The sequence below is a fragment of the Xenopus tropicalis genome, chromosome 1 (assembly GCF_000004195.4).
Source record: "Xenopus tropicalis strain Nigerian chromosome 1, UCB_Xtro_10.0, whole genome shotgun sequence".
Taxonomy (NCBI): Eukaryota; Metazoa; Chordata; class Amphibia; order Anura; family Pipidae; genus Xenopus; species Xenopus tropicalis.
The window spans coordinates 100724572-100796660 of record NC_030677.2 but is presented as its reverse complement, the minus strand read 5'-3'; the positions used below and the strand labels follow the sequence as shown (position 1 = coordinate 100796660).

At 38.2% G+C, this 72089-nt stretch overlaps 2 protein-coding genes and 1 non-coding gene across 5 annotated transcripts in view; 1 reads left to right on the top strand and 2 right to left on the bottom strand.

The window, feature by feature from the left end:
- The window catches only part of med16 (mediator complex subunit 16), an 11341-nt gene extending 7914 nt beyond the window's left edge, over nucleotides 1-3427 (bottom strand). Inside the window, 4 exon segments of one of the 2 annotated variants that reach the window (NM_001079173.1) lie at nucleotides 320-751; nucleotides 947-1116; nucleotides 1305-1412; nucleotides 2980-3427. In NM_001079173.1, the coding sequence (NP_001072641.1) occupies nucleotides 320-751; nucleotides 947-1116; nucleotides 1305-1412; nucleotides 2980-3115 (846 nt within the window). In that variant the 5' untranslated portion in view covers nucleotides 3116-3427. 2 annotated transcript variants of the gene reach the window in all.
- Nucleotides 3428-3666: 239 nt separating this feature from the next.
- LOC116408565 lies at nucleotides 3667-3773 on the top strand. The gene has a single exon (XR_004221047.1). It is a non-coding gene; the product is annotated as a U6 spliceosomal RNA (small nuclear RNA).
- Nucleotides 3774-11700: 7927 nt separating this feature from the next.
- Nucleotides 11701-30312, bottom strand: r3hdm4 (R3H domain containing 4). 2 transcript variants are annotated; one of them, NM_001078837.1, is given in 8 exon segments: nucleotides 11701-13892; nucleotides 15488-15543; nucleotides 15807-15892; nucleotides 17973-18058; nucleotides 18298-18415; nucleotides 20989-21107; nucleotides 23264-23418; nucleotides 30163-30312. In NM_001078837.1, coding segments are annotated over 6 exon segments (582 nt in total). In that variant the 5' UTR covers nucleotides 30210-30312; the 3' UTR covers nucleotides 11701-13892; nucleotides 15488-15543; nucleotides 15807-15835.
- Nucleotides 30313-72089: the final 41777 nt, after the last annotated feature.

The following is a 72089-nucleotide window of genomic DNA, read 5'->3' as shown; positions in this document are numbered from 1 at the left end:
CCTTAGGTCATTACTAAGTTAATGATAAACAGAAACATTGGCGAAGCAGTCACCCTGCTATAGTTTCAGGGCAACAACTAAGCATGTACTCCCAAATCTCACCCTCAAATTAGCCTCCCTACTATGTACTGAAGCCCTCTGGTTTAAGGGAACTAAAGGTCCCCATACACGGTAAGATCCGCTCGCTTGGCGAAATCACCAAGCGAGTGGATCTTCCCCCGATATCCCCACCTACGGGTGGGCAATTTCAGGGAGCTTGAAGTTAAAAAAAAAAAATAATCCGAACGTTTACCCACCCCGTAACAACTTTTCTTCTCACCTGTTCAGACATATCCCGCGCAAGGAATTTAAGGTGCGTCACAGCTGGGAACTTGTCCTTGCGTGCAGGGTCAGTTGTACAGCGCATAAAGAGAGAAGGAAGTATCTCTGTGTCGATTTTGCACTTTTCACTTACTACAGAAACACAAACTTTGTAGAACTGTACTGGGGATGTGCTGCTCCCATCACATGTGGCCACAACAATGTTTCCACCACCAGTAAATGCAATGTCTGCAAGTGCCACACGACAACGTAGTCGGCACAGGCTTTCTGTAGCTGTTAGCACCTGTCCATTGGGCTTTAGCAGAGACACTGTAACTAAACCACTGACTGTGACTGCAATCCAACCCTCCATTGGCTTTCCACCAAACAAAGTAAGAGATGGGGAAAACTTCACGCGTGAGAACTTTTCTCCAAAACTGGAAACACCAGACTGCAGGAGAAAAAAGATCAGTATTAAGGGTGGTAAATGCCTACTTAAAGGGAAATAATGGTTAGGGGACAAAAGAAATAATGGTCTCTGCTTAACAACAAAAAGGATAAGCAAAGTGAAGTGAAGTGAAAGAAAAGAGCATACAAACAACTAAATATAAATACTAATGTAAATATTCATTGTTATCTCACCCACCTTCTCAACATGGAGAGCAAGTTTGACTCCATTGTGCAACCAAGACAGAGCTACTATGGGATCTCCATCCACTTCGCTGCCTACAAGACTCTGCCAGCTGTTTGCTAAGTGATCAGTCATTCCCCAGCATTTGATTCGACCATCTGCATCAGCTGAGAGCAGGCGGGAACCTAAAAATACCAATAAAACCAAAGCAACAGTTACAAACACTACTGTCTATGTCCCTTCAAGGATTCATTTTCTGCTTCCCACATTTATCTTGTTTCTTCATATTTCCCTTTGCTCTCTGCCCTTCCCTTTTAAGTTATATGGTTTTCTTGTTTATTATCAAAAAGCCCAGCAATTTGTTTTACTGTACCAGATTGGTCCCACTCCAAGCTGGTAATAACTTCCTGGTGCCCAGAGTTAATAGAGTAGACATCCCACGGATGTTCTGTGTCGAGGATATGGATCAAATTAGTGATATCTGAGAAGAAAAAAAATCAAGTTATTTCAGATTTATCCATATTCCTGTAAAAACACTTTTTAATTTATCAAAACCCTGGAAAACAAACAATCTGGTGAGAATTATGCAATGTTGCAACTCTCCATGGTCAAATTATACTTGCTTTAACGAATAAGAATATATTCAATGAGAGCATAAAATATATACTTAAATTTGTGCATTGTAAAACGCCTGATTTTGAGTACAGTTGAACTTTTTAGAAAGATAATAGAAGACAGATGAACTCTTTGCACTTCAATGTAAATTTCATAAGGTAAATGAATGGGGGTGGGAAGGAGGGCTAACTACAGCCAATTGTTTAGCATTTTTTCAGTAACAAGCACTTTTCTTACAGCTCACACGACCCAACTATTGTGAGAGAATACACACTTCTTCACTTAACATTCTAGTAGGCAGCTCTGGACTGAGATTTAAAATAGGCCCTAGCATTTTCAGCACACAAAAGCTCAAATAGCCCCCAACTAGCGCTCTACTACACAGTCACTGTCTATGGCATCTTTCAGCAGTCCCTCTGGCATTTGCCAGAACCCACAGACTGGCAGTCTGAGCCTGCTGGCAGGGATTATTTACTAAGGGGGGGTAAGGTGCAGAATTTTTTTTCCCCACAATACAAAGTGGCACAGAATGACATTAAATAAAAAGTAGAATTTATTGCAGTAACACATTCCTGGGTCTGAATTTGTGCACCTAGGTCTCAAGCTGCCACGCTTCCACTACAAGCAATACTTTCTATTTTTATATTGGTGCAAGGCATTGTGTCTCAACCCTTTCTCCTTGTAGATTGTAAGCTCTTTTGGGCAGGGCCCTCTTCACCTCTTGTATCGGTTATTGATTGCTTTATATGTTACTCTGTATGTCCAATGTATGTAACCCACTTATTGTACATCGCTGCAGAATATGTTGGCGCTTTATAAATAAATGTTAATGTAATGTAAAAGGCATTGCCTAACCGTAATGTGTATGCCTATAGATTCAGATGCTTTAATTTTTTATCTGCGTCTATGCATCTATCTGCATTCTATGCATTCTAGTGACCCAAATACCCTTAATATACTAACCTAGTTCATTTTAAACATGGTAATATAAAAATGTAATCCAAGCAATCCAAGCTCTTTGGTAAGACCAGCTTTGGACTGGGAACCCAGGGACCCACAAGAAAACCTTAGACCCACTTTCCAAATTATTTGTCCTCCTTCCCCACCCAACCACTTTATTCTCCAAGTCTCTTTTATTTACATAGCATCTATTCTTCCATCTAATTCTTGACTTTCTTCCCATTCAGAAATAGGGAATGACCATGAAACAGGCCAAATGATCAGGAGCAGGAGACTGACACCTGGGCCCACCATGAGTTCTCCTGGTATCCAGTCCAACACTGGGTAAGACTCATTTTGGTTTGTCTTTTAATTGTTTTATGCATTATAGATAGAGAGAGAAAAGTAGACATATAACAGTTACTAAATAATAGAAATACACACACATATAATCACACTCACAGAGCGGTGCTGTAATAACAAAAAGATGTTACCTTTCTCCTCCTCATTGCGCTGATCTGTAGTGAAAGCAATAAGATTGCGGCAAGACCAAGCGCAAACTAGTGGGATTGATGGGCAGTGACTGGTCCGTGGTCTTTTGTCCCACTCACATACGTACCCCACATCCATGCTGACAGCAAACACGCACCTACTAACTATGGGAGAAGGGCTACAGATCGGGGGAACAGAAACACAATGGCTTACATTGGGAATGGACTGACTGACTGCAGCTATAAGAAACGAAGGCGGACGACAAGAAGCGTCAAAAAGCGAAAATATGCTAGAACCTTGCGTAGGGGATTTGCTACTAAACTGCTCTGGTTACTGCTGGTTCCAGAATCCCGTAGGATAACAAGGTTCTACGTAAAACCAGTAATGAAAGTTCCCGGCTACATTAGTGCGTCTCACGGAATAAGCGTCTCAATGTCGCTTTCCGATGGCGTCATCCTTAGATTAGCATGCCGACCTCTCCCGGCGTGCATCGTGGCAAATGCCTAAATTGCAGCTATAAATTCAATCTTTCTCTTCTGTTTTTCATGTACCCAGTAAATAAAACAATATCAAGTAATATTTATTGCTGCTCGGTGTAAATATACATATAGACATACAAAATTGTCACTCCAATATAACCGAATCAAAAGCTAGGGGCTTTAAATAAGAACCGGCGCTAAGGTATGTTTGTGCTCGCTTCGGCAGCACATATACTAAAATTGGAACGATACAGAGAAGATTAGCATGGCCCCTGCGCAAGGATGACACGCAAATTCGTGAAGCGTTCCATATTTTGCACTTATCTTATCAAATGGATATTGGAGTGAAAAACAAACCATGTATATTTATATATATATATATGTATTTAGTTTGTTTTTCACTCCAGATGAAGGCTTCTGTGTGAGACCCAATCGTTGAGTAATAAACCTTTCTATTTTTACATTTACATTTTGCTCACACTTTACTTTGGAAATAAATGTAATTTGGGACTATTTTAATTTAATATATATATATTCTCCACTCATCTAATAAAAAATGTGTATTTGTGAACAGTGTGTGTGTTTGTGTATATATATATATATATATATATATATAGATTTACACACACACAGGATTATGATTTAAAAACTAAAAATCTTTAGTTCCCCCCTTTATTATGCTGTGAAGATGGTTTCTTCCTACAGTCAGTGGTGTAACTATAGAGGAAGCAGACACCATGGTTGGGGGGGGGGCACCAGGGGCAGCCTGGACCATAGGGTCTGGTTCCTCTATAGCAGGGGTGGGCAAACTATGGCCCGCTGTCTCCGGCCCCCTTAAAAGAATGACGGGCCCTGATTGGTTGCGCCCCATGCATGCGCATAGCGTCAGCACACACGGGGCGCAACCATATAAAAGAATGCACTGGGGAGCCGGGGAACAGAAGGACGGGACGGAGGAAGCAGCGGGTCGCTGGCGGAGGGAGCCGCAGGTCATGAAGGATGCTGGGGGGGAGCTGAGAGGCCCCATAATTTTTGATGGCAGCCCCGGGCGTAACGCTGTCCCGGCCCGGTCCGGCCCGTCTGTTAGTCAATGTGGCCCCTGACCCAAAAAGTTTGCCCACCCCTGCTCTATAGTCACTCTCATTGATAAAGTTAAGGGTGCCCGCTGCTTAATATTTGCCAGGGTGGTGGCCAGGTACCTGTGTGCGCCAGACCCCTCCAAAAAATGATTGTGGAAATGTGAAATATGGCAAAATCAGGGAATGTAAAAGTGAGATTTCACTGTGTCTCATCCCACTTGTTGTGGGATGAGATACACAGTGTATCTACAAAGAAGTCAATGGAGATATTGAGCAGACCATGGGTTGTAAAAATCCCTTGCAGGGCCACAGATTTTTCTTAAGAAGAGACGGTATCAATGTAATTGTTTTCCTCACATTATTTTTCATTATACTATAGTTACTTTTTTATTTCTGTATTTTCTCTTCCATATTATATTAACAATGTCTGCATTGTGTCACTAGGTGGCGCACACAGGAAAACTAAGAGCAGATCAAAGCATCTGCTAAAATCTGTAGAAAATGTTATTTCAGTAAAGGCTATAGATATTGGTGAAACCATCCCCTCAGGTTCCTTATTGCACCCTTGTAGATAAACTACAATACCACTGAGCAGACTGCCTCAGAGACTATTTATGGCTGTGGCACACACAGGTTGAAACAATTTTGACCCACTCATCAGTAGTTAGAGTTTTGATAGCTGCTACTTGTGGTGCCAAAACCCCAATACCAGACTGGAATTGCTGTTCTTTATCTTGCATTAGAAGCACAGTGGGCTTCCCACCACTTGATGAACACTAAAAATGCACAAATGCACTGGGATCTTCCCACCCTATGAAGCTGCCACAGCATCAGTAACACCACCTTCCCGTTTGTATTATTCACCACCATACTCCCTCAAGCAGGGCCAGATTTATAAGTCAAATGCTTCTTGGTCATACAGCCGCTGCACTTACCCTCCTCACCCTTGCTGTTGCCCCCTCTTCCCCATGTTTTTGAGGGCACATGGAAGTTTTCAGTTATCAGGTTGGAAGAATTGGGTGCATGGGAGATTTAAAAAGATCTGCTGGTCCCTAGTGCTTCAGAACAAAATTTAGATGTGCCATTCTAGGCCCAAGCCTTTGTGGCCATTGCACAGATCCAGACCTGGGATCAGGAATAGTTGGTAATGTCTGGTTGTCACTCATAGCTCCTCCACCCTAACATGGTGCAGATATCCTCTACACTGTCTGGTTCCGCAGACAGTGTGACAGCACATACTGGAAACGTAAGGTCCTAGGATAATGTAGGACGCCTCTCTGCAAACACAGGGACCCTTCTTAACTCTACAGCACATGTGCAACAGTTGAGTTGAACACATACACAGCAGCAATAGTTCCTACAGTATCTCAGGCACTTATGTTCCCAAAGGTACCTGGCCAAGCAGCTGTGATCCTTTCTGGCAGGTCATTGGGTGGGATGAACAAAAAGCATCATTATACACCAGTATACTCATTTAAAAAAGACATTTCACACTGCCAGGAAGGTTTTACGGATTAAAAGTTGCCTTCTTTTCTTAGTTGTAAGATATACACACATATATACACAAGAGCAGCACACTCATTTAGGACTATAATGTAGTTTACAGTAATAAATAGATTTACATGTTCAGATTTCAGCAACCAAGTGGTGGTTACTCTTGGAACCCTTTTTAAAGGCCAAGAAGAACGCTCAAACAGCACTCTGAAACGGTGAAAGAAAAGTTGTTTATTTGTCATTTTGAGTGCTGCAGGAGTGTTCATATTAGTATCTAACCTACCAGGAAATTATGTAAGCTTCTAAGTAAGTTACAAGTCAGGACACTTTAATTAACCACCGCCCCCCACGTGATTAAGCCTTTCCTTGTCTTTAATAGTCAATGTCTATTAATCTCCATTTGTTATGTATAGTATCTCTGGTTTCTTTAAGGTTCTTAAACAGAAGTACATGGCACTAATGTGTTATTCACTTTGTTGTGGGATATTGTAACAAGATCACAATGGTAGTTTTTGTGTTTTTCCCTCTACTGCCAGCTCCAACCATCCCTTACCACAGACTCTGCTGCAAACCCTACCCTCTGCCCACACTCCCACCCCCACATGGACACTTGGTGCAAGGACACAGAGCCCCCCAGAATTTCTCCCTTTAGCTTAGTGGGCTAGAACCACACTGCCGGGCTTAATTGATACTGTCATAAGAAAAGTAGTGTAGTGTATGGATTACTGTACTTTTGAAAAATGTATTACATTTTTTAATATTAGTATGTTACTTTGAAAAAAGGGATCACCTTCTTGATATTTTCATGGCTGTTTCTCTTTCCTTAATGGCAAAGCAAAGAAGTCACCTTGCGATATGGAAAGACACTAGATACAGATTTATTACTGGGCAAGACTTCTGAGTTCACTTTAGCTTAAAAAAACAAAAAACACTGCATCTTTCCCACTGGCATTTTCTCGCCAAAACATTTCAGGACTGTGGCAGACGGGGAGACTAGTCGCCCGCAACAAATCTCCCTTGTTGTGGGCGACTAGTCTCCCCAAAATACCATCCCACCGGCAAGTATGAAAATCGCTGGTGGGATGGCATACGCGGGGGAAATCAAGGAAGTTGCCTTGAGTGGAAACTTTCACGATTTCGGGAAGATTAGTCGCCTGCGACAAGGCATGTGCCACAGCCCTCAGAAGCACAGGAGTCCCAAGACCCATTAAGACCAATAAACACCTTGTAAAGCACTGGGTATGTGTGATAGAATGTGGTAATAGGTTACTGCCCGGGGGCACATTTGCCCAGTGTTGATAAATTATCCCCAGTGACTCTTGCATCTGCTTGCATCTTTATGTATGCACTTCTTGGAGCATAAATATGGAGCTGAAAGTTATGCAACAAGGAAATACTTGTCAATAATATTAAAAGAATTTCCATATATGGAAATAAATCTTGGCGCAATATAAATGATGATGAACACTGCACATTAGACACAGGGATGCCCTCAATAAACAGTCAAGAAAACCTTTGAACCCAATTAAACTAGAAGAACAAGTTGTTCTGTGTTTTATGTACATATACATAACTTTGTTTTTAAACTGCTACTAGGAAACGCAGCACTGTATAATTTTACAATATGGAAAAGTACACACAGGGAGGATAAGCAGTGTAATAAATATACAGCCACATGGTAAGAGACACATTAAGAAGACAGCCCCTGCCCTGTTGAGCTTACAATCTAAGTGAGTGCACAAACAGGTGTAAAAGTACAGTTTTGCCCACTGGCAAGACAGGCCTAAATAATTTCCTAGAGCTTCAAAAAGCAGGATCTTAATTGTCTTTGAAGAGACTGAGAGACAGTGTTCCCTACAGAGGAATCTAATTGAGTTATACGTTTTAAGTCAATCAGGATCAAAGGAGGAACTGAGGAAGGAGAGGCTAGAACAGAGCATTAGATGAACCAGATGCGTTAAAGGAACAGTAACACCAAAAAATGAAAGTGTATAAAGGTAATTACAATATAATGTACTGTAGCCCTGCATTGCTACAACTGGTGTGTTTGCCTCAGAAAGACTACTATAGTTTATATAAGTAAGCTGCTGTGTAGCCACGGGGGCAGCCATTCAAAGGAGAAAAGGCACAGGTTACTTAGCAGATAACAGATAAACCCCCATTATATGGGGCTTATCTACTAGTTATCTGCTATGTAACCTGTGCCTTTTCTCCTTTTTCCAGCTTGAATGGCTGCCCCCGTGGCTACACAGCAGCTTATTTATATAGTAGCTTTTCTGTAGCAAAAACACCATTTTTTTGCAGAGCAACAGCACATTATATTTTAATTACTTTAAAACACTTTAATTTTTTGATGTTACTGTTCCTTTAACAGTGCAGGTGTTATGAATTAGGATTTTTGGTTGAGGGTTTTATTACCATCCTTCTAAAAATGCTCTATTTCCAAAAACCTAATCAGGGCTACCTTGTTTAGATGGCTTTTTAAAGCAGGCTATATCCACCTGCCACCATACATTGTAAAGCACATACTTGACAATGATATATAATAGATCAGATTTTAGCAGCCAGTTTACAGTCTTAACCAGGATAATGTTTTGGTACCTTACAGATCAGGTCACAGGTCACAAGTCCATGATCACAAGAGCAGAATTAATTGCATTATATAATGTGGACACGTAGACTTCACTTTAACTTACTGTAGAGTGAAATTTTCCATATAAGGAATTAATGGGGCACTGTAACATAGAGTACACAATCACCTTTCTGTGAAACAAAGTTCATAATTCAATGTCAGTTTGCTGCATGCAAATGGCTGAAAAAAGAGGCACAGTTTTCACTGTAGCCATTAAAGATTAACCAAATAAAAATGACCCAGATGGTATCTACAGTCTCAACATCTGAAATTTCTGCATTATTTCTTTTCTGGCCCCTAAAGGGCAGCTGGATTCAACATTTTATTTTTAACATAAACATAACTAATGATTATATAACTGTAGTTACTGTTAGAAAGGCACCCACCCCTACCAAAATCGCTCACTATTAGCTTGGTAATGGAGTTCTATTACCTGAACCTTCCTATTCCTCTAGCCATAGTAGTTATCCTGGTCCCCATGCACAATCCTATGGAACGATGTTAACCAGAAAATATTTATACTGACAATGTATATACTGTGTTTGTAAACACTGATTACATACATAATAAGGCATTCCCATTCATCCCTTTTATTAGTGTTTTTGCTCTTTTCTACATCTAGTCCTTGGTCATTTATATAGACGAGTACATCGTTAGCATGTTAGGTAATGATATATACACAGGTCCCTGACACAAGAGGTCTTCAACAGTTTATCCACTATAATATAAAAAGATCCTTTTTTAGCTACTTACTTGACTAAGATAATACAGCTCTATGCCCACCATCCAGTGCCATATTGCCAACACTGTACAGTAACCTATTTTAGGTGATGGCAGTAAGAATAATATAGCCCTGGTAGGAAGGCTAATTATTGGAGCATTTTCTTGCATCACTGACAACATTTTAGCCTCCAACTGTGAGGCAATAATAGATGGGGGTGTTTTTGGCACTCCAACCACTTTGTTTTTAAGCAGCCCAAAAATAGAGCTGTTTGGACCTCTGTGCACTTGAAATACCAGGGCCCATTTTAAATCACAGTCCACACCTGTCCCTATATACTCATATTGATATTGACTGACACTTTCTTATGCCAGCACTGTTCTTGGGTACTTTTTACACAGACTAATAAACAATTTAAAAGGCTAGCGGATCTGACTCTTACCCCTTGATGCCTTCTTCCACATAGTTAACCCTTGCAATGTCTGTTAGAACAGGTATTGTGAAATAATATTCTTTTTTAACAACCCAAATTCATTCAATATTAAATTCGTAATTGTATTAATAAACAGTAAAGAAATGTAACATACTGAATGACAACTGAAGTCTATAAAAGCATTGATATAAATTCTTTATATTAATATAGCCTCCCTTCATTCTAATATATGGTAACAAAAGTCATGCAGCATGTAACACATAAAAACCTGTCTATAACTGAGCAAATATAGAATTAATTTATTAAATTGCATCCTTCACTGTTATTTTATTTACTGTATTTGGTATGTTACAAATGTGTACAATGTATCCATATTTAGATACAACATCTATATACAATGTGTAGATGACACGACTCACATTCCATTTTGCATTTGGTTGCATTATATTACCTAGTATCCAAGAGACATATCCATTTTAACTCAGTTTGTAGTAACAAATGTATCAGATTCCCTCCTCGGTTTTAACCATGACCTTATCAACACCCTGTATCGGCAAAAAGGAGGCATTGTCCCCATTACAGTCTCGAAAGTGCCTTGATACAGTGGTGGCATCATTATTAATTGATATCTGATTTTTTTTTAGAGGCCGCATTGCGCAGCCCACATATTGTAGACTTTGCTGTGAGCAAGTTAATAAATACACTACACTTTTTGTTTTACAGGTCACATAATCTTTAATTTTATATACATCTTGTATACTTCTTTTGTCCTACGGTTTCTTTTATTTTACCACTAAACACTGGACATCAGAGTGCGTGTCTGCTTGTTATAAGTACGCTAAATCTCCCCCTGGGGGGTCTGGGTTGCTGCACTATAACTACCAAAGCAACTTGGTGAGTGACCTATTCATATGTACTATTGATCTATTGGCACCTGGACCAGGTGTACTAAGCAGTAACTTGAACAGAAATTCTATTACGTGATCAAGTTGAATAGGAAGACTGTATATAATAATTGTAATCATGTTCTCGATAGCAGTTTAGAGAATGTGTTTTTTTTGCACAAGGTCGTCTACTTCAAAATACTTAATGTGCCTGAAACAGCCTCATCTAAGTGTCCCCAAAGAACAGACGTGCAATATATAATAAAGCATAAAACTAAAATGACCTTTCTCCCCTCAACATTTCATTGGCTATTTCTGATAAAGCATCAGACACACACAAATAGCTTTGTTGGAATCAAAAAGTATTTTAAACCTGAATTCTGATCATCTTCTTGGGTAGTAGCCTATGAACTATACTCCCAGAATGAGTCCTTAAGCAACAGATAGTTTATATTTTGTTAAGTGGCCTATTATAGAATCTCACCAAACTGGAATATATATATATCAGTAAATATTTACATCCTTTCCCTAGATCTACCATTTAGTGATGGGCTGTGTGCTCCCTCAGAGATCACATGATGATAAATAATGCAGCTCTAACTATAACAAGAAGTGTGGAAGCAAAATGCAGAACTCTGTCCATTCATTGGCTGATGTGGCCCAGCGTGTATGTGTGCCTTGGATTGTTTGTGTGCACTGTGAATCCTAGGTTCCCAGGAGGTGGCCCTTAATTCTTAATATAGCAATTTTCTATTTAGGAGTACCCAATAGCACATACTACTAAATGTATATTTTTATGAAAATAGTTTATTACAGTAAAGCAGGGTTTTACATATAAGTTTGTTTATGAAATATATTTTTATAGAGACCTACATTGTTTGGGGTATCATTTTCCTTAGCTAAAACTAATGACAGGCTTTCTCACTTCTTTTCAACCTTATAAGTTTATATTATGTATATAAACTTATTTGTGCAAACAGTTAAAAAAAATAGACAACACATTAAACTTCAGATATCATTTATTACACCAGAAAATATAGAATTACACCACAAAGCTCTACATGTAGAAGACTGATAAATAATAGCTAATTAGCACCAGTTAGCCGAGCAACATGATAATTTTCTAAACTTCACAATGAAGCTGGGTGACAGAGATGAATTAAAACGGACCTGACAGAGCACAACAGGGGCCTCTATAGCTCCCTACTGCCTGCCAGAACACATTGATTATACAGGAAGAAAATTAATCTCTATATATCAGGTTGTAAAAACATGCTGTGTTGACCAATATATCAATTTTTGGCTGTAGCTGGTAGGAGCAGCAGCACTGTTGGCCTGTGCTGGTAAAAGCTCTGTGCTTCAGTAAGGGCGAAGGCACATGGGGAAATTAGTTGCTGCGTCTCTTAAAAAAGTCAGTCGCTGCAACAAATCTCAACTTTTCCTATCAGTTGCTGCGACTAATCGCCACAACTTTTTAAAAAGTCACGCTGACTAATCGCTGCGTGTCTTTGCCCTAATACTACTATAGTTTATATAAATAAAGCTGCTGTGTAGTAATGGGGGCAGCTATTCAAGCTGCAAAAAAGTAGTCACAGATTACATAGCAGCTCTATAGAATACAGTGTTGTTTTACAGAGCTTTTCTGCTTTGTAACCTGTACAATATAACACAATTTATTTTGAATGGCTGTCCCCTTGGCTACACAGCAGCTTTGTTTATATAAACTATAGTAGGGTTTATGAAGCAAATGCGCAGCTTTTACAAGTACAGGGCAACAATACCTTGTATTTTAATAGCTTTGTAATTAATTACTTGTGCTTGGAAAAGAGCTTAATTTTTACGGGATATAATTCTTGCTAAAAATAAGAATACATAATCTGGGAGTTTATTTCTGCAACTAACACAACCTGACACAGTTTCAAGTGCTAAGTAGTTTTATTGTGGTGATACACTGATATTCTTGCAACTGTTTTGGGCAGTAATTTTAAGAATTCCACAGTGGTATAAGCAGTTTTATTTCTTTCTATAAAGTCTTACTTTATATTTAGTGCTTTTTAATTAGTACACTCTAGGGGCTATGTCACACTAGGCATTTGCTCCATCAGGGGAAAAAATGCCAATATGCTCCCTTCTGCACCTACATCTATGTGCAATGATAGCCAGTGCATCTGATAGTCTGCACACACAGGGTGGCTTTCACAAGAAAGTGCATACTTTTGCATTCTTGAACCAAAATCCCCCATGAGCATGTCAGTGCACATCAAAGTTGGCCCAGAAGGGAGTGCATCACTGATATGTGTGACATTATACTAAAATCATTTAAAATATTTTTACATTTATGTGTCTAGGACAATCTGCAAATCTCTTTTGAACAACAAATTTTGTAATAGCACAGTTGATGCAGGACTTATAGGCAGACATAGGCACTCAGACATTAAATACTGGTCTAGTATGTCCCTTGTAAACTTACTTTGGTTAGCTGTTAGTAATGGTAAAATAAATAGTGTTAATACTATAGTACCTGTCAGTGTCCGATATGTATTTGCACTGTGCTTTGACCACTATGTAAACATGTACAGCTGGCCTTCTGCAAAGGTTCTGCAGGCACATAAGGAGAAAAAAAAATAAAGTGCCAGCGTCCCTGTAAAATGTACTACCCAGTAAACTAAATTTCAGGAGAAGGAATACACTGGCTCACTTATTTCCTTTAGTGACACCACTGTGGAAAGATTTAGCCCTTTCAATTTTATTTGACTGATCATGTTGCTTTGACATTCATTACATTTACATATTTACAATCATACACATGGTCTTGTGCTCTGTCCTTTCATGACTTTGCACACTGATTTGAAGATGCAGAAAAGTATTTTGGCTTTTGGCAAGGATACAGAATTTGGCACAGTGACCAACATGCCTCTTCCATTGCACATGTTAGAGGCTGGTCTACCAGTGGTCCTTTCACTGCCTTAAGGTGCAGTGCTGCCATGATGAGCAATAACAGTGTGCAAAGCATTTATGGACAGGGCCCCTAGCAATGCAACAACAACAAGCTGCTGAGTAATGGTCAGCAATGGATGTTCAAGAAATGGTCAACATCTCATCTGGAGGTAGGAGGAGAGAAGTAGCTCTGGGGGACAAAACTCCCGGTGTCTGTTTATCACACGCATCTGACGTTTGCCTTTGAAATCAGAACCTGAAAAAAAAACCAAAAACATAGGCCTGTTTTAAAGGTGTAGTTCACCTTTAAATAAACTTTAGTATGATGCAGACATTGACATTCTTAGACAAATTGCAACTGGCATTCATTTTTTATGACTTTTAAGTTATTAGCATTTTGTTCAGCAGGTTTCCACTTTGGGATTTCAGTAGCTCTCTGGTTGCTATGGTCTTTTTCACCCTAGTAAGCAAGCAGTGCTTTGAATCAGAGACTGGAAAAAGAATAGGAGATGGTCTGTATAGAAAGATAATTAAAAAAAAAAAATAAATTTATAAAATTATAGCCTCACAAATTTTTTTTTTTTGGCAGAAGAGAAATGCAAATAATTAAAAAAACCATTAAAAAAAAAAATAATGAAGACCAATTTAACAATTTCTAAAATTAGGACCTTCTATATCATGCCAAAAGTTAGAAGAAAGGTGAACCATCCCTTTAAAGGTGATAGATAAAAGGGTGGGGAGTCCAAAAACAAAGCCTTCATTTTTTAAATAAGACACTAATACATAAAATAGAGATGTCAAATAGGCAAAAATGGCTGGTTTTTGTAGTTACCAGCAGTTTGTGAGCCATGTACTAGGCATTGTTGACCTTAAACAATGAAAGCCTTTTCCAAGTGTGTATATATATTATACATATATTTAGAAAGAAACAGAAGCCGCACGCACAGGTCTTATGAAGAAAAAATAGATTTTAATGCAAAAAAGTGGACTAACGTTTTGGTTGTTACACCAGCCTTTGTCAAAGTTGTCAAATGCTGGTGTAACAGCCGAAACGTTAGTCCACTTTTTTGCAGTAAAATCTATTTTTTCTTCATAAGACGTGTGTGTGTGACTTCTGTTTCTTTCTGTTTGCATTCCTTTGATGTCTGCACCCAGGCATTTTTATTTTCACTTTTGTGAGATATATATATATATATATATATATATATATATATATATATATATATATATAAAAGAAACAAAAGGAGCAAACCCTACAATTAATTGCCTCAGGTGCTGACCAAAAATTTATGTAAATGAAAAACAAAATGCTGCACACACAGGGACTTAAAAAAAGAACAAAAAAATCTTTATTAATCCAACGTTTCTTCAGTTTTGTCCCTAAATAAAGATTTTTTGTTCTTTTTTTAAGTCCCTGTGTGTGCAGCATTCTGTACTTTTAAGTCTGTGTGTGGACAGTGGCCAAATGCCCTAAAGCAAATTAAATCTCAAGTTGTATTGTTTTTAGTTTCCCTTCCATTTTATTCTTCCCTATCTGACAGAGTTAAAAGGTGCAACTTGAAGCTTACTAAATGTGCAGGGCTGCATAGATTTAGGGTAGTCTATAATGTGCCTGCAAGAAATTATGAGCTCATTTCTAGCAGGCTTTAATCAGCAGCTACTTATGTGTGACATAAGCCAGTAAGATGCAGAAAATGCAACATATTCTGTTACTGTCAATTAATTTAAATAGAATTATTAAAAAATAATAATAAAAACAAATACAAAATCTTAAAATTCAAACGACTGAATATTTGCAACACCTAGAACCCACCCAAACAACCCTCCCTCCACCAATCCCCATTCTCTTACTGGCAGAGACCAAATCCATGTACTGGCAAACAGCATGCAGCAGGAGGCGCTGGTAGCTGCGAAAGAACCAGATGAGACAGAATAAGTCTGAATGCAACAGGAGTTATTTTTAAATAGATTGTGTTCTTTTGTCATCCGCAGGTTGGAAAGTAAAAAAACAATAATCATCCTCGATAAAGCTAAGAACAAATGCCTTATCTCATTGCTATTTCAGAGCTACAAACTGTGACACAACTAGATATTACACTGCAGCTTTTACATAACAAGTTAAAGATTTGAAATTTGCAAAATGGTATGGTGCAGTAATAGAATTCAGTACCTGTTTTCCATCATGGCAATGTAAACAGATTCTGGGCTGACAGAGAAGAAGGAGAGCATTTCCTCTTCCAAGCACTCCAAAGTTCCCTAAAAGCAAAACAACATTTTTCAAAGCCCCTTTTATAATTTTTTGTGAATAGCAGTAGGGTGTCAATTCACATCATTTCTGGAAAAAAGCAAATTGTTGGTGTTTTCTGCACCATTCTGCACAATATAGTATAGGTGCTTAAAGAATAAGTAAACCTTTTTTTTCCATCAGTAAAATTACTCTAAACAGCCTCCAGAATTACCTACCTTTTCCCCAGCATTCTCTCTGACCTGGTTCCTCAGTCAGAAGGTATTCTTTATCTTTGCTTCCTTGTGCAGAGTGAAGCCCCGCCCCCACTTCCTGTTCAGGTGTCTCATAAAAAAAAAAAAAACCCTGCTAATGCACAGACTGGCTCCTGCTGCCTCCAGGCATGCGCAGAAGGCTCTCCAGGTCGACTACAGGTAGTCGAATTAAAGAGAGAACTAAACGGGAAGTGGGGGCGGGGCTTCACTCTGCAATAAAACCTACCCCTATGCAGTGAGATAGATTACCCAATGAATACATATTTACGTAGGCAGCAGAGTAAAGTGGACCTAGCCCTGTTTCATAAAAGCAAACAGCAACATCGTACAACAGAGCTTCCTATGAAATAACTGCCTGCAAAAATAAAATCAGGATAATATACAAAAAAAAAAAAAAAAATCACATTTACAGAATTACAAGTAAAGAAATTCAGGGCTACAAATGCACTAAATCTTAATTCATTAAAAACAAGAAAATCTTAAAAAAATAATAATCAGATAGTGTGATTAATAAAACATGTGTTTTATGTTCCCGTATTTATCATTTCCCAGGATCAACAAGTCAGCCCACTATGCTCACTGTCCAGGGGTTTAATATCCCTGAAAACAGAGATTCTTAACTGCTGGTACTTCTAGTATCTGCCTGCAGACATCATGCATATGGCTTATCACTGGAAACAATGTTTTATTTTTTCCCCTTGATGATTTACTTTTAATACATGCTTTCTCACTGCACTGTATTATGTTTTTTCTGCATAAATGGAAAATAAAATATAAGGTACAAAAAAAGAAGGATATATACTAGGGCTGTCCAACTTGCGGCTTGCGATCCCCACCTGTGTGGCTGCTGTGACTGCCTTTGTGTAAGCTTTAAATGGTATCAGTACTGAGATTAACTGGCCCCTGTATGGTTTACAACTCAGATTCAGGATGTAAACCCCTGTATTGTTTTAACATGTAATCCCCTGCGTTGTTCACACCTTTTAATCTCTGCATTGTGCCATACACACACAGCCAGCATAGGGCAGGCAGAGTATGGTACACACAGGCAGGCAGAGTATGGCACATACTGGCAGGGTAGGGCAGGCAGAGTATGCCATACTCTGTCTACCCTACCTGTGTGTGCCACACTCTGCCTGCCTGTGTGTGCCATACTCTGCCTGCCTGTGTGTGCCATACTCTGCCACCCTACTCTGCCTGCCTGTGTGTGCCATACTCTGCCTGCCTGTGTGTGCCATACTCTGCCACCCTACTCTGCCTGCCTGTGAGTGCCATACTCTGCTTGCCTTACGCTGCCTGTGTGTGCCATACTCTGCCTGCCCTATGCTGCCTGTGGGAGGTGAACCTGGCAGGGGTTTGTTCTGGATATTGGTTAGCATTTGGAAGTCATTATCTGGTCCCTAGGGTGTGTAATTATATGCTGGGGGTTGCTGTGCTATCCACGGGGGAGGAAGAGGAGGCATATGGATTTAAGGGTAAGTCTTAATATAACATAATATAATTCTTTCACATAAGAATAAAGGGTGAGTAGGGGAGTAGTCAAAACTGGCTTCCATTATCAACCCTCTTGATAAAGGGGTCACTTTGCCCCAAAACGTTGCACCTCCACAATAAAGTTTTTTTAAGGGCTTGTTCCCTTATTTGCAGCTCTGAGTGCCATTTGCGTTTGTTGCTAGTTCCATTATCAACCCTCCACCATGCAGGCCAGAAAAATCCAGTACCTGGATAGAACAAGTAACATCAGGACAACCCTTTTCCGTTCTGGCTTAGTTTAAGCTGATTTAAGATCACATCAGCATTCCAGGACTTATACGATTGTGAAGAATCAACTTCTTACCATGGGGATCTGGCGCTTTCGTAAAGTGCCACGTAGACTGCGGCTGATTCGCTGATAACATTCCTCAGGGGTGTATGTGGGGTATTCTACAGAAGGGATACAAGTGATACCTAACATATTAAAATTAATACACTACACAATAATTCTCAATATATTTTCCAGATAAGAAAAAAAATCCAAAAAGCTGGAAATTGAGACCATTTACTGTATAGTGTGATACTGCCCCACCCTCCATGAAATGTTATTTGTCCCCAAAGACACAGTTTAAGGGCTTGGTTAGCAAAAACAGTGTCATGACAATGAACCAAAAAAATCTGACCCATACCTGTATTATTGTCTTTGTTCTTGCCATTCCTTTCTCTGGGTCTTCTCACCTTTTGCTCCAGATAAAGAATTACCCTCTCTTGTTCCTCTCCAGAGCGGTTCATGAAGTCATTCCATATCTGGAAAATAATGGAAGGTGATTGTCAATGAACTGCCACAGCCACCTGTTGCTTGGAAATATGAATTCTTATTGCAGGGTTTACACATTAAAACCATATTTTTGCAGAACTTTGTGCGGAAGGCTTGAAAGCCATAATCATACTTATTGGCACATTTTATGTAAAATGCATGCTGTTCAGAATCCTTATGCTACCCCTGAGTTCAAAGTTTTTCTGTAATTGTGTGAAACATTTTCATTGGGAACACAGAGTCTAAGAGCCAGGAAGAAAGAACAATCAGTGCTTGTTCCTGTAGCTTATTACTCAGCCTTTCAGTTGCTATACAGTACAGCTGCCACGTGACATTCATTCAGCTATAGAGCAAAAGGAACTATCCACAGCAATTACCCATTCCATAGATTACAATTACATAAGGCCTATGGCACACTAGGCATTGTAATCAAAGAGAACTACAGTGGTAAAACCTCCTATACATACCTGCAGGCACTCCCCACTCAATTAAACAGGAAATAAGTTGCCTCTGGCACATACTTTCAAAAGAAAATTGCATTGGAAAGCTTGCTTTGGTGTTCCCGAGTGATTCTTGCTTGATAGTGGCATCATCCGCCATAGGCAGTGCATTTTCAATTTAAATGAAGTGAGCAGATTTACTAATCCACGAATTCGAATCCCGAATGGGAAAAATTCAGAATGGAAACGAAAATTTCTGAAGATCACAAATATCCCGAAAATGCTTACGAAAAAAATCGTATTAGTCACGATAATATCGTATTGGCGATCCGAAAGTCACAAAATTTTCGTACCGAACCATTGTAAACAGTGGTAAAACCTTTCCGGCATACGAAAAAGTCGTGCAGACGCCTGAAAAATTCGCCCAAAATATGCTTGGAGCATTTGAATGAACGCTCCAAGCATTTGTGCTTTTGTAAATGTGCCCCTTAGTGTGGATTTGCTATTAGCTACTTTTATCACTTCAAAGAAAATTACAAGTAATTAAAAGCAATAAATACCAAAAAATGACAGTGTTTTAAAATAAATATTATTTATATAAATTATTTAGTTATTTATATAAATAAGCTACTGTGTAGCCATGGGGGCAGCCATTCAAGCTGGAAAAAAGGAGAAAAGGCACAGGTTACATAGCTGATAACAGATAAGCTCTGTAGAATTTAAGGGGGCTTTTTCTGGTAACCTGTGCCTTTAACCCTTTGAATGGCTGCCCCCATGGCTACACAACAGCTATGTTATATATATATATAACACACCAATTGTACCAGTGCAGGGCAACAATGCATTATACCTTAATTACTTTAATTTTTTTGGTTTCGTTTAAGAAGATCAAGGCATGTTTCACTACCACTTTCTCGAGGTCTTGGGTGCCAAGTCTTGGGGGCAGATTCATCAAAATGCCAGATTAAAGGTAACCACAATAAAATTCACCCACTTTTTATTAATTCCTATGGGATTTGTAGATTTGTATTTATCTAATAGTGAACTCTAACTTTTACCCACTGATAAATACACTTCTAAAAAGCCCAATAGGAATGCATAGTGTGTGGGTGATTTTTTTAACTGTGGTGAGCTGTAATCTCACATTTTGATAAATCAGTCCCTTAATGTCAGTGGTTATTTTCACGTTTTTGTCCCCCCCCCCCCATGGGGTTAAGTAATAATAGATGCAAAGTTTGCTACAGTTCTGGCTACCTATAATAACCAATCATTGGGTCACCTCTTTAGAAGCATCTTATTGGCTGCTATTGGTCACTGTACCTGGGCAATCATCATGACTTTAACTACATATAGGTACACACAAGAGTGCACACTTGTTTTTCCTCAACAATTAAATTTCTTGGAATAGAGAGGACTATTTCTTCTTTTACATCAAAACTATCATGTCACAGAAGACGCCCAAACAAAGGTTACACAGTATTTAGCAATGTTTTTAGCATTGCTAAAGGAACAGATTGTGCTTTTAGTGCCAACAATCTTTTAAAACCCTTTTCATTCCATCTAATACCTGATTGCTTATTAAATTATGTAGCACAAGTTAAACAATTTCCTTCTCTGTACCTCAAATATTTAAACAGTTTTTAGACTTTATATTATATAGATGAATCTATATTTCTTTCCCTTTACATCATTAGTTGCAGCAACTAATATAAAAAAGGCAAGGTGTTAACTTAGATAATTGGCAATTAAGATTACTAAGGTGCTGCTTGGAAACCTGTGGAAGAAAACAAATTATTTCTAAAAAATTTTCATAAAAAAAAATAAAAATTATAAGTTTTATAAAACTGGTATAAATATACTAAAAAAAAGTAATATACTATTTAAAAACAATAGGATTTGTGACAGTAAAGTAGCCCTTTATGTTTACTTTAACTGCAAACTGGTTTCTTACTTTTATGTACACACCTGTAGAGAAAGGCATTCTACAATGAATGTCTCCTGTTTCTGACTATGGCAAACGCTGGCAGTAGAATACAATTTCTCCTGGTTCTTTGAGGCCAGGGCAGAAGTATTCAACTGCCCATATTTCAGGTAACTGTCGCACTTCTTTCCCAAAAGCTTACCTCCACATATGTCTCATTGTTACAGGCCTCTGAGAATATACTGGGAGATGCACAAGAGCAGTTTTCCACTTCCTCACTGGTATATTCCTCCCTCTCCAGCAGAGTCATCAGATACCGATCTAAAGACAGGGACAAGCATATTTATACACACCTGTCTGATTAAGATTATTAAAAACTATTATAAATTTACTTTAAAGGGGTGGCGTATCTTTTACTAAACTTTTAGTATGATGTAGACATTCATTATCTATACAATATGCAACTGGTCTTTTGGTCATTTTTTTATTAATTTGTGTTTATAGTTATTTAGCTTTTTGTTCAGCAGCTGGTTGCTACAGTTCAGCTTACCCTAATAATCAAGCAGTGGTTTGAATGAGAGACCGGAATATGAATAAAGGAGGGAGTTTGAATAGAAAGACAGATCATAAAAAGTTGTGGAGTCTCACAGAGCAATTTTTTTTCCTGTTTTGACAGAGAATGGTAGAAGAAGACAACAAATATTTATAAAACTAAGTTACTAAGAACAGAGCATTACATATAAACATATTAAACATTACTTTAAAGGTGAAAAATAGAGAAGATAAAGCTCTGTAATACATGTTATATAACTCATTGCATATGAATTTGCATTTCAAGTGGTTGCAGAACAGCAGACTGAGTACGGCATTTCACTCAGTTCACTTATATTTTGGGTACTGCAGAACTGTACAAGCAAGATACTATGCAGTTCATATTGAACAGTTGTAGACACCTTAGTAGTCAGTGATCCATGATAACTGGCAATTAAAATGATCTGGTGCATTCAGTGTTTATGGCAAGTCAACAAGTGTATCCATTCACAGTAGTTAAACTGCTGGACCGTGTTCTGGCTTGTGTCCCAACATGCAACCTGTTGTTGCAATTTCAATATTAGCTCTCCACTCATAAATCATCTGCAGTAAAACTATAAAAACACAATAATTTTTAGATTACGCCAGATTTTAGAGGAATGCCTTTTATGGAGCAAAGTGCCTATTGTGTGATAAACTGGTTAACCCAGCCCACCGTAACTACTACATGAGAAGCAAAATAAACTAAAGGGAGAAAGACACACAATTTATTCCTGCTTTGTGACAAGGAAGCAGCACTATCATACTTCAGTCACCACTTCAGAAATATCACCTGTATGACATTACCAATTATCTGTTTTCATTTCAATCTTTGACTTAAACGAATCTTTTCCTATTTTTTTTTTTAAACAGCCTTTACTGGTATACATGTGCTACCTTTCCTGGTAACTGTCCCACTAAGAAGAACATAAAAGCTTAAAAAAAAAAAAGCATAACCATATTTAGTATAGTATTTTCAGCAAAACAGAATGTTAAATAAGCAATAAAATATGCAATTTAGGGGCAAGGTGATATACAAATGAAGGTTATAGGGCATATTTAATTAGTTTCTGTCCCTCTAGAATACAAGGTATACTCCTAGGGGTTCATTCATTAAACCACGTTTTTTTTTTTTCAGAAAAATTCAAATTTTTTCTAATTTTTGTAATGACCACAATAATATTGTTAAAATATACAAATTTTTCGTGGTTTCTGTTAACTTTCACGAAAAAGTCGTATTTTTGTGCAAAGTCTATGACCATTTCAGAATTAATTCAAGCTTTTGTATCTTGCCTATCTTTTGGCCAGGTTGGAGCTGTAGAGTGCCACTGAGTCCTATGGAAGGCTTCCAAAATCATGCATTGAAGTTTCAAAGCCAGAAAGGTTTTCTCGCAGTTTACGATTTTTCGGATGCAAACATTTCATGGCTTTCGGACTGCAACTATGATAATTTCATAGGACCAAGAAAATAATTTTCGCACATCAGAAATTATCATGGTTACTCTGAATTTTTTCCAATCGTGCTTTTAATTGGCGAAAATTTGTGGTTTAATGAATGGGTCCCCTAGTGTCAGTGGGCTCTCTTCTACTTCCCCAATCTTTTTGTTTGTATGCCTATATCTTGGTCATTTTGGATTTCTGTACAGGAATAAAAAAGAAAAATGGAAAGAAAGCTAGATGATAGTAAACAGAAAAGAAGAATAAGAAAACTGAATGAGAAGTGGAAAAATAATGTGAAGAATGGCAAGCTTTAAGTCCCAGTTTAACAATAGACTAAATAACATACTTGCTTGTATTTTCTAACTGATATCAGACAACCAACACAAATTGCTGACTGGTTGCCAAACACTGCACCTATGCCTGCAAATTAGCCCTAATATATTGTGGAGACATGGACTCCATCTCACTATTCTCAAGACGTTGCAGACTCTTGCGTCCCTTGGCCCGAGGCGTCAGATCAGAGTTACGGATGGCACGGTTGATGTAATACTGTTTTCGCTTGGCAGGAGAGGTCTTTTTGGAAGGAGAGTGTGGCAGAGCAGGAAGATCATCCTCTATGAGTCTGTGGAGAACAAATAAGCAGTTCAAGGAAATTAGCAATAATAGCCAACAATTTCTGTACATTTCAAGTCTTTACACATAAAAGTGATGCCTAGAGTCAAATTTTAGAGTTCACAATTAGCCAGCTTTTTTTTAATGTGGTAAACCCCATCATGTGGGGTTTTAAATTTTTATATGTTCAGTTTAATAAAAGGTTTAACTAATAGACGCACACAACAATCATTACACCAAGTATTTTATGGCTAAATGAGTTATTCATTCATGCTTTTTGTATATGGTGGAAGACAATTCTGTCTGACTAAAAGCTAGACAATAGATGTAGAATTAACAATAATTGCCTTTCCTAAAACCATTTTCTTCACGTCAGAAAAAAGTAAGTCATGAAAAGCATGCCAATCAGAAGTAAGAGTGCCAGTCACTAGATTTCAGCCAGAATCCATGTAGCAAAAGCTTTATAATGCTAGACATATATTACTGTCCTCCAGGCAATTTAGAAATGTGAATGGTTCTAAAACCCTTCTCATGAAACTGCCATTATTGCTGGCATTATATATATATATTATACTGGTAAACACAAACCAGCACACAGGTTAGACAGCACTTCTCTAAGTGGAATGACATTGTCAAATCTCTGCAAGCAAGGACACACTTTCCCAGTACTTGCCTTTATTTCTGAGGCATTTATTCCCAGTCGGTTATGTTTGGCTAATGTTTATATAAATGCTTTCTTTGTACAAATAAAGATACAGGTTTTGTTGCAGGGCATAAAGAATGCTTTGTGATTGCTGAAAAGTGTTTCTGCAGAAATGCCAGAGCTATGTTCTCTACCTTTCTTTTAGGGACTGCACAAGAGATTGTGTATTATTAGGAAGGAAATAAGGGTGTGCAGTATATGAAACAAACAGATCACTTACATTAAGGACTTTTTAAAAGGGAACAGAAAGAAAACAATTTCCAGAAAGAAAATTTTTAGAACGGAGTCGCACAAAGATGACAGGTTTAACAAAACAGTTTCTTGTTTTCCGAGAGTACTAATGGAAATTTGGAAGTTCACTTATCCTTATGCCTCCTTCAAATCATTTGTACATAATAATTATATGGATGTTGAGAAGCAGTCATAAAAGACTCTTTACCTGAATGCAGAGAAGAAATGCAGATAACTTTATTCTATGAACCAGACTGACAACAATATCAAACAGGAGGTAATCAAATGGAGGATTGCACACCAAGGTTTTAAGATGTGAATATATAATATCCAGCCAGCACTACTTTACATACACTGCATAAGTGCTGATGCAACTCTGTAATTTACGTGTTGTATAAGCACTCTATACACAGCCCCCACAATGAAGTCCTTCTGCGTGATGTCCTGTGGCGCCATCATTCACATGTATTGTGTAAGCACCTTATACACAGAGCCAACAACATAGCAATCATGACTGACAACCTGCAACTCAGTAATTTACATGTGTTTTTAAGCACTCCATACACAGCTCCCACAACTATTATAAGAGCTGGGTATACAGTGTCAAGTTTTAATTAGATGTAACCCAAGATCTTTTTAAAATGCAGAAGTGCAAAGGTGCAGCATTTCAAGCTGTCTTGGAGAATTGGTTCTTTCCCCTGTATGCTGTTTCTTATCCAGATTATGGGATTTCTCTGCACACCAGTAGTGGCAGAAACCGACACCATAGCAGCTTGGAAAAAGACCAGCGTTGGTCTGAAATGTTGCTAGTGCCCGGGTCAGAACCCTTACTTCAATAAAGGCTTTTAAAGGAACAGTAATGGCAAAAAATAGGTGTATAAAAGTAATTACAACATAATGCACGGTTGCCCTGCACTGGTGCAACGGGTGTGTTTGCCTCAGAAACACTACTATAGCTTATATAAATAGAACTGCTGTGTAGCCTTGAGGGCAGCCATTCAAGCTGTAAATAGGAGAAAAGGCACAGGTTACATTACATTATATTTTAATTACATTAAAAGGCTTTCATTTTTGTGTGTTACTGTTCCTTTAAAAAGGTATTACCTCTTACTTAGGTGCTGTCTATTCAAAGGATACTGGATGAGTGGATGGATGTGGCCATTGTGTGACCTGCACCAAATATCAAGTTTATTGTCTAGAAGAAACTGATCAAAAATTTCCTATTAATAAGACTGGCATAAAGCCTCATTTTTACCAGCCAGGAGCTAACCCTAGCTGTAAAGTGTTCCAAAGATTTATATTGTGGGTAGAGAATTTCTATATTTACTAGTGTGCTGCAAACAGCAGTAGCCCTGCTGCTTCTGTATTTCCATTAAAGACTGAGCTGATTATATTACAAAAAAATCCACTAAACTGTTGTAGATGATTAATATATCCACCTGGCTGACTCAATCATGAGTCAGAATTTTGAAATGCAGTAGTGACAAATGGCATGGATGACCCAGTATTGAAGGTCTGGGCTTTTATCAGAATTTTAACTCCATTTCACAAAATACATTTACTGTAAAGCTACAATAATAAAAGAATAAATACCCTAAATAACAGTAACCTTTTTGATAGTCTCTTTTAATATATAAAACATTAACTCTGTGTTTCAAAATAAGCTTCACATTATTTGAATAGGCAAACACAAATAATAGCTTCTCCAACCGGATAAACTAGTAAAAGAGCTGGTGAGTCCTAATTCAAATAGTGTATGACAAATAAATAAGGGTTTAGATACATCAGAGATAAAATCCTTGCAGGATTACTCCGCATAACAAAGAAAGATACCAAGACTTACATTACACACCACAACAGAAAAATATTTATGGATATGGTGAAACACAAAAGTAATAATCGTTATATTTTTGTAAAATTATTCATACAGTTTGCATTCAATTCACACAAGGACTGTAGTTGTCACTTCTGTGAACCACCAAATACCACCAACCAGGCTGTCTTGCGTGCCTATTGGCAAAGCTTAACGCCTGGTGACTCTGGTCAGTGTGGCTTCTGATTACTTATATACTAACTCTTGCCCTGCCCCTCTGGTGACACAGGAAATTGGGTGAGGCAGGCACGGGTATATAAATCAATACAGTGGCTGGGTTGATCTCAGGTTGAGTTAGGGTGGACAGGGGTTGAAAAATCTTCTTTTATTTCCTGTCTATCAAAGACGACTACTGCTCACTGACAGAGCTCAGTAGAAACAGTTCTTCCTTTTGGCCAAAAGGTATGGCAAACTCAGAGAAGACAGAGCTACAAGCTCAGTTCTGTGGTAAGCTAAGCAAAACCAACACTCTGCAGAACCTAAGAGGGGTTTTATAAATGTTTCTGAGTTGTTAATATTACTTTAACTCCTTATAGCCACAGCCATTATCTACAGATGTGTGGAACATCAGCTCTAACCCTTCCATAGTGCTCAATGGTGATATTGTCCACAAACACCAAAAAAGGGGAAACCTCAAAGTAAACTTACACCCTGAAAGCAATTGTAATTGCTGTAATTGCTAAACAGTAACTTAATTTTGACCCAGGGGATGATAAGAGTGCTAATAGGTGCTTATTGCTGTGCATTTTTGAGCCATAATGGCCTGTCAAAACGTGTTTTCCGGCAACTGACATTTAGGGGCAGATTTATTAAAATGTGAGTTTCATACACAAAAACTCTATTGTTCTATTCATTTCTGTGGGATTTTTAGAAGTACAGTGGCTTGCAAAAGTATTCGGCCCCCTTGAACTTTTCCACATTTTGTCACATTACAGCCACAAACATGAATCAATTTTATTGGAATTCCACGTGAAAGACTAATACAAAGTGGTGTACACGTGAGAAGTGGAACGAAAATCATACATGATTCCAAACATTTTTTACAAATAAATAACTGCAAAGTGGGGTGTGCGGAATTATTCAGCCCCCTTTGGTCTGAGTGCAGTCAGTTGCCCATAGACATTGCCTGATGAGTGCTAATGACTAAATAGACTGCACCTGTGTGTAATCTAATGTCAGTACAAATACAGCTGCTCTGTGACGGCCTCAGAGGTTGTCTAAGAGAATATTGGGAGCAACAACACCATGAAGTCCAAAGAACACACCAGACAGGTCAGGGATAAAGTTATTGAGAAATTTAAAGCAGGCTTAGGCTAAAAAAAGATTTCCAAAGCCTTGAACATCCCACGGAGCACTGTTCAAGCGATCATTCAGAAATGGAAGGAGTATGGCACTTTGTATTGGTCTTTCACGTGGAATTCCAATAAAATTGATTCATGTTTGTGGCTGTAATGTGACAAAATGTGGAAAAGTTCAAGGGGGCCGAATACTTTTGCAAGCCACTGTATATTTATCAAATGGTGAACTCTAACATTCACCCATTGATAAATATGCTTCTAACATCCCATAGTAATGAATAGAATGTGGGTGAGTTTTTATGCATTAAGCTCTAATTTTACATTCCAATAAATATGCCCCTTAATTGTACAATTACATGATTTAAAAAATTTTGAATCCCACCCACAAAGCAATAAAATGCTCCTGTGAAAAAAATGCTTGAATGCGTAATGTGACATATAGCTTGCATGTGTGATGCAACATGCTTTTCACCACAAAATCGCAAAACTTAATAGATATGGCAGACTGCTAAATCCATAGCAGAGTGGCAAAAGGAAATAGAACACACACAAAAATATTTTAAGGCCTCTAGTCTTTTGCTAACCACAGGAATATCACTTAGTAATGTTATTAAGATGTTCTGATAGAAGTGCTTGTCATTATGTCAAATTTTAAATGAGATTAACCGAGATGCTGTTGTTGCTTATGACTTAAAGAATAAGTAAACCTTTTTTTTTTTTCTATCAGTAAAATTACTCTTAACAGCCTCCAGAATGACCTACCTTTGTCCCAGCACTCTCTCTGACCTGGTTCCTCAGTTAGACGTTGATTGTTTTTGCTTCCTTGTGCAGTGAAGCCCCGCCCCCACTTCCTGTTCAGCTCTCTCTTTAATTTGACTACCTGTAGTCGACCTGGAGAGCCTTCTGCGCATGCCTGGAGGCAGCAGGAGCCAGTCTGTGCATTAGCAGGGTTTTTTTTTTTATGAGAGACCTGAACAGGAAGTGGGGGTGGGGCTTCACTCTGCACAAGGAAGCAAAGAAAAACGATTAACTTCTAACTGAGGAACCAGGTCAGAGAGAATGCTGGGGCAAAGGTAGGTAATTCTGGAGGCTGTTTAGAGTAATTTTACTGATAGAAATAAAAAAAGGTTTACTTATTCTTTAAGTCATAAGCAACAACAGCATCTCGGTTAATCTCATTTAAACATTTAAGGTGGCCATATACGGGTGGATAAAAGCTGCCGACGGTCAACGTCAATAATATCAAAATGTAAAAAGACTTTCATTATAAGTAACCTGGAACTCTGATTTGACTTTTAATTTACTAATATTTTATATTTTTTATAATATACAAGTTTAAATGCATAATGTTACACATCGCTGCTAAGCATAGTGATATAGTAAATAAAATATATATGTAAAATATAAGGATATTATATAAAGTCAACAAGGAGTTTTTTGACTATATTCTGAACAGGTCATGGAACTCTGATATTCTAATATATTACAACCTTATTTATTTTAATACACAAGTAATGTGATAAACTTCATCCCTAAGCACCGATTCTAACTGGTGACATCACTAAGCACCATTTCGAAGGATATAATTTACAGGATAATCATTGCTCTTGTTTATTATATCGTTATAATACAGAAAAGCCATGAATATATTGTTACATAGTTACATAGGGTTGAAAAAAGACCAGAGTCCATCAAGTTCAAGTAAACCCAGCACACACAACCCACACCTACCAATCTATACACTCACATATATAAACTATATATACAACTACTAATACTAACTGTAAATGATATCCTTATAAATGGTGCTTATCCTTAGTGCTCAATGATGTCATTTCTGTCACATGACTCACTGAAACTGGCATATTATAATATATAATGCACTCCCTGTTGTAAAAATAGTTAGATATTAAAAGTCAACTCAGAGTACCTCAGCCTTCAATCTCATGCTTTAATATGGAATTTCTCGTGGCTTATAATAACCTTATAGTTTACAACAGGGGGTACATTATTCACTATATAAAAAGCAAAGTGATATATCAGGTGACTCACTGCACTGTACAAAATATTTGGATATTGGAAGGAACCTTGGAGTTCCATGACCTGTATGGTGACTTCTTACATCCTTTTAGTTTATAATATGGAGCATATTATTCCATATATAAAGCCCCTTTCATCTTTGGTTTTTACTGGCCATTTAAGGACTTCTATGTTATAAAATCTCCCAGTGAAGGGCACAGGGCTACCCTAAGGTCACAAGCAAGAAGGTTTCATCTTTAAGTTCATACAAATCTCTTCACAATTGTATTCATAATTTGCCACTGCACTTCTACAGTAGGTGTTATATGGATTAGTACTATGGCAACAGGAATAAGCTATGCTGACACACCCACATATACTTAAAAGGCTATATATATAATATATATATATAATTGTCAAAATAATTATAACAGTCATATATTTTTAGATATAGCGGGTTGATCTCTATCCTTTAGACCGGCATAGCAATGGTCTCTCTGACGTATGTTATGTCAGACAGGGCAGTACCAGCAAACGGAATGACACGGTCCCCTTCATGCCCCTGCCCCTCTGCCGTTTGTTTATTTTTATGCCATTTTTTCTTCTGTCCCGAGGACCCATTTCTCTCACCGGTAGGCTTCACCTTGCCCTTCCTCCGTGATTCGGTTGTTCACCATTCCGAGGATTCGGTAAGACTTCGCCTCAGAAGGCTTCGCTTGGCGGAAATGACGCCAGATGGGCGCGTCAGCTGGACGATCACGTCATGTTGTTTATGACTTTACAGAACCATTAGTTTATCAGTAGGTGGAGAAGCGATTGAGAACATTAAATTACTAGTCACGTATTCCAGAATGATTGTTTAACTCGTTTAAGAGAGTATTATGTGCAGCCCCTAGAGAGACATACGGTATAATGTTCAGGTTCTGGAGCTCCTAGCTTTATTACAGAATGTAATCCTTATATAAGGTTTGTGAACCCTTTAAAATGTTCTATATTTTTATGAATGTGACGTGAAAACAGCATCTTGTTTCCAAACAAGTCTTAAAAGCAGATCAAAACTAAACAGACAAAACAAAAATTGTTATATTTGAACATGTATTTTTTGAAAAAAACAAACTATCCAATAAGATATCTGGGTGTGGCAAATGTAAGTGATTGGTGTTCTCAGTATTTGGTGTGACCCCCCCCCCCCCCCCCCAGCAATAACTGCACATGGAGTCAGTGGAATTTTAGCCCATACAGATGTGGGTGGGTTTCCCCAGGACTTTGACTTGGCCATTCTAGAACATTTGTTTTATTCATTCTTTGGTAGAACACTTGTTTGTTTAGGATTATTGTGTGTTAAGGATTGTTGTCTTGCTGTGTGACCCACTGTCTTTTGAGATTAAGTTATCTTGTGGTAGTTCAGAATTTATTGTTCCATCAATGATGGCAAGCCCTCCAGGCCCAGATGCAGGAAAACAGGCCCAAACCAGAACACTCCCACCACCATGTTTCACAGATGGCATAAGGTTCTTATGCTGGTGTTTCTCTAACTTCCAAATGTTACACTCCTTATTTAAGCCAAACAGTTCTAATTTGGCTTCATCCGTCCACAAAACATTATTCCAGTATTCTTCTGTTTTGTCCACATGATCTTTAGCAAAGTGACGTTCAGCAATATTTGTGGGGGAGAGCAGTGGCTTTTTCCTTGCTTCCCTGCCATACACACCATTGCTGTTCAGTGTTCTCCTGATGATGGACTCATGAACATCAACATTCTCAAATGTGAAACAGGCCTTCAGTTGCTTAGAATTACCCTGGGTTCCTTTGTGACTTCTCTGACTATTAGATACCTTGCAGTGAAATTATTTTTGATGGTCAACCACTTCTGGATAGGGTAACAATGGTCTTGAATTTTCCTCAGATACGTCCTTTGTTTGAGCCATAATTCACATCCACAAATGCGTTATATGTGTGGTCAGACTTTGCTACCACTTGTTTGTCAACCAATTGATTGAAAACACCAGACTCTAATTATATGACTTCAAATTATAGAAGAACCACTGTATAATATAGATATGTTATACATATAGAAACCTTTATTAATGGTATGAACTTGCTATGTTCATGTGTTTCTGCTAGCCAATACAACTACTAGCAAGGCTATGCTTCAGTCTGATGCCCCATGAATCGTGTCAGCCTGCAGGAGGAAACTTTGCAAGACTTTGGAAAATTGAAGCTCTGTATAGGCCAACTCCTATTGTTGCCGGTGGAAAGGCATTTTAGAGCGGTTCTATCCGCGGGCGACTAACACACTCCTTGGGACATCAGCCTCAACTTTTATTATGAGGAGTGTCACACTGACTAACATTTTTGGCACAGACGGGCTCAGTGGTGTCAGAACTCAGGATGTTATCATCACTAATTTAAAAGAGACATTGCACATGTATGACTTGTTATAATGCTGTCCACTTTGGATAGAAACATTTATTATTCATAATAAATATTATTCTACAAATATTCATTATTAATAATAATAAAGTTATGTCTCTTTATGACACCTGTTATAAAGTAGCTGTATGTGCTTTAAAATCTCCACAGTTGTCATTTATTCCCATGTCATAAGGGGGATAATGATCCACTCCAGGAGATCTTATTTCATTTTACTATTTAGTGTGAAGAGGAGAGGAAATGGCTAAAGGGCCTTTTCTAATTAAACTGACTGAGTGCAACTCTACCTGATGAAAATGATGATGGTTCATCAACACCATGTGACATTTCTCTTAGAGTTCATTTACAAATGAATGCACTCACGCAAAGCAAACAATTGCTCACACCTATATTTTATTTACTTGCCTCTATACAGTACATGCAGTGACATAACTACAATAATGCATATCTTGTGGCCATAGATATTAGCTGTCCCGGACTGGCAATCTGGTGGTTCTGGCAAATGCCCAAGGGGTTGCTGTAAGATGCCATAGAAAGTCACTATTTTGTAGGCTGGTGGGGGGCTGTTTGGGCCTCTTTGTACTTGAAATGCCAGGGCCTATTTTGACTCCCAGTCTGGACCTGAGTGAAAGGTACACTCTTGATTTATAAATGTGAGTGATAATTAGAAAATTATTCATGGGTAACCATGGTACATGAAATATTTACATATTCACCGGGGTTATAGTTAAGAGGCACAACAGCCTGATATTTTTTTGAATTGTATTGTCCCTGTTCATAATATTTGAGGTAATACATAATCATTGTGCTAAGGGCTGATGTAGATGATTACAGGGCATGGTAAAGTACTTCTTTGTGCAGAAATTGATTTTCTCAGGACAATTTAATTTGGTGGCATAGATTATCAGTGTTAAATGGTAATTGCCCCTCAAGCCCTATGCATAATATACATAATTTCTAGTCTACTACTTTAGGGTGATTTAGTGGTTTTAAAGCCAAATTGTAATGATTTTCTATATTTATATATCTGCTACATTTTCCTTCACTTCCTGATTCTGACAGTTGAAATATGAATATATGTGAAATAATGACCACACGTTTTTTTTGTAAATATATCTAATTCCTGCATAATTTAGGTCACCAGCAGCTAATTAAATGCTAATTTTCCTCATAGAGATAACATATCAAAACGTGCGAACACTGCATGCAAAAACAAAAGCACCAGCAAGCACCTCTGCTAGCTAAAGATAATAACTACTATGGTTCCTATTTTTTGCTAAAATAAATGTACTTATGTCAACAGATAATCCTATCATACTTACCAAGATTTTCTTTTCCTTGACTGTCACATTGTAATAAACACCAAAGGACTGTCCCTTCATCCATGTAGAGGACAGGAAATGAAAGGAGGCTCTCCCCACCTTCTTCATCATTGACTATAAGAGAAGAAGACTCCCTCTAAATGCTATAGGCTAGGAAAAACCTATGTTCACTGCCATTTAATGTTCGTGGAAAAAAGTTTGTTAAATATTATACAATTTTGTATTTTTCAGTTCCTTTTACATAGGATTGGCACTGAAATATATTTTGTAAATGTGGTAACCTGTAAAACCAACTAAAAAGCTGCTTGGCTATCTGGGAGGACATTAAGTTTATAGAAAGTAAAAGTATTTGACAAGGTCCAGACTGCAGCCCAGCAAAGCTGATTCTGGTCAGGAGCTACACTGACTTTATAAAGGTTTTAAGTACAGGATTTTTTTCCATATGGCTTTAGTAATTTTGAACACTTGGGGGGCTACCTTTGGTCATGCCAGTTTTACCAGCTATTTCTTTGATTCTCTCAAAGTTTTTATTCTTTCCAGGTATATTTTTACACTTATGTTCTTCCTTTCATTGGGGTAATGAACAAAAAAGCAGAACTAATGTTTTATGAAAATCTTTACACAATTATTAGAGCAGCGGTTCTCAACCTGTGGGTCGCGACCCCTTTGGGGGTCCAACGACCCTTTCATAGGGGTTGCCTAAGACCACTGAAAATACATATTTCCGATAGTCTTGGGAACCGAGACACTGCTCCTCTATGGTTGGGGGTCACCACAACATGAGGAACTGTATTAAAGGGTCGCGGCATTAGGAAGGTTGAGAACCACTGTATTAGAGCTTTAATTCCCTAGAGATATAAGTTAAGGTTGATGAAGCTGAGACTTTTCGGGATATTTAATAAAAGGCACTAGAGCTCATTGAAATTTGCCACCACAGTTGTGCAAATTTCTCTCTAATCAGCTGCGCATTAAAACCACTTTCACTTGTTGTGCTTGGTGGCACATAGTCCTCCCTCCCACCCATGTCAAATCAAGCACAGTGACACCTATTGATGTAGAGGAACCCTGGAGCTACCGCAGGCCAGTCCAACCCTGCTTACAGGAAATAAGAAACATACTGACATTCAGAAGGGGGAATAAAGCACTTAAACCCTACTGGATGGTAGGGATGAGCCATCTTTCACAGCAAGGACAGGAACCATGTCATTTTTATTTTTCCACTTGACAGGATGGATTTACATTTTGGTGCCCACTGCCATGTAAAGGAGAGGAAGAAATGTAACCTACAGCATAAAATATATAATGTCTCTAATACATGGTGCATGTATTAAAGTGCATGCTGTCCTCTGTTAAAGGCTTCTGAGAATCTGTCGCTCTAGCAGTGTCACAGCTGCTGTGACACGATTGAGTCTGCCGCCTGTAGCAATTTATTTCTATTTATTCCTATGAATATAGTAAGCTATGTTATTACTGTGGAACCACTAAATAGATTACTGACTATGCTGTTGCTATGCATAACCTTGTCTAATAGCAATCTAATAACAGCTGAGTTAATTAGATCGTCATCAAGCTATTTCCACATAAAGCCAACGTAAGTTAATTCATTGCATGACAGAAGGATATTGTATTGCATTTTAATAGCAGTTGTCCTTATGAGGCAAAGCCTTGAAACAAACATTAGCCATTACAAACGTAGTTCGAGTTCACCCTGGTCAAATGTGATATAGACAGCAGTGAAAATTCAAGGATGTACTCTACATTAGAAGACAAACATGTCTTAGAAATAATTTTTTCGGTGCTTTGGATAGGTATAGCAGACAAAAAGTACTCTTAGTAAAGTAACTGACTGAATAATAATTTTGTATTTCCTAAACAAAGCCAATTCTGTAGAAAATGCAATATTGTACATCTGAAAATACACCCAGACACCTGTTATTGTGGAAAACACTATTCGCCACTTTTGACTATAAAACACATAGGTTCTACAAGTAATTCATGTTTAAACATGTAAACAAATGTCAAGGGCCTGTTGGAATACCACCTTTAGTACTCAAAGAGCTTAAGGTTGCCATACACGCACCAATGTTATCGTACAAAACAAATTTTGTACAGTAATCGGTGCATATATGGTGAGAGACTAGGCGACAGATCGGGCAAGACTGAAAATTTTGATTGGATGCCTTTGAAGGTGCTCGAACATTGTAACGTTCATGGTTATGGTAAAGAATTCCTTTGTTTTTACGATCATAACTGGCGATTTAGGTTGTATCATTAGCAGAGTGGACAAACTATCTTTCCTGCGACCAATGGTCATGAGAAAGATCATAACTGTAGCGTTTATGGCCACCTTTAGCCAAACCAATTACTAATTTTCTCTCTTTCTCAAGTTGCTTGGTACCAAGGGATTGAAGGAAAGCTGCTGTATTTCGAGGAGTTAGAAAGGGTTTACATATTTAACGCTGCAATTACATGTGTGCATGCTTGGCAACTGTAACGTGCAAGTTATTTAAAGGTTTGTTAAAGCAGCAGTATACCCCCTTTTCAAACTTCAAGTTCAAGTTCAATTAATAGGGCTTATGCAGAACATATCTTTAGTCTATTGTTTGCCCTGTTTAATGCAAAAACAAACGGGAAAGATATTTTAAATAATGCGTCTCCATCCTTGTCATGAAGTGATATCATTACTAGGATGGAGACGCATTTTTTAAAAAGCAACTAGGAGTGATTTAATAACTACTGGAAGCTAATAATGAAGAGTTACCGATAGATTAGGAGGATCAGTAATAATTATGGATAATCACAGATGTATAATTGCAGACCCTTTTTCATCATGGTCCTTGATGTGACAAGAGAAGACTAGCTTTTTATAAAATAGATTCTGCCAGCAGAAAGCCCTTTTTATGCAATGAACAATAGTGAAAGATTAACATTGCAGTCTCATTAATCTTTATTTGGCTGTGTACTGTGATGTGATTATAAAAACTAATAATGGTAATACTTAGTACTGAAAACTATGATACAGGTATAGGACCTGTTATCCAGAATGCTCGGGACCTGGGCTTTCCAGGTAAGGGATCTTTGCATAATTTGGATCTCCATACCCTAAGTCTGCTAAAAAATCATTTAAACATCATTTAAACCCAATAGGATTGTTTTGCCTCCTATAAGGATTAATTATACCTTAATTGTGATCAAGTTTTGTTTTATTATTACAGAGAAAAAGTGGAAACATGTGAATTATATGGTTAGAATGGAGTCTATGGCAGATGGCCTTTCAGTAATTCGGAATTTTCTGGATAACGGGCTTCCGGATAAGGGATCCTATAACTGTACATATAAATATTTAAAAAAAATTAAGTACTCCATTATATACCACATGTAAACCACATGTAAACCAAAGAATATACATTTTTTCCACTTATAACCATAATTCTGGGTACTAGTATGCAAATAATCCTTTATGCATCTGGGAGTGTATGTCTCCCATTAGAACAATAGTAATCAATATATGAATATAAGTACAGTAAAACCCCCATTTTACGTTTTAAAGGGACCAGGAAAAGATTATATAAAAAAATTAAACATTTTTTTTAAATCAGGGAAATGTGTTAAAGGAGAAGGAAAGGTAAAAATTAAGTAAGCTTTATCAGAAAAGTGTATGTAAATACAGCCTTAAGCACTTACAGATCTGCTGCTGTGAGCCCTCATTGAAAACAAACATCACTTTTCTTTCCATTTATTCTGAATACAGGATGTTCTGTGCCCGATTTCCCACTTTCAGAAAAATCCTTCAGGGTACAGCCCATATGTTCAGTTTGCTTCTCTCTCTGCTGTAATCTGAGCTGATTCCGTGCCTACACACTGCTGCCGGGAAGTAAAGTCAGACCAAGCTAAAATGGCAGCTGCTATCTTAAACAAACAGAGGGAGCTTCTATGGTTGTTGATATATCGTTCTAGCTTGCACTGTTGTGACTATATGCAATAGATCCATTCCTTACATGCATATGTTCTGGCACACATCTCTCTGAAACTGACTTCTCACACTTCAGACCAGCTCATAATGAATACCATGGCCAGAATCAGACACTTTTTCTGTATCTGCTTTGACAAAATATTAACATGTATGTTTTGGGCTCCACCCTCAGCAAAATGTTTAGGGTTCACACATTTACAGCACCAATATTGCTGATCAGTTATTAGCCTTATTAAAGGTTTTCTTTCTGTGTGCACAAAAATAAGCTTTTTGTGCACTGTGTGGAACTGTGTGGATGGGTCACAATAAGTGCAAAATTATGTTTTTTCAAACAAAATTCTGTCTGCACTATAATTTGTTGTGTGTGTGTGTGTGTGAAGCTTGAAATATGTGTGCAATGTATAGGGATATAGTTTTCCTTTAAAGTAATACAGGTATGGGACCTGTTATCCAGAATGCTCTGGACCTGGGTTTTCCGGATAAGGGACCTTTCCGTAATTTGGATCTTCATACCTAAAAAATCATTTTGATATTAAATAAAACCAGTAAGATTGTTTGGCCTCCAGTAAGAATTCATTATATATTTAGAATCAAATACATGGTTTTATTATTACAGAGAAAAAGGAAATCAGTTTCAAAAATGAAAATTATTTTATTATAATGGAGACTATTGTATATGGCCTTATTTTATTTCAGAAATTTTTGGATAATAAGTTTCCAGATAATGAATCCCATACCAGTACTGAGATAGAAATGTGCTAGTACTACTGTTTATGTAACCCTGTTACATAGAGTTAATTTACTTAATTCTTAGCCCAGCAATGCTGCAGTTGCTAATCATCTTTATGTTCAAGTTAAATGCTCCGTTCTCACACAACCTTCAGACATATCTTTTCCTTATATTATAGTGCATGAATGTTTCTCGTTTACATTTGAAATAATTAATTTTTCATTATCAGACTGCTATTTATCTGTACTAGAGTGTGAGTCAAACTGCTTTCCCTCTTTGGTACCGTCATTTATGATATGTGTCCTTTCTAAGCAGGACCTGCAACTGCAGTTGTGCTAAAATGGATGCAAATCTTGCACATCTTGTTGCCATTAAAGGGGAACTCTGCCTTCCAAACCAACATTTGTTAAAGAGCCCAGCATAACACAGAAACCCCTAATATACCTATCACTGTAATCTGTTCCTTTAAAAAGCTGCAAAAAAGTTAAACTTTTCTTCATAATTTCAAATCATGGCAGGGGTGGAGGGACTAAAATATGGTTGTTAAAAATTATTCCAATTGACGTAACATTTGCAGGGGATTGTGGACTACTTTTTTTTGAGTTACAAAGTAGTCAGCCAGATCAACAGAAGAACAGGGGTCAAGGCTTAGGTACCGTATTTTTCGCCCTATAAGACGCTCCGGAATATAAGACGCACCCAATTTTAAAAGAGTTAAATCTAGAAAAAAAAGATTCTGAACCAAATACTGTAGTAAAATATTTTATATCAATTGTATAAAGTTAATTGTCTCTGGGCTCGCACATAATAAGGCTTCCCCCAGGGCCCCCCCCAAGCATCCTTCAGCTTCCCCCAGGGTCCCCCCAAGTATCCTTCAGCTTCCCCCAGGGCCCCCCCAAGTATCCTTCAGATTCCCCCAGGGCCCCCCCAAGCATCCTTCAGCTTCCCCCAGGGCCCCCCCCAAGTATCCTTCAGCTTCCCCCAGGGACCCCCCAAGCATCCTTCAGCTTCCCCCAGGGCCCCCCCAAGTATACTTCAGCTTCCCCCAGGCCCCCCCCAAGTATCCTTCAGCTTCCCCCAGGGCCCCCCCAAGTATCCTTCAGCTTCCCCCAGGGCCCCCCCCCAAGTATCCTTCAGCGTCCCCCAGAGCCTCCAAGCATCCTCCAGCTCCCCCACGGCACCCCCAGCATTCTTCAGCTTCCCCCAGGGCCCCTAACCTACCCCCAGCGGCCTCCGGCTCCAGTGATGTCTTCCTCTCTGTGCTGCGGCTCCCAGCTGCTTCTGTGCTTTTATAAGGTTGCGCCCTGTGTGTGTGACGTCAGTACGCACGGGCGCAACCTTATAAAAGCGAGGATGCGGCAGAGAGCCGCGGCACAGAGAGGAAGACAGTTCGCCGTATAAGACGCACCAACTTTTCCCCCCCAGTTTGGGGAAGAAAAAGTGCGTCTTATACGGCGAAAAATACGGTAATTGTTCCAAAATATAATATTACATTACAAATCATGCATATTTTTTAATTGATGGATATTGCAAATTATGTTTGAAATTATGTTTACTTTTCAAAAAGCTAATTGTTTGGGTAGCATTATCCTTTAATTACAGGTACTTTATAGTTGCTTCTGCTCTGATGGATGAGCACAAATGTGTCTATTGATATCTCAAATGACAGCAACTGCAATTTCAGGGCTTCCACAGTGGGTGTCATCAATAGCAACAGACTTTTTCCAAAAGAATTAGGCCCTAATGCTATTGTTACATGCATTCGATGTGATGCATCTATAAAAACTGTATAAAATGTTAGCTGCAACATGATTAAATTCAAAACACTACACTGTGGGTAAAAACATGGTTCACAATTTGCTCCACAGTTGTAAATGAGGATTCTGCTGTCAAACCTCACTGCTGTATTCTGGTATCTGTAAGTCAAGAGCCTTTACATAACATAGTTACATAGTTACATATGGTTGAAAAATAAATATGGTTGCTAATAAATGAGTTAGACAGGACTCCTGAGAGGACCCCCTTTTTACTATACCTTAAAATAGAGAAGTCTAAAGATCTGCAAAACTATGCAAAGGCATGTGGATTATTATGAGAGAGACGAACCCCTGGAGACTGATAATGTCTGTGTTAAGGTGGCCATACACGCACCGATATTATCGTACGAAACCTCGTTTCGTACGATAATCGGTGCGTGTATGGCATGTCGGCGAGTCGACCGATATCGCAGGAAGCTGCTGATATCGGACGACTCACCGATCGGACCAGTTTGAAAATTTTGATCGGGCGCCATAGAAGGCGCCTGACCAAAATTCTCCCTTCAGAGCTGAATCGGCAGAAGGAGGTAGAAATCCTATTGTTTCTACCTCCTTGCCTGCCGATTCAGCCCTGAATGGTGTGTGGCGGATCTTACGATGTTTCGTGCGACCGATGGTCGTACGAAACATCGTCAGATCGCCACGTGTATGGCCACCTTAAGTCAGTTGTGTAATCTCTTTACCTGTACCTATCCGTACTATACCATTATGCTGCTACATTGGCTTTTACGGTATATAGAAACAGGTGCATAAATCTACATTACAGAGTATTGGTTCTATGCTGTTCTATTATTTCATCTATGCACATTTAATTTTTCTGTCCTTTTAAGCAATACATTGCAAATGTTGCTTTAGAATATTGAGTCAGTGTGATAAGCTAAAAGCTGACTGTACAGTATATTGACAGATAACATCCACAGAGCTGCAATACATTGTGTTTTTCAAGATAAGCAGTTAAAGTTGCCTTAGAAGACTGATAATGAGTTGAACAGGAAACTGAATAAATTGTTAAAGAAATACTGTCATGGGACAGTTTTCAAAAAACATCAGTTAATGGAACTTCTCCTGCAGAATTGTGCATTAAAATCGATTTTTCAAAAACACAAGCAGATTTTTTTATATTTAATTTTGAAATTTCACATGGGGCTAGCCATATTCTTCATTTCCCGGGGTGCCACAGCCATGTGACAACCAACATGACTTTACTGCAGAGCTGTAAATTGATGTGATATCACCCCCCTCCCAGCAGCCGATCAGCAGAACAATAGGAAGGTAGCAAGATAGCAGCATCCAGTTGATATCAGAATAGCACTCAATAGTGAGAAATCCAAGTCTGCCTTGGGACTCCTCCTCTTACATGGGAGTAGAAAAAACAATAGATTACCTGAAAGCAGTGTTAATGTGCTGCGCTGGCTCTTTCTGAAAGCTCAGAATCAGGCACAATGCACTGAGATGGCACCTACACACCAATATTACAGCTAAAAAAATAAATTTGTTGGTTCAAGGATAACATTTTAAATGGTAGAGTGAATTATTTGCTATGTAAACATTGTCATTTATAAATACAGGTATTTGACCTGTTATCCAGAATGCTCAGAAACTGGGGTTTTCTGGATAAGGGTTTTTTCCATTGTTTGGACCTCCATACCGTAAGTCAAGTAAAAAATAGAATGGTTTTGGTTCCAATAGGGATTAATTCTGTCTTAGCTGGGATCAAGTACAAGGTACTGTTTTATACTACAAAGAAAAAGAAAGTCATTTTTAAAATTTGAATTTGTTGATTAAAATGGAGGCTATGGAAGATGGCCTTTCCATTTTTCAGAACTTTCTGGATAAAGGGTTTTTCGGATAACGGGTCCCATATCTGTAAAAAGTACACCATAAAAATCATGACAGTATCCCTTTAACAATAGCCATTGACCCTGTGCCACCCCTCCTTTGACCATTATACCATTTGTAAGGCACAAAGAGATCTACTGACATTGTGGTTATGAACCAACAGCAGATCAAAACCTGTTTGTGCTGTGTGTTTGTAGACAGTATTTAATAGCATATGTGCTGGCGCAGAATACTAAAGTACAAAGCACCTAAAAAACCCACCTAAAAAGGCTCAGCTAAATAAAAATGCACAACATATCTTATTAATAGTAAAATATGATTTACTGTTGTGTGGAAAATTAGGGGCCGGTGTAGTATATGCTTGTCTATATGAATACGAAACAGTGTAACCTTTCAACTTCTACGGTTAAGGCTTCAATGTAACGCTGGATGTATTTAAAGGCAGGTGGCATTTGGGGAGGACTGATGATTTTAGTATCCTTGCAGGACATAAAACTTTTCATACTGTACTGTATATATGAGCATTTATATTGTATGTCCTGTTTTAGTATTATGATGTATAAATATTTTAGATGTAGTTGTTTGTGTAATTTTATGAAAAAATTTAAAAAAGTACGCAAGTGTCGCAAGTGACAATTCTTTTCAACATGCATCATTTTCACCGTTTAACGAATCTTTCGCTGTTTCACGCATCTTTTCAGAGGTTCACAAATTTTTCATTGACGCAAAAAGGGAGAGATTTGCTCATCACTACTCCTACATATAAAGTTTTGTGATACACAGCAATACCCATAGTTGGCAATCTATAAGAATATTATAAAACAAGCCTCATTTTGAATGTTAATTTACGAGAGAAATTGAGGAGAGACTCCCAGGAGAGAAGACTGGAAGGAACATTATAGTTTTAAAACCCTTCAGCATCAGGGTCACCTAAGATAATAGGCCAGACAATTATAATATTTTTTTATGTGCCAAATTAAGAACTGTATTTTACTTGTTATATTTTATTGAAGCCTTAAGGAATTAAAAGATTCTTCCTGGAGAAAACGTATGTTTTTCTTGTGGATTTTGAGGGTCTCTTGTGGATTTTGTGTACCCTCCCTTTACATAAAATATGAACCGAATAATTATTTTTACAGTTTGTCAGAAGTGAAATCTACCAATCTGAGCAGTGGGTGTATAGCAGAATATAAAAACAACTGAAAAAGGTATAATGCAGAGTATTATATTGATGCCCAAGTGATTCAGTGATTCACCAGGAACGTGTAAAACTTTGTGCGCAAACGCATTTATACATTTCCAAAATGTCCTACCATGTAGTTTCCTCATGTTTATCGCTAGTTAAATAGACTTATTTTCAAACAGTTTCCTATATTTTTGTCTTTTATGGTGACAAATTTGCAACAGTTGCTTAAAACATCATTACATTAAGGGGCGGATTTATCAGTGTGAGATTAGAGCTTGCCAAAAAAAAACTCACCCACTTTCTATTCATTCTTATGGATTTTTAGAAGCATATTTATCAATGGGTGAATGTTAGAGTTCACCATTTGAAAAATATGCTTTGAAAAATCACATAGGAATGAATAGGAGGAAGTTGAATTTTTCTGTGGTGAGCTCTAATCTTACAATCTGACAAATCTGCCCCTCAAAGGAATACTAATATGTTCCCATGAAAATCCATAGGAACATGTATTACTAAAGGGTTGTGGCACGAAAAATTTAAAGCCTCCACAGCCACCCCCTAGCCCAGTGGTACCTGCTCCCCATGAAGGTAACAGAAGGAGCCATGCTGTTTTTCTGCGTCACAATGGGATGGGGAAGCGCAATCCTTTTATAGCCTAATTACAAATGGAAACAGTACTCCAACCTATGGAAGGATCGTGCCACCCCCAAGCCAGCATGATGGACACAACTGCAGAGGATCCTGTTGCTGTGTCCTAGTGTCGTTCAGCTAGCTAGTCTTTTATGCTGCAACTGTTTAGTAATACTGACATGTTCCTATGCATTCCATTGTAATGTGTTAGAGTACCTGATATGAATTTTTTATTCGTATTCTATTTTATGTTAATAGAATGTGTAGTTCTTTAAATTCAGAATTGTATGCTATCTGCTATTATGAAAAACGAATTGTTGTATTCTTTTCTTTGTATTTTTCTCCTTTCTCTGTTTCTGATTGGTTAATTGATCTCTCATTGGTTGCTTTCCCTGTGTCACTAATGTCCTGTGTCAAATCAGCCTAGAATTTAAGGTGGCCTTACACGGCAGATGTCAGCTGCTGATTCGAGTCCTTCAAACCATTTCGGCAGGTTATTTGCCTGTGAATGGGCACCCCCGATGGGCCTTCCCAATCAATATCTGGCCTAAAATTGGGAAGTTTTCATTTCCTTTGGATCAGGGACCGCATCTGCTCGTTTATAGGAATGTACCGAATCCACTATTTTGGGGCTCAGCCAAATCCAAAAAGATTCGGCCGAATACTGAACCAAATCTTAATTTGCATATGCAAATTAGGATAAACAAGGGTTAAAGAGAACCACACGTGGAAACATTTTCAACTTCCGTGTTTATGTGACAAAAAGTCACCTGATTTTAACAATTTGGTTTGGCCAGAGGAATACTGAAAAAGACTGAATCTTGATGCGGGCGCCAAACGATCAAGCTAGCCCGATATTGCCCACCGTAGGTGGGCATATCGGAGAATCTTACCATGTATGGCCACCTTAAGTGCATGAAGCATAAAACGAATAAGGCTGTACTTTAGCTATTGTGTGAATTAAATTACTTTTTGCTTTTCCTAGATCTGTTTGCATGGGATTTTTGTGCATACTTTAACAAGTTGTGATCTTGTGTGGCAGAATAATCATGCCTATCAATTAGTGATGCAAAAATAATTGTGTAAATGTGTTAAGGCAATTGCTGTTAAGCAATGCATTTATTACTGTACTTGATCTGAGCCTTTTTTTCCACAGAGTGATTCCCATAAGACCATTACAAGAGCAAAAATCATCTCAAGGATACTGACCCCTAATTATTCATATACATGTAACATAAATGTTACAATTTGGGTTATGAGAAACGTAGTGTGCATACTGGTACTTACTGTTACTAGCCCAGAGACTGGGTAGCCCTATAACAGTAATGGTCCATGCCTACAAAGTTATTTACTGTAGATATTGTTAGGCCATCTTAGCTTAAATATTATGCTGGGCTGCTGTAATGAATCTTAAAAGATTAGGGATTGTCAAAAAGCATAAAAACAACAGCAGAAAATGAGGTCATATCTGTCATAGTAGCTGATGCTACAGGGCTGATTATTATTTCTGATGCAGAATGCAGTGGTCTCTATCAGTCTGCTACCATGTAAAGTGAATGTGAATTTCTTACTAATCAGACTTGTATAATGAATTTTATATGATATCGTATATGCTATATTGTATATACTATATTGCATTGCTAAGGTATTAGTACAATATATTTGGTGAACATTGGTGGAACTGAGGCCTTGTTTGGCACATCTTAGTATTAATTTATTCACTTATTTCACTACTTATTCATTTATGTATCTATGGGCTAATGAATTAGACTGTTAGTATATTGGGGTATGGCTATATTTCAAATAGGAGCTTAGATATTCTTATAGCCATAGAAATAGTGGTTATTTTATATTATCTCTATTTCTATTGGTATTTTATTAAAGTTATATAGTATCATAAAAATGGTGATTTCTTATTATGAGCTAATATGAAATATTTAAATCATATTTCTGCTTACAGGTAGGTAATTCTGTTACTCTGCGCTCGATTTTCTGTTTTCCCTCAGAACAGCGATTAACATTTTCCTGCAGAGTCTTATTTTCAAAGATAAAAGGCTAGAGAAGAATTACCTGTTTCCATTGTTCACAAGCCCATCATTTAGAAACTTGGAAGCTCTCCAAACCATGGTACTTCATGAAACAATCCTCCAAGCAGAAACAATCCTCCAAGCAGAGATGGAAACAGACTATTCTCTTCATTATTGATCTGTAGGATACAATTTAAAGATAAAAGTTTACAGAAAATTCTGGCGTGTTTATAAGTTTAGTAAGGACACAAAAAGATGAAAAATTCTACTTGAAATAAAGACAGGGATTGTTCCCTGCCCCTTGCTATAGTTGCCTGGCCTATGTACACTGGGCATTGCAAAAGTGGGCACATCTGCCATGTATGCCTGATGAGCTTGTGCTTTTCATCATCCTTTGGATTAAATGTAGGTCACTGAAAGCAAGGAGACACTGTTTCCAGCACCCTTGCACCTTTACAAGCTTAGTGTTGTACAATTTCTAATGCATTCAGCTGATTAGCATGTAGGTATAAATTGTGTTCCTGCCTCATCACACACAGGTTGAAGTTGTGCCTATTTGCACTCAGGTTACTAACTGGCTTAGATATTTGCACATATAGTATGTGTTGCAAAATTGTGCCTGATTATGGCAGCTGTAGTTACACTGGAATTATTGGAAAGCATGTTGCATTGGGGGATAACCCCCCCCCCTTTTTTTTACTTAGCTACTGTTTTAACTTCTTATTAAGAGGTAGTGCTAACCATCCGAAAATACCTCTCCTTGGACAAGGAGTAGGTAATTTCATCTGGCAGGAACTGGAACTGACACTGTGGGGGTTAATGGGTAAGGCTTATTATAACAGTGGGCGTGGCTTAGAACTGTGGGGGAGGGGGGTGCTTATTTTTGGCATATTGCACTACATGCACACTACATTGCATCCCTCCAATTTTTTTCACCTGAGTTCAAGCATTGGATATAATAGATGAATTTTCATTAGATTTACAGTAGCAAATTAACATGGCACAAAACCTCAAGCCAATGAGCCAATGTAGTTATATAAATAAACTGAATATATTTAGAGATTTTCTGCTTGCTTTCCATTGCTTACTGAACTTCAAATACCAACATATACTAACAGCTTCTGCAGTTTCAGATTTTAAGCCCTACTTGGAGTATTCATTGTGTTTCTCAGAAATGGCAAAATACTGGGCTCTGTCACCTTGGAAAAGGTTAAATCTAAATTGTTTCAGCACACAGTTCAGATAGGGGGTGCTAATTATTTTGATGAGTCATCAAGAGCTAATTTTTTAGAAAAAAAAAACGGTACTTTCAACAATGATTGCCTTTCATTTCCAGACACAAATTGCCAAAAGTGCACTTATTTTTTCCACTTCGATTTATCTATTTTTACCTCATTCAAAATAATAAACTTAAATCTGAAAGCCATTTAGCAGAGGATTTCAGCTGAGAAAGAATATGTATTTTCTCTGCTGCATCGACTTTCATTTGAAAGTCGATGCAGCAGATGCCTGTTGTTTAAAAGCAGTTTGTGTGTGCTTGTGTGACCTGGCATAATTGTGAAAGCATGCATGTTGTGTGCTAACTTGCTTAGTTATAGTTATATTATTTCAAATAAACTGTAAAAGGCAATGTGTTGTGGCTTATACTATCTTTAATATAATAATTTAAAAAATACTGCACTAATATAAATATATGTGTGCTGCTGAGCTATGGAATGTTGTAATGTCATTGGTCAGATCAGTACTCAAGCCAGTACCCAGTAGTGTCTGAGAAACCAATCATGTTTGCATGCATGACCACATAATCAAGCTCAGCACCCTTGTTTTTTGGGGGCACATGGATGGCGATTGGAGCACAACACCTTTGAAAGTTTTTCTTTGCTACAATGCATCCACTAGTCAGACAGGCAGCCTGTGATTTTGGGGTACATTGTTGTCATTTGTTACTGATTGTTTTGGAAATAAAAAAGTATCAGGACCTTTATAAACTGTCATACCCATTTGGTATTACAGGTATGTGATCTATTCTCTGCAATGCTTGGGACCCTGGGTTTTCCATGATTTAAAGCACTGTAAGGGCAATAACAGACGGAATGATTTGCTGCCCTGGTAAATCATGGGAGACAAAACATTTGAAATACTGCAGATACACGAACTGGCTGAAGGATAGATTACAAAGAGTGGTGGTAAATGTAGCTAATGATACTAAGGGACCCATTTACTAAGGTTTTCTGAGAAAAAAATGTAGTGTTTTGTCTTTTCCGACATTTATGTATGTGTTTTTTGGCAGTGTACGATTATTTCATTTTTTCGAGAGAAATTTTAGAAAGGAACAAATATTCGAGATTTATGTGACTAAGAGAAAGTACGCCAGGTTTAGACTGTTGAGAATCATTCCTTTGGAGGCTTAGAATAGTAAAGGAATAGAATAGTCAGTGACAGCCTGTCCTTGACACATTTTCAAGGGAAAGTTAATCCCATCATTGATTTCACCCAGTTTCAAGTGAAATCTAAACACATTATTGTTTTCCAAATTTTTTCTGTTTGGGAAAAATAAAGAGGATTAGTGGAAATAAACGGCCATTCAAATTTCACTAATTTTTCAGCTAAAAAAACGTGATTTTCAAACAATAAACTCAATATTTTCATCCGACCCTACAAACATTATCGTGACATTTCGAAAATGCAAGAATGATCATGTTTTATTTCTAAAAATACCAAGTTGAGTTAATATGAGTTTACAGGCCAGAAAAATTCTAGTTTTAGTAAATCTCCCCCCAAATTGTGCAAAACTATCTATGCAGGATGCTAAATTGGAAAACTGGGCAGCATTTTTTTTCCCATTAAAATGATCAACGCACCAGAAACCACCCCTTTAAATAAGAGGAACAGGACTTTTATGAGAAGCAGCATAGGTAATTCTTCCCAGCGAGGGCAGTGAAGATGTGGAATGATGGCACATTCTGTTAATGCCTTGAACAAGCATAATATCTAATGCTAAAATCTACAATTAGTTTTGATATTATTAATAGTCTTTTTTACTGCCCCATGTGCTGTTTTCCCTAAAATGTACCCAGTGGGACTAGTGCAAGCTGATCACATTAGCATAGTTGAGCTTGAAAGCTTTGGAGTAAAAAAAAAAACATATTTATCAGTTTTGAATTTGTAAGAATAAGCCTTTTCTAAAAATATATATGGACTCTATGATGTCAGTATCTCTGCATGTGTCTCGGTCTCTTCTTACCCTCAGTCAGGCTATCATGTAGCCATCATTCATTTCTCTAAGCTTCTGTACTGAAAAGATATGTCAAAATGTACATACACCTGCTATCTGCATTTCCACTGTGAAGAATCAGACTATGCTAGGTAAAGGAAAAATGTTATATTGAAAGCAAGTGGCAATTTCCTTAGCTGCCTTGCCCTGTTAACAAAAGAAATACAGAACAATGGTGTATATCTAAATAAGATACAAAAGCTACTTTCTTTATGCAAATTGCATCTCCTAATACCTCTTTTGACCACTTGATGAGTACAGGGCTGTTGTGCCTATAGGCACTCTGTGTTATGACAGTTCAGTTGCATGGTTTAAAGAGCTTAGTACAGTAGTATGTGCACACCAGTGTTTCACCCACGGGACACCCATATGCAGACCCTTAACTTGTAGGTACATGTTACAATCTTTCTTTGTTCTGTACTAAGCCTAGAAAAAGTCATAATATAATCATATGCTTTTAGTTTCTCATTTCTTTCATTTTTAGCAAACCAGTCATTCACTTCCAGGGTTGTGATATATGAAAGCAAAAGAAATATGAACCACTGACTTTTGTGGGAAGGCTGGGATCACAGATTGCAAACCAGGCCTGATCACCCAAAAATCAGTGTCCAACCTCACTTATGCTCTTATGCAGTGTTTTTCAACCTTTTTTGGGCAAAGGCACACTTGTTTCATGAAAAAAATCACGAGGCACACCACCATTAGAAAATGTTAAAAAATTTAACTCTGTGCCCAGCAGCAGTGCCCCCCTAGTACATTGGTGCCAAGAGCAGTGCCCCCCTAGTACATTGGTGCCCAGCAGCAGTGCCCCCCAGTACATTGGTGCCAAGAGCCAGCCCCCCTAGTACATTGGTGCCCAGCAGCAGTGCCCCCATAAGTCAGTGTGCCCCGTGGCCCCCCCTAATACATTGGTGCCCAGCAGCATTTTACTTCTGCTCTTCGGCGGCTTCAGCAGCATCTTCCCCTCACGCGCGCCGCCTCTGCACTTCTGCCTACAAGCGACCGCACACAGGCCCTTTTATAACGTTGCGCTCCGTGCGTACTGACGTCACCCGTACACACGGGGCGCAACCAATGACAGGGCCCGGATTTTATTAAAGGGGAAAGTAAAAATTGCGGCCCTGCCTACGGCACACCAGGCAACATCTGGAACAGCGGTTGAAAAACGCTGCTCTTATGGATTAATAGAAGCAAATTATAAAAAACTTCATATCAATACCCTTGGTTTTGTAATGAGATGTTGGACAGGTGTCCAAATACTTTTGGCCTAATAGTGTAATAATAAAGCTATGCACCTGTGATACAGTCATAATAAAAGTGTAAAACACATTTCCACTAATTGTTAAATCAGATACATTGTTTTAAAGGAGACATTTCATATCACCTTCATATTCAGTTATATGATTCATCTTTCTTCAATCTATGTAATCTTGCAGAAAAAAAACGATTTGAATGCATTTTACCTGCTAAAATCGTTTTTATATCAGAGCTGCAGAGAGATCTTCACTCCTCTGAAGCTAAACTGAAATGAGAGGTGGGAGTGTCTGTTCATTCTCCCACAGGAAATGGTCACAGCACTGACTGACAGGCTGAACTCTGCTGTAGCAGGGAAACCCCTCCCACCTCCCTGCCTGTATCTGTTACCAGTCTGCACATAGCTGTCCTGTGCTGCTGCCTGATCTTTACTTTTGGAGTTGTTGCAGGAGAAAATACCAAAAAAAAACCCAGTTTAGGTGTCAAAGTGCAAGTTGCAGGGAGTTGTTGCAGGAGAAAATACAAAAAACCCCCAGTTTAGGTGTCAAAGTACAAGTTGCAGGGAGTTGTTGCAGGAGAAAATACAAAAAAAAACCCAGTTTAGGTGTCAAAGTACAAGTTGCAGGGAGTTGTTGCAGGAGAAAATACAAAAAAAACCCCAGTTTAGGTGTCAAAGTACAAGTTGCAGGGAGTTGTTGCAGGAGAAAATACAAAAAAAAACCCAGTTTAGGTGTCAAAGTACAAGTTGCAGGGAGTTGTTGCAGGAGAAAATACAAAAAAACCCCAGTTTAGGTGTCAAAGTACAAGTTGCAGGGAGTTGTTGCAGGAGAAAATACAAAAAAAACCCCAGTTTAGGTGTCAAAGTACAAGTTGCAGGGAGTTGTTGCAGGAGAAAATACAAAAAAAACCCCAGTTTAGGTGTCAAAGTGCAAGTTGCAGGGAGTTGTTGAAGGAAAAAATACAAAAAAAACCCCAGTTTAGGTGTCAAAGTACAAGTTGCAGGGAGTTGTTGCTGGAGAAAATACAAAAAAAAAACCCAGTTTAGGTGTCAAAGTACAAGTTGCAGGGAGTTGTTGCAGGAGAAAATACAAAAAAAACCCCAGTTTAGGTGTCAAAGTACAAGTTGCAGGGAGTTGTTGCAGGAGAAAATACAAAAAAAAACCCCAGTTTAGGTGTCAAAGTACAAGTTGCAGGGAGTTGTTGCTGGAGAAAATACAAAAAAAACCCCCAGTTTAGGTGTCAAAGTACAAGTTGCAGGGAGTTGTTGCAGGAGAAAATACCAAAAAAAAACCCCAGTTTAGGTGTCAAAGTACAAGTTGCAGGGAGTTGTTGCAGGAGAAAATACCAAAAAAAAAACCCCCAGTTTAGGTGTCAAAGTACAAGTTGCAGGGAGTTGTTGCAGGAGAAAATAAAAAAAAAAACCCAGTTTAGGTGTCAAAGTACAAGTTGCAGGGAGTTGTTGCAGGAGAAAATACAAAAAAAACCCCAGTTTAGGTGTCAAAGTACAAGTTGCAGGGAGTTGTTGCAGGAGAAAATACAAAAAAAACGGCCAGTTTAGGTGTCAAAGTGCAAGTTGCAGGGAGTTGTTGCAGGTGAAAATACCAAAAAACCCCAGTTTAGGTGTCAAATTACAAGTTGCAGGGAGTTGTTGCTGGAGAAAATACAAAAAAAACCCCCAGTTTAGGTGTCAAAGTACAAGTTGCAGGGAGTTGTTGCAGGAGAAAATACCAAAAAAAAACCCAGTTTAGGTGTCAAAGTACAAGTTGCAGGGAGTTGTTGCAGGAGAAAATACAAAAAAACGGCCAGTTTAGGTGTCAAAGTGCAAGTTGCAGGGAGTTGTTGCAGGTGAAAATACAAAAAAAAAACCAGTTTAGGTGTCAAAGTACAAGTTGCAGGGAGTTGTTGCTGGAGAAAATACAAAAAAAAAAACCCAGTTTAGGTGTCAAAGTACAAGTTGCAGGGAGTTGTTGCAGGAGAAAATACCAAAAAAAAACCCCAGTTTAGGTGTCAAAGTACAAGTTGCAGGGAGTTGTTGCAGGAGAAAATACCAAAAAAAACCCCAGTTTAGGTGTCAAAGTACAAGTTGCAGGGAGTTGTTGCAGGAGAAAATACCAAAAAAAAACCCAGTTTAGGTGTCAAAGTGCAAGTTGCAGGGAGTTGTTGCTGGAGAAAATACAAAAAAAAACCCAGTTTAGGTGTCAAAGTACAAGTTGCAGGGAGTTGTTGCTGGAGAAAATACAAAAAAAAACCCCAGTTTAGGTGTCAAAGTACAAGTTGCAGGGAGTTGTTGCAGGAGAAAATACAAAAAAACGGCCAGTTTAGGTGTCAAAGTGCAAGTTGCAGGGAGTTGTTGCAGGTGAAAAAACCAAAAAACGGCCAGTTTAGGTGTCAAAGTGCAAGTTGCAGGGAGTTGTTGCAGGAGAAAATACAAGAAAACCCCCAGTTTAGCTGTCAAAGTACAAGTTGCAGGGAGTTGTTGCAGGAGAAAATACAAAAAAACCCCCAGTTTAGGTGTCAAAGTACAAGTTGCAGGGAGTTGTTGCTGGAGAAAATACAAAAAAAAAACCCAGTTTAGGTGTCAAAGTACAAGTTGCAGGGAGTTGTTGCTGGAGAAAATACAAAAAAAAAACCCAGTTTAGGTGTCAAAGTACAAGTTGCAGGGAGTTGTTGCAGGTGAAAATACAAAAAAAAACCCAGTTTAGGTGTCAAAGTACAAGTTGCAGGGAGTTGTTGCTGGAGAAAATACAAAAAAAAACCCCAGTTTAGGTGTCAAAGTACAAGTTGCAGGGAGTTGTTGCAGGAGAAAATACAAAAAAACCCCCCAGTTTAGGTGTCAAAGTACAAGTTGCAGGGAGTTGCATGTAAAAAAAAAACTCTCATAGCGATTGCAGAACGTAATACTGATGGGCAGGGACACTGTAGGATTGGGTGCAGGGAGTTACAACTATATATAATTGGAACCTAACATGGCTGCAGGGAGTTACAAGCAAATAACACACATCATTTATAATTAGGTACAGTCTAATGAATAAACAGATCTGACTCCTTCATTGTAAATAACGTTTTTTTTATTTGGTAAATAATTATTTTTTTTTAAGAAAGAGAATCAAGGTGCCTTACATTCCAGCATGTCACAGACACAGCGAATCTGCCTTCAACTGAGCTGCTAGTCAGGAAAGCAGGGCCGGCCGGGAGCAGCACTGAGAAGGACCCCAGCGTGACTGACGTGGGCGGGGAAATGACATCATCAAAGGCGCCGCCCACGTCTCACGCCCACTCCTCTCTCATTGGCTGCAGCGTCTGTGTAGGAAAGAAGCCAGGGCCGGCGGCCCCAGCTACAGACAGACTATTTTCCAGCCGGAAGCCCTGTGAAAGCCCTGTGAAAGGGAGAGGCTTTAGCATTTGAGCAGGGATTACACAGCCTTCTTCAACAGTAGGTATAAAATACACTTTATTTTATTCAATTTTAGAGTGTTAGCTGCAATTTAAGATAAACTGAAAAATTATGGTATATGTCTCCTTTAATGCAAAAAAATTTCCACTAATTGTTAAATCATATACATTGTTCAAATGCAAAAATGTACACTTTTTTAATGACAGTTTCTGTCTGTAAGCCACAGCCATCATTCTCAATCCAGGTGTAATTACAGCAAAAACAATGACATTAGTCACAATTTCATTTACCAATTTCTGCCAACAGTTTGGGGAGATGTGCTTATGGAAGCAGCCATTAAAGCAGATAAAGCCTGTAGTTTAATGCTCATGAGTAATAGTGGATATGAAGCAGAAAGGCTTTCCCATGCCTAAATTAAGTAAGACATGTGCAGGATTTGGTTTGTATTCTTTGCTAAAGATTTTAGAAATCATATTGAATACATTATACCAGAAAGCATTAATCCCCGGGCATAACAATCAAATGTGCCAGAAATTAGCACATTTTTTCCAATGTTTTATTAGAAAACAATTTCTGCAATCTTAATGGCAAATAGTAGGTATATAATATCTTTCTAGAAGTTTCAGTGTGTGAATATATGTTTTATATATTAATACAGAAACGTATTTGCTTATGGACCACCACCACCACAGTTGCTGCAGTGCCACATAATGCATAGTGTAGAGACAATATTCTTCAAAGGGCAAATTGTTATTGCCATTGCATTGTTCTTTGCACATGAATAAATGCATTCCCAGCATGCTGTATCAAAATGCAGAGCTTTGGGACAGTGCGATTTCTTTCTTTGATTAGACATGTTTGATGTTCATTTTGAATACTTTCAAAGCACATGCCTCATGTGATTATATCCTGTTATCTTTTATATAACACATTCTGAAGGTATGGGAGGACTAACTAAAAGTTCAGAGAACAGTGGGATCAAAAACTAGAGTACACTGCCAAACCTGTCACATGGCCTCACTGAGATTTCCATACCAGCATTAAAAGACAAGGAGGGGTGCCAAGATGTCATGCGCTCCCCCAGTGATCTCAGTCCCACACCCGTTACAATATGCTGGTGCTTTATTAGATGGAATTTAGATGTTCTTTAGATTGTATGCTCCACTGGGACAGGGTCTAGTTTTTATAACAAAGACCTTCTGTGGTAATAATAGGTATATGGTAGTTGTCTTAGGAAATAAATACCGCTGGTGTGTGAATACAAGTCATGTGTGAAGTACAGTCTATTCTAGTATCATCTCAAATGTTGGTGTCACCAACAGGGCAGGTCAAAATTCTATCACACTATTACCATCTGAAAGAATTAGTGGTTGACACAGACCAGATAACAAAGAAATTATAAAGAGACAAAAGAAGTTGGTCTAACCATAGGCATCTTCTGTTTGATAATGCAATAAACATTTTCTGGAATTGCAACCCTTTTCCTAAATAGTGAAACCCTAGGAAGGTACCTCTTGTTCCAGCCTGGCTGATCCAACACAACATTACTTTAAGCAGTACTTAAAAGGAAAGTTTAGTCAAGATAAGTATAGAAACTCAGTTTGCTTTGCCAGATTACTTCCAGTTCTGAAGGAAGTCATTACAGGCATGGGTCCTATTGCCCCTTCATTTGGAGCTTTCTGGATAATGAGTTTCTGGATAACAGATGCTATACCTTAGTAGAAATAAATGCCTCTGCTCGATCCTTGTTCGCTGAAGTTTGAATGGAATTCTTCTATAATATTCTATAGTAAAAATGACATTATGCTTTGTTCTAACCCTTGCATAATTAGTTAGATATAGTTACCTTGGCATTCAGTTAATTACAGTATAATTATCAAGTACAATATAGTTAAGAATTAATCATTAATGTCATGATGGAAAGAGTTTTTTAAAAAAAAAAGTTCCATATTGCATAGGCTTTGAGAATTTATCACTTGACACCATTGAAATGTCAGTACAAAAATGTATTTTATTTTTTTAACTATAGTCTGTGTTCTTTTCTTCTTTAGAATTTCCTACATTTTTAGTATTCTGACAAAACAGTTTTATCCAATGTCAGCATGGCCACACAATCACTTAACAGTTAATACCAGTTATTATGGAGCGGTCATGGACAACTGAAATGTGACTGTTCAAAGATATTGTTTGACATTTTCTTTTGTGAACTGATTGGAGAGAAAGAATTGTTCTTGATGCCCTTTAGACACTTAAGCTTCAGCTTTGCTAACAGACATTCAGTCGAAAGTATGATATAAAGATTCATTATTTTACTGTTGTAAACCGCTGATACAATCTTGTAAAAAACATAACTGACAGAAAACAGAAAATATATCTTATGTATTACTGCAATTGCAAATTTGCATTGACAAGTTAATGTCTTACCATACATTGCCTTCACTCCCAGATCTCTCCTGATAACCTTATCATAGTGTGGTTTGGCATCATTTAGGGCATGGCTCTGCATAATGGATTAAAAATGAAAGTACTAATATTACTTTTTAGGGTCCAGTTAATTCATGGGCCCCCCAGATATACTGTCTGTACTGTCATGATCATGTGGATTATGTTCACACATTAATAAAAATCATACCTATGATTTGATTTTAAAATGACAAAATCTGTGTTCTTTGAATTGTTAGGGCTCTATAAATTACCTACACACATAAACAAACATGCAGAGATATAAACTAGTATTTCTGGGCTGTAGAAAGTGAGGCCTGGAGAAGGGCGCAGCATAGGGGGAGGGCCTTCATGACAGGGCAGGCTGTACGAGCGGGGATTGGGCAGACCAAGTCAGGGGTCAATGGGGTACAAAAGAAGTGGGCAAGGGGAGATGGAGCCATTCAGCGTGGGAAGCAGGCACACAAGCTGTCAGGCGGCAGCCCCAAGAGGTCCACCCACCCTCCCTATGTAAAAGTAAGGAAAAGCTATTATCTAAAGTCGGACTGGTAAAGTAAGGGGATCTCATTGGACAAGCAGTAGAAAAAGCATTTACTTAGCAGTCACAGCGTTGGCGGGTCCTTTGCCATGGTGGTGTGGTATTGGACAGTATGGGACCGTTGGGGCAACCCCTAAGGTGGGTACCCACGGTGAGGTTGGATATGGTCAGTTAAGGGGCGTGGTCCCTTTTGGATGGTTGGTGTGGATATTAACGCTATTCGTACCCACTGAGCTAGGTACAAGCGGCTAGTGGGTATTGCTGGCATTTGGAAGGGCAGACTGGCAGAGGGCCTTAAAAAACAATTGTTATCAACTGTTAGAATGTTACTATGTTAATGATGGTACTAACATTCAATGTACAATGTTTACCTATGACTGTACAAGTAATAAAGTGAAAGAAAGAAGTGAATAAACATCTCCCACAAATACAAATCAATGCAATTATGCCTGTATCTATTTCTATGTCAGTTGCAGCGTGCTGCGTGGAAACATCATTAGCGAGTGATTCTTTTGCTGCAGATCTGCTGCTCCTATAAAGGTAGGCCACTGTGGGAACCCTGGAATTACAACCAAATTTAGGCTAGTGGTAGCAAGTGGGTTCCTTAATGTCAATAAACACATATGTGCTTGAGAAGCAGGGCAGATGCAATGGCACTTAGTGCAACAATATGGAAGAGCAAGAAATGTATTTGGATGCAAGTATCTTTGATGAATGGCACCAACACGCACAATATTTGCGTTCATTTTAGCTGGATTTTTGCTTACAATTCAGGAGAGTTGACAGCTCTGCATGTAACAGGACAACAATGGCAATAAAATGGTATTCAGCTGATGCAGACTGGTTTAGAAAAATGAGCTCTTTATTCTGAGAAGATACTTCAATAACCCCTCCAACTAAAAAGGTTCAGTATCTAGCAAGTATCCTTAGTAAAGGGGCAAGTGCCAATAAGATGAAGCTATGAGATAAAATCAGGTTGGCACTGCAAAGACAAAGCTTTGAATGGTTTTCGTTACTGTGGAGGAGTTTGCAAATCATAAAAACATCTGACTAAGGGCTCTTAGTGTTCTCCTGCAGTGTCCTGTGTTCCACTGCAGGGCAGCACAGGACAAAACGCAGCCCAATTTTCCCTATAAAACTGTACTCATTCAGGTGCATGCAAGCGTGGAACACATGTGGAAAGCAACTTATTAGTATGATGTAAACTGTATTATAAAAGAAAAAGTGGGATTTTTTATTGCGGGTGGTTGTCTTTGGTGAAAATAGAAAAATGACCAGTTCTGGCCAGAAAACCTAGAAGTATACAGTATGTTAAATGTTTGTTTTGTTGGACATTTCCTTCATTTTTATTGTTAAAAAATGTCATATTGCTAATATTATTTTTATATGCCTGTGTGCTAGAATGTGGTGCAGATTGTTTTACAACAGGGGATACATTATTTATTATAATACAAAAGTTTCAGTCATGTGACAGAAATTACTAAGCACCAATTATATCTGCTGACTTTACTAAGCGCTGTTTATAAGGATATAATTTACAGGATATTCATTGCTTTTGTGTATTATGAATATACATATATGTGAGTGTTAATATCATGGAGCTGCATGAATTATAAAGGTGACCATACACAGGTCAATAAAAGCAGCCGACGGACTGTGTTGGCAGCTGACCAGCTAACCAGTCCATGTATGGAGCACTGCAGTGGGCCTACCAAACCATTATCTGGGCAAATGTTGATCGGCAGGTTTAAAAATCCTGACAGGGTAAGGAGCGCTTCAGCCTGCATCCATCAATGTGATCTGCTTAATCTGATATCGCCCACCTCATCTTTCGGTGTATGGCCAGTTTAACAGTCAAAACGTTTGTTTTGTTTGTTTGTTTGTGCCTGTGATATAATGCGCCAATGGTGAAATGCAAAAATTTGCTGCAAATCTATGCCTCATCACTAATCAACAGTCAACACCTACTAAGACCAACTAATCAACAGTCAACACCTACTCAGACCAACTACAAATACACACATACTGTAATAATTTGCACCTGATGTACTGATCATTAGGGAAGGAAGGAAAAGAACAAAGCTCTGTTTGGTGGATTTTAGCAATGAAATAGCTATTTTCAGATTCTTTTAGAATGTTTTAATAAATGTTCTATAGGCCAGCTTCAAAGAGGAATTGGTTCTTAAACACTTTGCTTCAGTTGGAGCCCTAAAAATCAATACAGTAAGAGCAAAGGGTAGAATAGAAATAGCTGCAATTATATGTACCAGAGTAAGGACACTGCAAACACTGCACCAAATCTAAAATTGCCAGCTGAATTCGTGCTTTCAAATCGATTAAAAACCAGTGTTCTGGAAATGTGACATGACATGTGAAGAATGGACTGCCCTATTCAAAATGAGGAAGCATGTTAACCTCAAGTGTTCTTGGTCAAGTTATAAGAGGCATCTAAATCTTTCCTTATACCATATGTTTTAAATAAGATCCCATATTACTACTAGTAAATCTAAATTATCTTCTTTGACATCAAGTAATTTCTGCTTTAATGTCCCTGATTTGTAAGTCTAATGTCACGTGTAGCATTTTCTCCATCCATTCAGATCCACACCCTGTCCAGTAAGAACTGAAAGGCATAGAATGCATCTGTCAGTGGATTGGTTTTTGGGCTAAATCCTGCTATGTGTGGGTACTGACAGGACAGAACATCGATGTTGTGAAGTTTTAGTGGAAGATTAGCTTTGAAATGGTAGGCAAATGGGTTTCTTATGCAAAGAATACATGCACTCAAAACACATTAACAAGGTGCTTATCTTCATATGGCATCTAAAATAAAGAACAATCTCTCTTATAGAAAGAGATTGTAGTCTTCCTGACTATTCCAGTGCCCCTCCCAAACCACCACAGGTTAGCACTCTGTTATTCACAGTTCAGAGATAACTTCTCTCCATCAGCCAGGCCACACAGCCTATTAATTTGTGATTTTAATGATTGTGATTATAAGCCTGGCCAGTTCCTTAGACAATTGATTTTTCATTCAGTGTAATAATTCATTATTGAGAACCCTACACACTCTGTTTTATGTTTGCACTAGGTATTCCCCTTGACCCCATACATGGTAAATGCACACTTCCCTATACATTTTTAGGCCAGACAGATGTGTGTTCTAAACACCATGTGTCACAGTGTCTAGAAGTGTATGTTCTGTCATATACAGTATAATCTTTATGACAGCATGAGCAAATGTTAGAAAGATGGTATTTGCTAAAGTATTTTGCTGAAAGGAGTAAAAAGGATTAGGTCTAACCTCTATTTAATTGTACAGCACTGCAAAATATGTTGGCATTTAAAGGAACAGTAACACCAAACAATAAAAATGTTTTAAGTAATTAAAATATAATGTACTGTTGCCCTGCATTGGTAAAAGTTGTACTTATACTGGCATCATTGGTTTCCACATGTGTGCCATAGGTAGCGTGCGTTGTGAAGCCTAGGTGCTATTCAAATCCATGATGCATTCTCTTTGGTGCTTGACATGATTTCCAGGTAAATTCTTCTGAGCTTGTTTCTGAGACTCTGTGTGAAGGCCATTTGACTTTTTTTCCTGCCTGACCTCCTCTCTTCATATTTCCCCTTGCTAAACTGCTTGGTTCTTCCTGCCTCATTGTTGGTCAGATCTTCAATCCAGACATTTTGCTACCAGGCCTTATCCTCTGACTGCTTTGACTACGGTTCCTTGATTTATGCCTGAAGAGCCTGAATTATAAAGACTGTTTTGGCTCTTGCACCCCCTTCTTCATTTTCTTAAGAGTGTTCTAGCTGGGGAGCTGTAAAGGTAGTCTAACCCAGCGTACTGGTTTTGGCACTCAGTAAGTCTGACACAGTACAGTTAATGAAATGTACCTGTGTCATATGGCTAACTGCAGGCTGGTACATGAGCCCTATGGTACAGGTATATCACTTACACTTGTTATTTATTGTTTGTCTTTCTAGAGTTCCAGCATACTTTTGTTTCCTTGTGCCTTGTTTCCTTAGTGTCTTGGTGAAACCACTATCATTGATCCATTTTTAAATACACCCTGGAGGGTAAAGCTGAATATAAAGACCCCTCAGTCGAGGTAATGGTTACACCTTTATGCACTCAGATATAAGACATAATAAATCCTTCTGTCACCTTGCAGAATGAGGAGACAGATCTTAAAAGTCCACAAAGTTTGTAATGTAATAAACTATGCAATATACATTATTGCATTGCAGAATGCACATGTTTATTCTTGTTAATGCCTTTTATTACATAGTGCCCTATTTATTTGATGAAACAATCCTGCAGTAGATGTTGGGGGAAACACAGGATGAAATGCAGCTCATTCTGATAGGGTTGTACTCATTCAGACACAAGCTCATGCAGAGATCCACCGTAGGAGAGCCCTTAAAGTAAAACTATACCCCCAGAATGAATACTTAACCAACAGATAGTTTATATTGTTATATATATATTTTTGTTAAGTGACATATTAAAGAATCTCGACAAACTGGAATACATATATCAGTAACTGATATTGTCTAGAATGTATATGTGTGCCTTGGCTAGTTTGTGTGCACTGTGAATCCTATGATCCCAGGAGGTGGCCCTTAATTGTTAAAATGACAATTTTCTATTTAGGAGTACCCAATAACACATACTACTAAAAAGTATTTTTATGAAAATGGTTTATTGAGATAAGGCAGGGCTTTACAAATGAGCTTGTTTATGCAATATATTTTTATAGAGACCTACATTGTTTGGGGGTATAGATTTCCTTTCAAACTGTTGGATCCCTCCAAAAGGAATGAAGTTAATAAATTAGTATATTTAAAATAATACATTCAGGAGGTTTTGTTTTCACATAATGGGCCAGATGAAAACTTATGGACCAGATTTAGTGTGAGGAGCAAACCTTTCCCCGTATTCAATTCCAGATTTCCCCCATGACTTCAATGGAATTTTCATGTGATGAACCATGAAGTAAGTTCTTTCTTACTGAACTGACATGCTGGGGCTACTGTGCTCTAATTTTACTGCTGTGAAATATGGGGGCCACAGGGGTTCCTTTATTAACACTGCATTTTATCAGTAACCCATGTTTATCAATTTTTGCTTTCATTGTGCTACCTGTACAATAAGTATTGGTTGCCACGGATTACTGCCCAGGTGCTAATTTGCTTTGTTTTGATAAATTAACCTTACTGTATCGTAAAATACTGTTTTCCCCTAATAATTCATCACAAAGTGGCCCATGTATTTCACAAAACAGTGACCCCAGCATTTTATGGCACCATGGCCCCAGCAATCTATGATACCATTATCATAAAATGCTGGGGCCACTGCATCATGTGCAGTGTGCAAATTTCAATTTTGGATGCAAGGCAACATGCTTTTTCCCGCAACACAATATTTTTGTCATTATTTGGTATTGCATCCAACAGAAGCACTTACTAGAGAACCCTGTAGCAACCACCGCCTCGGCGGTGGTTGCTACAGGGTTCTCTAGTAATAATAGGTAAAATGTGCATGAATCATCCAGACATTGGTAAGGGTGCATTGGTGCTTTGTGACAAAATGAGCAAGTGAATGGAGGGACTTAAAGAGACAAAAGTACCTTAAATTAATGGTGCAGATTTACACACTGAATGCAGCCCCCTTTGCGTGTCTTCAACTGTAGTTGCAATTTGAAAATGAGCACATGTATCCTAAATCTCTGGACCCCTGTGCTATGAAATGCTGAGGTCATTGTGGGCAACATCAGCTGTGGTTGAAATGTCATAAAATGCTTCTATAATATGCAAATACTGCCTCAGGAACCAGTCCTACTGGAAAGACAAAATGTAACACCTGCAACAACAACACTGGTAGGGAAGAGGCATACAAGATATTCATTGGCATGTTTTCAGCATTAAAGCGAACTTTGCAGTGCACAAACTTCTTGCATGGACAGGGGGTGGGATATCTCATATACTGCCAATTGGGTCTCTCTACAGACTGCTGGGGTGGGTGTGACCAGGGACACAACTTTAAGACTGACAGTGCCTCCTCGCGGGATTTACAAGTTTTTATATGAAATGCCACAATTTCACTCATCACTAGTTGTCATGAGGGGCCCATTTAAGCCTATGTTTTACAGCTAACAGATATTAGGTATAACTATACAATTTTAAAATTTTATCTTTACACTTTATCTTTATCTTTTTAAAAGATTTATCCATATTCTATAAACCTACCAATGTTTTCCACTATTTCAGGGTTAAACCTGTATCTAGTCTGAACACTCATTTTTTGCCCTTGTTGTTGTTATGGGATGTATTATCTTAAAACCTGCTTATCCAGAATGCACTTAGAATACCACTCCGGAACTATATTGTTAAAAATTCTTATTTTTAAACTGATTCTGTATTTTTCTGCAATAAAATTCTTCATAGCTCATCATAGTGCTCTGAAATGTAGAAATGATGAATTATCTGGCATTTCAGCCAACCTTTGTTTACAAAAGGCAGTCACTGACAAGATTTCTGTTTAGACTCTGCATTTTGCTTTCAATGTGGAAAATCACTAGATATCAATTTTTATGTGATGGCAGTAAGAGGCTGTCTGGTTGAATTGAAGATAGTGACAGAGAGCAACTGAGATGTTGGCAAAGCAAATTAATGTGGCATAGTTAACATAGAATATGATCCTGTACTGCAAAATGTCTACAGGCAAATAAATGGATATACGAAGATATAACCCTAGCTATGGTATGATAGCATGACTTTTTTGAGGTGTCACCAGATGTTGCTAGTGCCCTAGGCATTGATTACTTGTAACTGGGCATGGATTGCTTGTAATGAGCAATCCACCTATTTAAAGGAGAAGGAAAGGTTAAAACTAAGTGAGCTTTATCAGAAAGGTCTATGTAAATACAGCCATAAGCACTTACAGTTAGTGATGAGCGAATCTGTCCCATTTCGCGTCACATAAAAATTCACGAAACTGCAAAAAATCTGTGAAACGTGTTTGTTGCATGATTTTTTAAAGCAACGCGACCACAACTTATTTTTGACGCACAACAATTTTTTTGGCAGCGAATCTATGCCTGCCGAAAAAATTTGCTCATCACCACAGTATTTCTTTCCTTTTATTCTGTATACATGGGTTACGGTATCATACTTAATTCTCAAACCTTTCAGGGCACTTGGTGTTTGTAGTCTAGGGCTTTGAGAGGATATCTATGCAAGATAATACAAAATAACACAGCTTATTTGGGGTAGATTTCATCTCTTAAGGGACTGATTTATTAGTACAGGTATGGGATCTGTTATGTGAAAACCTGTTATCCAGAAATCTCCAAATTACAGGCAGGCCATCTCCCATAGATTCAGTTTTAAATGAGAAGGAAAGGTAAAAACTAAGTAAGCTTTATCAGAAAGGTCTATGTAAATACAGCCATAATCACTTACAGTAATGCTGCACTGAATCCTCTATCAAAAGAAACACAGGATTTCTTGTCTCTTTTTTTGTAAACATGATGTTTACCTTGTTCTTGATCCTAACTAAACAGCATGAATTCATATTGATGTTAGAACAATTCTATTGGGTTTATTTAATGTTTAAATTATTTTTTAGAAGACAAGTTATGGAGATCCAAATTACGGAAAGACCCCTTGTCTGAAAAAAACCAAGTATTCTGGATAGCAGATCCCCTACTTGTTACTTGTTTACTTGGAAGGGTTGAACCTGATGGTTGAACACTATGTACCTATATGTAACTATGTTGTTAATGTTCAAGTACCGGTAAAATGAGGTAAAAAATGTGAGCGAGGACTTAACACCCACAGGGGACATCCCCAGCTGTGGCCAACGGTAAGTAGGTAAATACAGTAATGAGGCCACAGCATTTATTTAATATTCAAATAACTAATTGATTACACATCATAGAAGCTGCCAAACAAATCAGCAGGGGTAAATACAGCAATGTCACGCCAGGATCCCCTGCAAAAAAATCTACTAAGGGGTGCCCGGCTGATATAGGCCAGGGCTGACAGTTATATCAATCAGTTTTATTAACAAGACAAAGTTGTACAGGTGTCTGGAACTCTATTAAATTGATACAGCACAATAACCTTGTGATTTTAGCCTATCCTTTAGCACCTCTGCCTGTGAGTCATATTTATCCAAGGAAGAACATTTGTGCCTAAAGAGCAAAAATTTACCAAATGGAATACTTCCTATGGTATGCAGTGGATGGCAACTATCCACACGTAAGATAGTATTCCCTGCTGTAAACTTGTGAACTAATACGCCCCTTGGCTACATCTTCTTTAAGGGAAACATCCAAAAATACACTGTGGATCTCATTATAATTCACCGTAAAATGCAAATTCATATCATTCTGATTTACAAATTCTTGGAAAGGCCCTATAGTTTCTGCTGAGCCTGGCCAGATAAGGATCAGGTCATCAGTGTGGGTAGATTCCCCCCAACCCATATACAAGTTTGCATATATAGGTTGGCATAAGATGAACTAAAGGATAGCCACCCCATGTCTCTGAAGCTGCCATTGAATTAAAAATAATTATGGGTCAGCAGAAACTCCCTCTAGTTCCAAAACTATAAAAGTGACACAGTCACCAGAATAAAGGCCACAATTCTGCAACATAAATCGTATGGCATCTAGGCCTTTGGAATGAGGGATGGATTAATATAAGGATTGGGCATTCCATGTGATTAATCCATACCCAGATTCACATGTTAATTTAACTAAAATTGACAAAAGATGGCCTGTGTCTTTGAGGTATGACTTCAGTTTAACCACAAAAGGTTTCCAATCAACCACCATATTAGATAGACCCTTGAAGAAAGATTTCATGGTTGTGACAATGGGCTGTGCCTGATTGGCTGTGGTGGATTTGTGGAATTTTGGTAGGTGGTTGAATTTAGGATAGGATATATACCTTTGTGCCTAAGCATCCCCTGAAATTTCACTAGTTGGTGCGTTATTCAGAACATGCAGCAGGGTGCTGTTCACTGCAGATGTTTAGTACACAGCTCTTTTGCCCCAATGCAGTCTTTTTGAACTGTTAACTTTCTACAGAATTTTTCTTTATTCTAGAGGCACTTTTGCCTTTGCATAATTTGTGTAATTTGAACATGGCTAAGATCTTATTTAGAGCCAGTTGTATGTTTTGCCTTTTTATATCAAATGAAAACATGGAGATCATGACCAAGCAGTCTGCAGCTTTGTCCAATTGACCCTGGATGAAACTCCATTATTTATGTCAATATCATGTTAGAAACAGTTCATCATGAAACAGCAGCAACTTGAGCATTCTTTCCAGCTGTAATTCTTTCTAAAGATGCCCCCAACATCAAGCCCTCTTTGCTATTCATGGAAGATGGAAGTTCCTTTCTCTTGCCTTGTACTCAAAACACTGGGCAATGAAAACACTGCACAGCATTCTTATGTAGAATTAGAACTGTAATTGGCTGTTTATTGTCTAGGTACATTATGGCTTCACTGGCATAGCCATTACAAACACAAATGCTCTGGAGGTTTATAAACTTACATTTGTTTCTTTTCTCTGCTGAAATTGTCTTCTTGTTTATAGAAATTGCCCCCATCACTTTTTACAGAACTAGGCCTAAATGAAAGTATTTTTTTTTTGTTTGTGCTCCTTGTATATCTGACTAATGGGCATTTATCTCTGAAGGACCTGTTAGAATCCTTCTTTAAGTAGTGCAGTTGCTTTGGAGAGGATACTTCAGTGTATTTCCTAATTGTAGCTCTAAAGAGAAGAAAAAACCTTGGAGACCTTTCTGGGCATTTGAGAGTCATTTGCTTATTAAAAGTTCTTAGAGAGGAAACAAACATGCATGTTTTCTTCTTACAGTACATTTCAATTATACCATTTATTTTATAAACATTTATTTAGACAGTACCACCATTGGTGAACATCTTAGGCATAAGCCTGAGCAAATACACAGCAACAACAAACACAGCATCCACTTGAGCTGTCACCTGGGAACACTGACTGTATGCTGTGTATGTTAGCAACAACGCTTGACAAGAGACTGCAGCTATGATTGCCATACAAGTGAGTGGGGGGTGATTTTGAGCATTTTGTCCCCCGCAAATTGAGCTTGAAATCACTGGCACTCTCACAATACAGCTCCCACATTAATAACAGTTCCCTTTTTGCAATGCATGGAAATCATTAAAGGTGCTGGGAGTTTCAAACAAACAACTGTTCGCTTGTTCTCACTTCAGAATCCAGGCATATGTTTGATTATACAGTTCCCAGTAAATATGTTCTCCCACAGTTTATGCTGTCATTCACACTTAACATCAAATCAATCACATTTAAACTTTACAAAGTTCCTATTTTCAACATTTACACAACTACATGGTGTTTCTCTATCCCAATCCTTACCCCCATCCCTGACATCACTAGGGGACTAAGCTCTTGCAGATGACAAAGCACTTGCCCAGCTAAATCATATCACTTATGTAGTGAAAAGTTGCCTTCCAAGGCACGGGTGATATGTTTTATAGGGGTGCTTTACCATATATATATATATAGAGAGAGAGAGAAAGGCTGAGGTGTTCAGCCGAAACGTCAGTCCACTATTCATTAAAGGAATCTTTATTTTTCACATAAGTCCTGTGAGAGCGGCTTCTTCATTTTCTACTTTGTTTCCGGATTTTGGATGCTGCACCCAGGCAAATTTTGTGCTGTACACGTGAGTGCCAGTGGTTTTTGTTCTTGTATATATATATATATATATATATATTGTGAGATACAAGCTAGTTGGTGTATTTTCCACTATTGTTAAAGGTGGGATACATGTAGCACCAGGGAAAATGCCTGATTTAGCAGCAGCACTTCATTCAAGTGGATTAGGAAAAGCCGGATCGGTGAGTCCTGGAGTAAATGGAGGGTTAGTAGGATAGGTCCTCCATTCCATACTCCAGTTTAGCATTTTGATTTGGCCAGCTGTAAGTAGCTGCCGGATTAATGAACAGCACATAAAAGAGTTGTGGGGTTACACAGTGAGAGGTGAGGGGTGATTGGTGATTAGGGTTGGGGACACAGAGGGGTTCACTCTCAGAGCAGGGCAAAGAGCAGGAAGGCTACCTGCCTGTGTTAGGAACTCCCAGAGGAGCTGGGGGTGCCACCTGCCACTGAAAGGCAGAGAGGGAGCGGTAACCCCCTGTTTGTATTAATCTATTCTACTCTACAGTGCTACGTATATAAGTAGTGCTTTATAAATAAAGATATACATATACATAAGAATAGGAATAGAACATTCTATAACAAACTACACCATAAAAATTACAATAGAATTCCTTTAATACACTGGTGTATGAAATGTACATGTGTCTTATGGCTAGCTGCATACTGGAACAACTGTACTTGCAGTCCATATGTATATTTTACTCAACTTATATTAAATAAGGGTTATGAACAGGTTCAATTTTTATGTACTGAGAAAGATAGAAGTGCTTCTACCTACATATCTGACGATTCAGCCCTGAACATCAGTGGAGGGTGGGAACGATCTTTCGTGCGACCAAAAGATTGTTATTGCTAAGTGTATGGCCACCTTTACAGTCCCCAGTGGTGCATGTTTTATACTTCCTTATATTCAACCTCATTTACATTCTGCCAACATAGATTTATGTACAATATAGAGAAGAGGGACAAAACAGTTACCATGGTACCAGAAAATTCATAATAACTAAATGATATACTTAGTTATATTCAGACCTCTGCAGAACATATGTACAGTATCCGCTTGAAGTTAAAATGCTCTACCTCTCTTTACCCATTTGCAAGGTGCTTGTAATGTATATGCACCTATTCCTACATAGGGTCAAACAAAGTTTTAATACACACAGTTACTGTAGCACACTGGACAAGTTGTAAAGTGCTCAAGAATGATTTATTAGCTCAAAAAAAGACATACATCATATTGGCAACATTTCGGGCCTGATAAAGGGCCTAATTTACAACTTGTCCAGTGAGGTGCAGTAACCCTGTATATTGAATATATGTACAGTATCCAGACTTTAACACAATAACAACCCACAACAGTACAGAAGCACTACATTAAAAGTAGGTATACATTAGATTACGAGGCTAAAAAGGCCCATAACTGTACGATGACTGCAGGAAACCAAATATTTTTTGAGTGAGGCTATTCTGGCAAAGGCAAAATGGTTAAAATAAATATAAAATAAATTATACATTTTATATAAATATAAAATAAATATAAACTTTACTTCAAATTACCAAACTGCAAAGGTCTACTACATTTTATGGGTTTAATGAAATTTCTGAAAAACTGCTTTAAAGCTAGCAGTTTACAGCATGAGAGTGAGTTGTGCCTATTCTTACTGCACAACTGCAGTTAGTGATTTTTAGGGATTTTGAAGTTTTGAAGGTGGCGGTAGTTCCTGAGTTCTACTGCATCAATAGGCACAACTACACAAAATGTGGAACAGGAGGTGGGTAGGACCAAACACAACTTTGCTTAAGTGCAAAAAACACTTGTTGATGCAAGACACTTTAATGAATCAGATTTTTTGTGTTACTGACTGTACCAGTATAGCAGCCCAAAAGCTTGCAGTTTGTGTGTTTTCAAACACCTGTTTTGCTCTGCCATTGGAAAAAAGTGTTTTCACTGTTATATCTTGTTAGTAAGTCATAGCATAACACTTTACAGCAGTAAACAAAAGTAGTAACAGTAGTTTAAAGTGTATTAACAAGGGTCCATCCATAGGAACCCGTTCACAAAGAAAGAAAATGTAGTTCTAAGCAACTTTCTGATATACAGTACATTAATAGCAATCAGTTGAAATGTATTTGTAAATATAAATGCATTGAAAGCAATGTTTGTTAGCCCTTTCTTTTTTTTGGTTCTGGAGTCAGTTCTTCTGCAGGTTTTCCGTTCTTCTGCAAATCATGCTACATTGTTTTAAGAGTCAACATTGCAGACAATCCAATAAGAAACACAAATACTGCTTTTAGTGAAATTACAATTGCTAATTACTTGCCACTGAATATTTTTAATACATTTAAATATTTGAAAAGTTGCTTAGAAACACACTCTTCACACTTTAAGAGGAATATAAATCCTCAAAAAAAACCATGTATAATAAGCATGTAAAAAGGCTTTAAAAGTTGCTTGTTCATGGAAACCAATTATGGAGACCCATTAACCACATGACAACTATTGGACAAATATTAAACTCCCCCACAAGAACATCTTCACACTATTTAGCTAGCACAATATATTAATGGCCAAGCAAGATTCTATGAACCATAGAAGTCGAAACTGAGTGGCTGTGGCTCTGAAAGCAGATGCGGACAGGATGCCGGGGGTAAAAAAAAAGTCCTATGCAAGAGTGAAACTTACATCCCAGCCCCCCCCCCCCCCTCTTCAAACACTCACCTCATCAGGGTTTGAAACTATTTGCACATTAGCACCTAGTACTCTCAGTTAAGTCTACAAATTTAACAAACCATCAACCACCTTCTTGCTTAACCAACCAACCAACGAGAAACTCAGCTCAGGTGGATCAAACATTGCTTTCTACCAGACAGTGGTCCCAAAGCAACCAACCACGAAAAAAGGAAGCATGTGTTTCTCAATCAGTTCTGGATGCATAGTTGGCCACAGGGACATTAGAGAGTCATTTGAGTCTCACCACCTATAACTCCTTAAGTGGAGGTTAAAGCTTCTCCTTTATGTTTTAGTGCTATGTGTGTAGCATGAGGTATATGATTATCCTCTGTTTTAAGAAGGCTTGGATACATGTTTTGCATTTGAGAAGGGCTCTTTGGCTCCTCTTAACCCTTAATATAGAATTATTGCTAGATTAATCATATGAACAAGTGGAAGAAACCAAAAAGCCCCAAAAATAAAAAAAAAATCCACATAAATCAATAAAAAGCCTACAAACATAACCTTCAGCTGTTTTTGGCAACACATTGATAGCTTAAGCAAGGTAACTAAAAGGAAATGGCATCTAGTACACTGACCATTTTCAGCCTTTCAGCTAAGATATGTTGTATGCTAGAGAACATGACCCAGCCAGTAAATTGTTGGTTATTTTTTATTACATCTTCCAGCAATTTTGTTGTCTATGAACATTTATATTCTAAAATCAAGGACAATTTCAGTTAAAAAAAGCTTTTGCTCCTTTAGCATTGGTCACCCAATAAGAAGGCTTCTTATTGGAGAAGGGATAGTATTTAACCCCTAATGTGTTCTCCTTGATCAGTGAAAGGACTCTCAAAGAAGAAAAGGCTATTAAGGAATAATTTACTCTATAGTTATTATATAGTACTCACAGTCATTGCTGCTGCTGCTAATTCTCATCACTGGCTACAGCTAAGTTTATTATCTATAGGTTTTACAAGGTCTTCTCAATCAAGAATTCAGCTATTTTTTTAAGGATCTTATTAAGGGTATAAGTATTCTTCATATGTAGAAAAGGGAATGTTCTGATAAACAGAGACTAATGTTTTGGGACAATCCCCTAAACTTACTATCACTTGGGCACTTTTGAGTTGGATGGTGAAGGGGAAAATATAATGCATACCAAGTAATGGCTGGTCCTTGAATCTTTCTCTTTTAGAGCAAACATTGAGATATTTGCAGGAGCTGATTATCCTATTCCGGTAAACTGTAAAGTACACTTGAAAGAAATAAGTTGCTATGACAACTGGGAATGGACTTAATACAACTTTTATATCACCATGTGTATGGAGGGGGCAGCAATATGACAAACAGGAGGACACCACATCGGACCAATTACACCCATGAGGAAGAAAGAGAACTTAGGAGTCCTTCACAGAAGTGCAAGAGAGTGCCCCTTAGTGCGCATTCAGGCAGCAGTTCTGTACAGTGAATGGCTGTGCTGTGCACATTGTGCCAAATTAAAAAATCCAGCCTAAGGTACAAAGTGCAGTGTTATGGGGCACGTCTTGCTTTGCACATGGTCTCCAAGGTCATAAACAACTACTCTTGTGTTTGAGGAGAAAGCTAGCATATATATTTATTCCACACACTATCCTAGATATTACCTGCTTGACTATTACCCTGTGGTGCCATTGATTTTTATGTAAGGAATTACTTTTATATCAGATTTGTAATAAAAAGTTTTTCTTCCATTGGTATTCCACTCCTCCACAACCCTTCGCAAGTATATCAACAGATTTACTCATCCTTAAAGTGAAACTGACACAAAAAAACACATTTTTGAATTATTACTGTACATTGAAAGTTACCTAAACGGTAGGTCAAGTTGATGATTTTTCGCTGATTTTGTAAGTAAAGGTGGCCATACACGAGCGGATCTTCCCCCGATATCCCCACCTACAGGTGGGCGATATCGGGGAGCATTTAGGTAAAAATAAAAATAATCCGATCGTTTGGCCCTGGGGCCAAACGATCGGATTATGTGGGCGGCAATGGGGCAGTCGGATCGGGGACCGCATCAACGAGCCGATGCGGTCCCTGATCCGACCGGATTTTCTAACCTGCCCGATCGAGATCTGGCCAATTTCAGGCCAGATATCGGTCAGCCAGGCCGCTCTGCTCTCCCCATACACGGGCCGATTAGCTGCCGAATCGGCCCGTGTATGGGGACCTTAATTGTTACATGAAGTCCCTAAACCTG

Excerpts from the sequence above, each read along its gene's own strand:
- r3hdm4 (XM_012965109.2), bottom strand. The coding sequence starts at position 30,209 with ATGGTGAACAACCGAATCACGGAGGAAGGGCAAGGTGAAGCCTACCG. Across the intron at positions 18,059-18,297 it reads GAACAAAGACAATAATACAG|AATACCCCACATACACCCCT; the intron begins GTATGGGTCAGA and ends TCCCTTCTGTAG. Across the intron at positions 15,893-17,972 it reads GAAAGCGCCAGATCCCCATG|GGAACTTTGGAGTGCTTGGA; the intron begins GTAAGAAGTTGA and ends TTTTGCTTTTAG.